The sequence below is a fragment of the Lissotriton helveticus genome, chromosome 4_1, assembly GCF_964261635.1.
Source record: "Lissotriton helveticus chromosome 4_1, aLisHel1.1, whole genome shotgun sequence".
Taxonomy (NCBI): domain Eukaryota; kingdom Metazoa; phylum Chordata; class Amphibia; order Caudata; family Salamandridae; genus Lissotriton; species Lissotriton helveticus.
Window position 1 is genome coordinate 1116199004 of NC_136063.1, and position 72089 is coordinate 1116271092.

Consider the following 72089-nt stretch of genomic DNA (forward strand, 5'->3'; position numbering starts at 1 on the left):
TTTCTGCTTGAGGTTGCTTTTCAGCAAGTGCCCCTTTCAAGTGGTCAGGACTGCAACATGAATAAGGTTTCCCCTAGGGGTAGATTTTCAAATATTTTGTGCAGGGTTAGCTAACCAGCGCAAAAGGCTTTTTTACCAATATTCTTTCCAGTGCGGTCCTGCTCGAGGGTAGGGGAGGAGTGGCTTGCCCACTGTTGAGGGCTCTGACTGTTTGGTCGGCCCCAAGGCCGCCCAAACTAGTCATACGCACTTTGCCTTATTTTCCATGTAGGCTGCATGCAGACTACATGGAGAAAATGGCCTCCCCATAGACGCCTGTGTGGTCAGCGTCCCAGCCAATCACAACGCTGCCAATGCAGTGTTGTGATTGGCTTAGAGGAGGGGAGGGAGGCTGCCTGGGCTGCTTCCTGTGAGGAGCAGAGACTACGCCGGACTGGGCCGGTGAAGGTGAGTTAACTTTTTTTTTCTTTTTAATTAAACCCCCTGGACCCCCCCTCCCCCCGCACGAGCCCGCCGCCCCACCTACCGCGAGTCATGCCAGTCGCGACTGCTTTCATTTCCTACTTTGCATGCATGCTGCACTGTACAGCACACATACAAAATGGGAAAAGTGTTTGATCTTGTCCAGGCAGAGTATTTTGTACAGAAATGGACCTTCCTGTACAAAGCGTAAGCTAGACTTAGGCACACACCTCAGCGCTATGGTGTTAAGGTGTGTGCCTAGCGCACAGGAGCTAAAATTAGCACCAGCTCTAGGGAAAGGGAAGGAGAGAGCCATATCTCTGCAGATATGTGGCTCTCCTGCTCTTTCTCGGTCACACAATGCAGCATTTTTTGTTGACGTGCTGAGTTGTGTGACTTCTTTGAAAATCTGCCCTTTAGTTCTTTAGCAATCCTCAAATATATGTTTGTATTGCCACAGATCCCAATTTTGTTTTGTGGCATGCCTGCAAATTAGCAGCATTGCACATCAGCCTGTTTTGATTTCCTACATGTTACCCAAGGGGCTCTGAAATAACTGAAATGCAAAATGTAGCACTTGATAAAACACCTCAATAAATAGATAACTAAAAAACCAACTAAATACATACATACATCCCATCACCAGCTGCCTCTAAAACTTGCTTAAATTCCATTGAGGTTATTTGGCTCAGCAGTGTAATCTGGGCAAGAGTGCAGAGAAGCAGCTGAAGGTGCATTTCCTTTGTGTAGCCAAGGTACGCTTGCAACTTGAGACTTAAGACTGACTACCCAACTAGTGATTGGCTATTGATTGTTGACTACCCAACTAGTGATTGGCCATTGAATGTAGGGTCACACTTTTAGAAGAAAAGAGTGCTTAAGCTAGTTTTTCGAAAGATGGAGATGCACAATGCAGGTCAAGTATATTAGGTTAGCCAAGGCTCTGATGTCTGAGTCCCAAAGAGAGAGCAAATGGGGAGACATTGGCTTGCTGAGATGAGAAGTATTGCATTTCGTAACTTCGTCTGTGGCGGTTGGTGCTTTAAAATGGTGGAATAGCCTGGACTGCTATAGAGATCCAGCTGCCCACAGGGATTTCACTTGACACTGCCCAGAGGTTGTTGGCAACACTCTTGAGTAGACCATCAGTTTCCTTGTTATTGCTATCCTTTTGTGTGTAGCAACAACTGTAATTTGATTAGTTGGTATTTCGAAATAACAATGTGGTTGATTTAAAAGTAAGCCTGGTTTCGCCTTGACATGCTGTCGCTGAAGGCTGCAAGATTATAGAGGCAGCCATACTGCACAGGTGCAGATAGTTTAATACTGCTTTAGATTTTTGCAAATCAGAAACAATAATTTTCAGTTAAATGTGCATTATATATTTGGAGGTACTTTGCTGCCCAGTTTTGAGAGATGATCGTGAGAGTTTGATTAGATAACCGCTAAATTGCATGATTGCTCTCAATCATCTTTATGTATGGTTAGAAATGGGGTCTCTAGTTGGCAGAGGTATGCACCCTATCCATGTAGGGCCCGCACTCTTGTCAGGGTAAGTGTAGTACACACTAAGAGGCAGATTTACAAGCCCCTTGCACCACTTTTGTGTCACTTTTAACATGGGTAAAGTGATGCAATAGTGGCGCAAGGGGCTTGTAAATAAGCCCCTTTAAGTGTACCTGTACTCACCCTCTAGTAGCTTGGCACAGAGCAGTCAGGCTAAACTAAAGAGACAATGTGTAAAGTATTTGTGCACACACAAGCACACAAACACACTCACACAGTAAACAACACCACAAAAGTACTCTACGCCATTTTAGAAAAGTAGCCAATATTTATCTGAGTAAAACAAGACCAAAAGACAAAAATCCAACATACACAAGTCAAGATATTAATTATTATTCATGTTCTGGCGATTCTTCTGAGGTGCTATGGCAAAGTCGGACTGCATTGAAAGTCGTGGTCACTTGGCGAGCGGACACCTGAGCTTCGGTGAAGGCAGTGGCAATGCGTCGATTTCAGAGGGATATGCCAAGGTGAACTGATGCTTTGGAGTTAATGTGTCGATTTTTTTGTTGCAGCACCAAAATCATCTACAGGACTGGGTTTGGCACCACTTGGCAGGGCAAGACTCACAGCAGAGGAGCCAGGTGCTGGTAGCAAAATACAGATCTTTGTTGTTCCTCAGACTTCAGCAACAGGAGGCAAGCTCAGTCTAGGCCCGAAGAACCTTAGAAAGCAGGATGCAGAGAGTAAAGTCCAGTCCTCCCACTCCCAGGCAAGAAGCAGCAGACAGCAGGTCAACACAGCAAAGCAAAGTTGCAGTACCTCCTGGTAGCACAACAGCTCTTCTTCCTGACAGAATGTACTCAGTCCAGAAGGGTTCTGTGTACATGATGTCAAAAGTCCACTAGGTATATGCATTTTAGCCTTTGAAGTAGGGAGAGGTCATTGTGGTGCACAAGACAAGGCCCTTCCTGGTCCTGGCTCCAGACACACTACAGGGGGGTATGCAGCTCTTTATGTGGGGGCAGGCACAGCCCTATTCAGGTGCAAGTGTCACCTCCTCCCACCACTCTACCTCAGGAAGACCCATCAGCCTGGTGATGGGCCATCAGGATATGCAGAGCACACCTCAGCTCCCTTTGTATTTGACTGTCTAGAGTGAATTCACAAAGCCCAGCTGTCACCCTCACGAGACGTTTATTCTAGGGACAGGGAGAGGCACAGAATGGTTAAAGTAAGAAAATGCCAACCTTCTAAAAGCAGCATTTTCAGACCTACACTTTAACACTCAACTTCACAATAATATGTATGTTTAAATTGTGAGTCCAGAGACACCAAACTCCAATGTCCTCTCTGCTCCCTATTGGAAGTTACAAGGCACCTCCAATGCTAACCTATGGGAGAGATAGGCCTTGCTGTAGTGAAAAACAAATGTAGACTTTTTTTACTACAAGGACATGTAAAACGTAAAAGCACATGTCCTACCTTTTAAATACACTGCACCCTGCCCAGGGGGCTACCTTGGGCCTACCTTAGGGGTGCCTTACATGTATTAAAGAGGAAGGTTTGGCTTTAGCAAGTTGGTGGACTTGCCAGGTCGACATGGCAGTTTAAAACTGCAAACACAGTCTCTGCAGTGGTAGGCCGGAGACAGGTTTGAAGGTCTACTCATGTGGGTGACCCAAGCAGTGCTGCAGGTCCACTAATAGTATTTGATTCACAGGCCCTGGGCACAAGTAGTGCACTGTACTAGGGACATATCAGTGAATCAAATATGGCAATCATGGAGTAATAAAATGCCATTACATTTTCGACACAGAGCACCTGCACTTTAGCACTGGTCAGCACTGGTCAGCAGTGGTAAAGTGCCCAAAGTCGTAAAGCCAGCAAAAACAAAGTTCTGCACACAGTCAAATATAGGAAGTCAGAAGCAGAAATACAGGGGAAACCATGCCAAAAAATGCCAGGTCTAACATATTTAAATATGTATAACTAGTTTTGCTGTGCTGCCTAAAGTGTCTGACCGTTAGCTTTTAGTTTTCTTATCAGAGGTCTGGACTGAGAGCCAAATGTACTGGATGCACTTTGGGCATTTTTCCCAGTCAGATGTTTTACAGGCCTAAGCTCATGGAATACACATTTCAGTCTAGACTCCAAGAGGGTCTACATTTAAAGTGCACTGAAAAAACTGATTATACAACTTCAGATCCAATGTGAAACTACAATTTTAAGCTCACTCTGCCTGAAATGAGTGTTTAATGGGCATGGAACAGGTGAGTGGCTTGCTAGATTTAGTTTCCCAATTCACAATGGTAAACAAATGGATGTCTAAATATGGACCCGCACTGATGTACGTCTATAGTCTTGTGTTAATTTACAAATTATTGATATTCACATAGAGTAGGTGTGCAAGAGTGCGCACTCTTATCCACTGCTAGTTAGAAATTAAGGTTGATTTGTGTGCAGCAGAAAGTATAACCAGAAATACCCGATAAATGTAAATGCGAAGATACTGTGAGTGGACCCTGTGCACTTAGAGTAAAGAAGACAATTTCGAAGTGGAAACATGCACTACTCAATTTTTCAAATGGATTAGATAGGAAAAGAGCCACAGTTGACTGCAATTGAGCACACTGGGAAGCAATTGCAATTTGAACTCATAAACAGAAGCAGCTCCAGAGCCACGCCCTCTTCCCAATGTTCATCACATCAGTTTGGAGCCAGATAGCTTGAAGTCCACTGAAGATGTATATCATTCCCCTCTAGAAGAAGAGGGAGCTCACTAGGCAGAAAATGTGATAAACGTTGCTGTCGATCACTATGGAAACCTCCATGGTCTGCCTCCATAGTTGAGAAGAGAAATAGGCTCTTTGGGAGGAACTCTCCATTAGGATGAATGCTACGGGGGTCGACATGCACGTGGCGAGGGAGAACAAAATGAATTGGTAGGATCAGAGGCATTGAAGGATAAGTTTGGCAGGGTAAGGGTGGCAGCCACAATACTGGTTTGTGAAATTAGATCATCTCTCAACCTTTCCCTCATGCAACAGCGTAGTCCCAATACCACACAGCCACACAAACTGCAAGATCGTTTGCTTCTAGAGACCATAAACATTAGATTAAATAAGGTTCACTCATGAAGGCAGGGTCCAAATAGAACAATGTCTACAAAGCATATGCATATCAATCAGGTGTACAGGGTTAGGTGTTGCATATACAAAACAACAGATACACTGAAAACATAATTACAACAGATGCCTGCAAAATTACACTGACACACACAGATGCCATCATCTTTCTTCCTCCTCCCTAATGTTCACTGATGAAGACCCAACACCTGTGCATGTCCTTGGTGTGCCATGGACACAGCCGGAACTCCCCCACACTCACTCTACTTCACACAGTGTCAGGCATTTGTGGGCTAGGTGAGCTCCAGGGTCATGCAGTTTCAACTCTATTTTCGCACACAGAGAGCGGTTGTAGACCATGGAGTATAAGAACATGGTGTAAGGTTTCACTGTCCATCACAACAGATTCAGCTGCACTCTCCTGAAACCATGAGAGAAGAGATACCAGCAAAGCACATTAGTTGAAAAGTCTGAGCAGAGTCAGTTCAATGGACGAAGTGGAAAGGTAGGGCAGGAAACGTTTGGGGGCAGAGTCAGTAATTAACAAATTCCCTAGCAACTTTCATGTGTTGTAAGGTTCCTACTTGTCATAATAATTCAAACTTGGTTTGTGTCCTTCACATTTGTTTTGTTATATCCCTTAGTTCCCTCATGTCTGATTGGTTTGTCTACCCATTCCTTATTGTTTTGCTTACATTACTGTGCTGTAGAGACTCACCTACAGAGCCCCATTTGCCCTTTTCAGAGAGTGAGGTACCATCTTAACTCTCCCCTTTATAGGTGAAAAGCAATTGGATAGTGGTGTTCCCTCAGAGGGAGTAACCGCACATCAAAGTATATATAAATATAAGAGACCCTACTAGTCAGAGCACATAAGTATCAAAGTTGCTGTAAGAGCAGCAAGGGTGCTAGAGGGACTGTCACCCATTACCAGAAATGACTAAAGCAAATCAGTATGACTTGCTGGCACAGAAATTAAGAAGGTCAGTACAGCACGTATTTCATCAGTACAAATTTCAGACTTTCTCAAGGCTGTTGACACAAATAATTAAAACTCATATCAGATACATAAGTGATAACATTGAGTCCTTGGAGTTTGCAATGTGCTTAGCCATACTCCTTTGTGTTTTCAATATTATCACTTATGTATCTGATATGAGTTTTTATTATTTGTGTCTACAGCCTTGCGAAAGTCTTGGTATGAAATTTGTACTGACGAAACACGTGTTGGCTGCTTCTGACGATTGACCTTGAATACACGATTAAAAGAAAATCACATGCACAAAGACTTCAATTTGGTCATCTTGTCTTGAAATAATGTTCTGATGTATTACTTGCATATTTCAATTGTACTGTGGAAATATTCTTGCGATCTATAAGTTCTCTTAAATATTGCAAATTGGGTAGTGCTGTACTGACCTTCTTAACTTCTCTCCCCTTTATAGGCCTGCTTGGACGTGCAGACGCCCTGACCTCTGCCTCCAGTATAACTAAAGTCCTGGAGTGTGAACTGCAACCCCTTGCATGAGCACCCGCTGTGACCTGTACCTTCTGTGAATGTCTCATACCTTTGTCATCGTCCCAGCCGTCTGAGCTCCTGACGGTGGTGGATGGGGCACTTCCATTCACTTGCATCCCTCATGACCCCGGTGCTCTAGTCTCCCAGCATGATTTAATCTACCTTGCTGTCACAAATGGAGTACTACCTTTCTTTTGGGACTTTAGTGGAACTTGCACAGGCCCCCTGACACCGGGGTACCAACAATTGACACCCCAGGTGCTCAGTTGAGGACCACTTCACACCAAACCATGCAATGCCTTTGTAATCAGTCTGTGCCCACTGTTTTGACTGTGCAATCTATTTACTGACATGGCTTCCATGGTTGACATGGCTTCCCTTTGAATCTGTGCTGTTTAACAGGTGTGGTGTTCTGACTGGTGTACTTAACCAGCCTGACCTGTCATGTGAAGTAGCCCCAGATCACATTTAGCACTACTAGAATGCTATACTTGTTGGTCCATACTGCATGATCCACATAATCGCCATTACCTGTCGTTCACAAACATCTTGATGCACCTCGTCTATACAATTGCCTCACCTAGCCCACTTCCATCATGTCAGGAGGGTAGAGCAAGAAGAACTCTGACAGCAAGGCTTTCTTCCAACATTCCCCTCAATGATGATTCATCACCATTACCTGCATCAGGAGAAACTAGTGACTCAGCAAATCCAGCACAGTGTATGACCATAGCCTTGCTCCTCCAGTTATTTCAGGAACTCCGAGAAAACATCAAAGGGTTTGAACCTAAACTTTAACAGGATATCTGTGCAATCTAGTGAGATGTCGATGACTTTAGGGAGTGGCCCAGAGTGAAACCTCCATCGACAAACTCAGCGAAGATTGTGAGGGCTGTAGCAAAAAATCCTCCAACTTGAAGATTAACACTATGAGAACAGATCACGCTGTAACAACATTTGCATCAGAGGAATACTGAACAGTATGGCGGATGCTGACCTCTGAAAAGACCTCTCATATCTCTTTGATACTATCGCATGAGAAGCGGAGGTAACCCCAAACACATTGATAGAGCTGACAGACTTATCCCTCTCCACAGAGCTGGAAGATACACACCAGATGTTCTTAATCATATGGACCATTTTACGGGCAAGTAAACAACTATGGCCAAAGCCAGGTAGGGGGTCACATTTCTTTCAATAGTGCACATCTCCAATATCAAGATCTGTCTGCGGTCATGCTTGCCAAGTGATGTAACTTTAAACCAGTTACTGACTTTCTTCTCCCTCATGATACCAAGTACTGCTGGGCACATCCATTCCATATCATCTTTTCATGGGATTGCCAAATGTACTCCACAGCCTCGATCAGGGAAGCTAAGCGCATCTTGGGTCTACCCATGAAGGCTATGAAGGATGGGGCTCCTGAGATGCAGACAATGCCACAGATGCGGAAATCCAAATGGCAAACAGTTCTCAGACTACTGAAGTGACACCAGTACAACCGCAGGGAAATCGCAGCCAGCAAAGTCTAGCTTTTGGAACCTCTACATTGCTCCACCGATAAAAACTCCCAGGACAATGATTAGGTGAATGATCTTCCCAGCAACACTCCTTCTTCTATCTCCATGGCATGTCCCACTGGGGTGCTTGTTCTAATTAGGATTTTCCCCTCTTTAAACCAGGACCAGGTGGGAAGGGGCAGGGTCTACACAACTGATAGCCCCCTTTTAAATGTCCCCAGTGTGGAGGTTGATATTGGCCCATTATGAGGGCAGACAGGTATTTGAGGAGAACATCGCATCCAAACCCACCCCTCTGATGAGCGGAGTCCCCCAGGGATCGTCGCTTAGCCCAACCCTTTTTAATGTATATATGGCTCCTCTGGCAGCCATCGTAGCCCTCTCTTGAACCTGCATGGTGACCTATGCCGATGATACGCAATTGGTGGTAGCGCTTAACCAAGCAGACCATATTACTAATGGCCTCTACACTTGTTTAGATGACATCTCAAAATGGATGGACGCGTCCCAGCAAAAGCTCAATAGCGGAAAAACTGAGATCATGATATTGGGCAACCCCCTCAGTTTTAAGTCCAGTTCCATGTGGCTAGCTGGGATGGGTCCACTCCGGTCCCTAAAACGGAGATCAAGAGCCTGGGCATCTGGCTGGACAGGACTTGAACTTCAGAACACAGGCCAGGAAGACAGCAGCTATCTGCTATGGCCTGCTCAAAATGGCCCACAAAGTCCTCCCCCTCCTTCCCCCCAAGCAAAAAATGTACTGGTCCAATCCCTTATAATCTCTAGGCTGAACTACGGGAACGCACTATACCTGGGTGCCCCCAATTCAGTAGTCTCCAAATTACAGTCTGACTTCTGACAGGAGCTGTCAACAGACAATCGGCAAACACGGCAATCCACTCCGTTCACTGGCTCCCAGTGCAGGAACGTTTCAGATTCAAGGCCTTATGTATAGCAGAGAAATCTATGCAAGGCATTGGGCCGCCCATCAATTCGGCCATGACCCGTCCTTACAAAGCAAATAGGAAACTTCGGTCAGACGAACTGCGGCTGGCCAGGGTTCTCAAGATTAAGAGGTCCAGAAGCTGCGGACGGCTTTTCTTCTATAATGCCGCTAAGCTCAGGAACTCTCTGCCACTACACCTTCGCATTATTCCCAATCATCTGGCCTTCCGTAAACAACTGGAAACTTTTCTGTTTCCTTAGCTTTTTTGCCTCTCCCGTGTCAGTTCTTAACGCTGGGACACTCCAGGGTAGCCATGCGCTTTACAAATATCCTTTCATTTAATTTCATTCATTCATTCATTTCAGACATCATTGCCTGATGTTCTGTTTCATTGTTCTTTTTGAAAGTCTTCATAATTCAGTGTATTACAAGTTTAGGAATTGGGAGGTTAGAGGCAGGGCATATGCCTGTGACTATTCTTCATTACGACCGCTTCCTTGGTCCGGAACTGAGCAGCCCACAGCGGCGTTTCTCATATCAACACCCCTTAATGGCCACAAACCCTGCAGCAGTAAAGGTTGTAGCATACAACATTTTGGGTCTCAATGACCCCACCAAAAGACTCAGGGAAGATTTACTAAAATTTTGCATTGTTAATGCGTCACTTTTTGAAACTGCCACAATTTAAAAAGTTGTTTGTGATTTTTAAAGCCATGCAAACCAGATATGAGTTGCTTTGTATGGCCAGCATGGGATTTTTCCCAAAAAGACATGTAAGGCAGTGCATTGCGCTGTCTTGTATTACTTTGTGTTAGGGAGGTGCTCCATGGGTGGAGCATGGGCATTCCTATGCATCCAGCCATGGATTTTGGCCCATTTCCAGCTTACTAAACCTAATAAACATGGGAATGCATCAAAAAGCTATGTCTCCCTAAAGCAGATATAACAAGCAGCAATATCTTTATTTCTCTTTGTTACTTCCTTGTACATAAGTGCTATACTATGGAGCACACATGGAAAGAGGGAAATTCAGTTAAGGATTGTTTCTGTGGAGGCTGGTATCCCTTAACCAGAACAATCCTGCCTGTAATGCAGAAACCATTGCAATTAAAAATAAACAGACCCATGGCAACCTTTTTGGAATTCACAATCACATATAAAGATATGGGCCAGAAAAACATGTGAAAAAAATATACATACCTTTTGTGTTTTACACATCAAATATAAGTACATTTTCTTCTAATCAAAGGGGCATGACAACCTCCTAAGTAAAAAATGGCACCATATCTAATAATACACAACTGTTGTGTAGTTCCTACTAATCCGTAGGACCTGTGCATTGTTCAGACAACATGAACTAAAGGATTGGTGTTGAGACTGATTCCAGATACCCCTGCAGGATATGTTGGCCTATAGACCAGCTAGCTCACAGTGCCACAGTAAGCCCCCCTAACCTACCAGGGAGCTAATGGTTTCTGGCAACCACTGAATATGACAACCCTGATTCCGCAGGAAACGTGGAAACAGTACAGTACCTTTCGCTCAGTAACTCGTGCCTACTTATTCTTAGAGAAATATACAGAGAATACACAGTGAGACATTTTCAATAATATTTACTGAACCAACTGTATTCTTACATAAAATGTGTGTGCTGTAATCATTAGTAGGTAGAATCAAATAAACGTAACTACAAGAAGCAACAATGTAAATAGTAGATATAGTTCTATCATGGTGCTGAACAATTGTATATATGCAGGCATATAAACAAAACAGCAATCTAGCATACACCTACTATGCAATCCCCTACTCTAAGTATACCTAGAGTGTATGTAGGATTAGAACTAAGCATCCCCCCCCCAGGGATCGGTCCAACCCCATTACCTGATTAGAAAGAATGAAGGACCAAGTCTTGGTCACAAACTGGACACCCCTCATGAGATATCCTGTAGCTGCGTGGTGATTTCTCAGATTGCAAGGACCCTCAGTGTCAGTGGTAGCACCTCCTCCGCTAATCTTTTGGGATGATCATCTTTTATAGCAGAAAGCAGCCTTGCAATGTATGCATAGATTAGCGATGTTGTGGATATGTAGCTAGCCCTGTCGCCCCATGAATGAAGATAGTGATGATATTTGACTGTAGTAAGGAGTGAGACCTTATACATGATGTTCAAGGCATTGTGATAACGTTGTGTGAAGCTGGATTTAAAACAAGTTTAGTTTCAGAGAAAAAAATCCACCATTGTCGTAGGTGCAAATGTATACAAAAGGTTTCAGCTTGGAAATGTTATTCGTGAGGACAATGTAAGAAATATGTTGCTTTGCTCATGGGCTTAACCCGGGAATATAACACCCACTCCTCATACTAAGGGTCAATATCTAAAAAGCTATCTAAAAAAGCCAGCAGATAGTTTTAATTTTTTTTTAAACTACTCTTTAAAGGCATCTAAAAGTGGGCTTCCCAAGGAAATATGTAGGTCATTATATTATTTAAGATCCAAAGCACTCAGAAAGCCATGGTGCAGAGAAAAGAAAAGCAGTTTTGGCACATCTTATTTAAAAAGAGACCAAATTGTTCCCAAACAGGAAAAAAGCAACTGCTTATGTGTTCCGAGTGGTAGACACAACATTGTTGCTGCCCACATCCGCAGACATTCCCAGAGGCGCACCTCATAGCATGTTTATGGAGCAAAGGTGATTCCATCCAGTTCCCACAGCAGCTGTTTAGGGAGGCATTGTGTCCCATTAGTTGTCCACAGAGCCATTTTTAACAGCACTAGGAGCTGAGGCATCCCAGGGCGGCTAAAAGAATGCATTCATCATCAATGGAATAATCTGGGGACAGCAACACACATGGGCCTTTAGGGGGTTCATCAGTACTTCAATGTCTCGTGGTGCAACCGATTCTGATCCGAGACCTATATCCAGGATGCATTCTTGGCTGGAAAGCAGTCAGAGAAAGACAGGTTGAAAGCCGTCAAGCTAGACCTGCGTAAATGACAAGAATCAGTGCTCATTTAGTTCTTGAAGCTGAGGTGTGCCGAAGTAGTGGACCATGTGCTCATGGTAATGCAGCACTAGCAGTGCTGTCTCCATTCCAGGTTGAACTGGGACATCCACTGCAGAGCAGAAAAAATAAAACCAGGATCCCCACCACAAGTAACTGGACAAGCGGGAGGCCTCCAAAAATGCTTCTCAACACGGAGAGTATGAAAGATGGTAAAGCTTAGAAAATCACTTGAAAGGTTGTAACCAAACCAGAGCCGATACATTTTAAAAAGTGCACTATTCCCTTGGTCCATCGTATCTTCAACATGTCTGATACAATCTTTCGAAAATGCAGTGGGAAGTTGGTGTGGAGTAGTGTCTGTATCTCAGATGAGGACCGTGCATACTGGAAACCAAAGTCTCTTTGGCTGAAGTTAAGGCCACATATTTATGTAAAAGCATGGCTTTCAGTTGGCTCTGGGAATCAAATTTAATATTGGAAATATTTATTGAAGGGCATAGTGCTGCCTCCCTAACTGTGCGGGCAGGTGGAAACAGTACTTGTGTACAGCAAGTGGCTATTGAATTAACCATCACCAGATAAGCAATGCCCGGTTCCATTCCACAGCAACCTTGATCATTCAACAACAAAAGGCTCCCATTCGAGAGAGCAGCCTGAATACAGGATGAACCGCAGTAGCTGGGGAACTCTTCAGATAACAAGACAAATTCGCCACTGATGCATTGCATGCTCATGGAGAGAAACGTCCTTGAGAGTGCGCACATGGAAGCTTAGCCTCATCTGTTGATTTAACTACTTGCGCTACTTTCGCTATTTTAACGATTTTAATCTTATGTAAATTTAATGCCTGGTGAAATGTTTTGACTCTGAATTGCTGCAAATAGGGAAACACATTGTAGATTGGGAGGCCTTTCCCTTATAATACTGTTGAATTGAGGAATCATAGAGAGGCAGTTTTGCCTTCTCTACCATAGAGCTGTGCTAGAAAGACGGAAAGGGTGGCTCTCTAGCAGCTAACTCCCTCGCCTTGACGGCTGCGGTGCAGGTGCGCAGGAAAGAGTGCTGCATATGGAAGCTTAGCCTCATCTGTGAATTTAACTACTTTAGCTTTACTTTAGCTATTTTAACAATTGCAATCTTATGTAAATTTAATGCCTGATGAATTGTTTTGAATCTGAATTGCTGCAATTAGGAAAAAACATTGTAGATTGGGGGACCGTTCGATTACAATACTGTTGAATTGAGCAACCATAGAGAGGCAATCTTGCTTTCTCTACCATAGAGCTGCGCTGTAGTGAGGGATAGGCCTTGTTACTCACACTGCTATGTTAGCATAGGCTTATTAGAAGTTTAAATGCCATTTTACCTTTTTGCTGCTTTTGCACACAACACTGCATATAACTGTTGTTGTAAGTTTGGCTGTGTGAAATGCTTCACATGAGAATGGCTTGTTTTCAGCATCCCTAGACTTACATCGTGACTCTAGTCTGCACACTGAGTGCTAAAGCCTCCAAGGTTATCATAACAAGTAGCTGTTGTTCGGGCTGATCGGCTCACGTTTTAGCCATAACATATATGCAACTGCAAGCTAACGTGATTCTGGCGCCTTTAATAATGCACTGTAAGCATGATTTCAGACACTTGGAAGAAGCCTGTTTTTCCAGAGAGACAGAGAGCTTTGGCAAATCCTGATGTGATTCACACCTGCTGATCTTGGAGGTATGGGTTCCCCCAAACAAGCCTAAGAGACCTTCTATGTTTTATAAAAACATAGTTCCTAGCTAGGGTGGGTGATTTACTAGGCGCTATAGTACCTATTATCACCATCATTATAATATGATTTCTCCTTTTGTGTTTTATGGAATGGTAACAATGCTGATCATATTATTTCTAATCATATGTCTGCTTATGTTAGCAAAAATACTGCATCTTAGAGAACGTCCTTAAAATAAATATTTTAACCTTTCCGTGTCTCTTTTTTACTCCTGTTGTGGACTGGTATGAGAGTATAACGAAAGAGTGTTCTTGCTTCCCACCATTCCTGAGTATAATCTAAGTCGCATGTTCTGGGTTGTCTAATCATTGGTTCCTTTGCTTTAGGACGAAGAGCTAATGTGACACTGATGCTAGCTGGTTAGGGTTTCTAGGCACTAAGGTGAGTTTTTTGGTACACCACAATTCACTGAGCTCCTGGGTCTCTGTGCACAGTTCTGTGTAGGAGCAGAATCCCTGCGACAGCGCTAGACAGACTGGAAAGGTTGGCAATTTAGCAGCTAACTCCTTCATCTTTAAATGACGGCTGTGGTGCAGGCACGAGGCTGATGTTCATCAAAGGCACGCCAAAGCAAGCCCGTCTGCGCAGGAACCCCGCTTTACCTGGTCCAGGTCTGTATAAATACTCTTAAAGTCAGCTGCTGGCGATTAGACCTCCGTCAAAGTCCCTTTGTGTTCCCTTGCTTAGGGCTGATAACCTGCATGAACATAGAGGAGTATGCACTCAGTGCAGCTATGTGCAAAATTGCCTCATGAATAAGGTACACATATAATATTCCCTCATCAGAGGGAAGCATCTTGGAAAATGGGGCTGATTAATAGTCGCTCAGTCCCTAGGTATGTCACTGATATTAGAACTGTTATATTGTACTAGCTTGTATTATTCTAGCCTGTGTCATGGTACTTATGATGTACCTGCATTCTATCCGTGAGGTCATCATACAGTAGAAAGTGACAGTTTAACCAGCTGCGTCTGGTAGGGATCGTCCTGTGTTTCTCCTTACAATAAAGATACTTCAAGAATTCAAGGAATTCCAATCTTGTTATTTATAACATTTTTGGCGACGCTCAGACGCAGTGGAGAGGTGAAGGTGGAGATAGACCAACACAGGATAACGAACTCGGCGTGCAAAATTAAGAAGAGAGATGAACTAGAAGGAATTAAATGTAAAACAGCAGCAAAAAACAACAGTGAGTAATTTTAAGTACTTAAATTGTGGGAGTATCGAGTATTTGCTATTGGCGATTAAGGCAAGCTGGGAGAGAAGAGAAAGCATCGAGCAGTATTTAAATTTAAAAATCAAGCAGTTCAGCTCGGCTGTCGCATGAAACGAGGCAGGGCAAAAGACTGTTTATTTAAGCTGGCAGAAGCGTAAGGAGAATAATTTTGGTGGAAAATATCAAATCGGTAAAGAAAAGACTGTTTTAAGATTGGACAAACGGCGCAGCATAGAACACGCAGTGCGCGCGCTAATGGAGTGAATGATGCACATTGTGAACACGAGCACAAGCTGAAAACGGATATTGCGTACTTTGTTTAATGTTCACATTTGTTGCGGCGAAATTTGTAGATCTTTAAACGGTATGTCATCTCGGCGTGACAAGGAATATCCCACTGTACAAAAGAAGTAATAAATTACTCACGAGGTTGCTGAAGCTTGTTTTACCGGCTCACTTCGTTTTGGTTAAACACAAGCAAACTAACCACTGATTGGCCGATTGGATCGGAAGAGAAAGGTGTGTCCCGATTGGATGAGAATATATCTGTAATTCCAGAGCTGGAATTGAAGATAGAAGAAAAGTAGGACAACGCTGCCACCCTGTGGGCAGTTGCAGTTGTAGAAATTGCAATAACATGTTGTTGCACTAAAGAAAATTTAACTTGTGAATAAATTAATTAGAATTTCACGGAAGGGATTTAAAATTCAAAGAAGTCAAGATGATGAATGTCAGCAATGCAATTGCTGTTCCGCCATCTTTCTTGATGGTTTCAGGTGAGCCATCCATAGAATTGGAAGAGTGGATAGTTTTGAGAATTATTTGGTGGCATTAGACGGAACGAAATTTCCTGCTGTGAGAAAGAGGGCCTTGCTGCTGGGGTCCCTAGGGAACGAAGGTCAACATATCTTCAAATACTTACCATCAGAAGTAAATGCGCAAGGAGAAGTGATAGAAGATGTTAATAAAGAAGCAGTGCTGAGGTTGCAAAAGAAATTCGCAAAACAAGTCAACGTCGTGATGAGGAGACATACATTTTATACGCAACCACAACGTACAAATGAGTCAATAGATGATTTTGTGGTGAGGCTAAGAGAGTTATCTGCGAAATTTGAATTCGGTCAAATGCGAGACGAAATGATAAGAGATCAATTGATTGTACAATGTGCATGCAAGAAAACTAAAGAAAGATTATGGGCAGCAAGTAACCCATCACTGAAGGATGCCAGAGCTATAACAAAGGTGGTGGAAGAATCAGAGAAATGTATGAGGGAGATGAAAATTACTGCTAATAAAGGGAAAATTAAGGAAGTAGCAGTTATGGATGATGGGGCAGATACTGTCAATGCGGTTAGAAGCAAAGCACAGTCAAGTAATAGTGCAGGTGGAAATAATTGGCCTCATAGGCAGTGGAGTAAACCCCCAGCGAAAGGGATGGCTAAACAGTGCACAAGATGTGGGATCACTTACCATCTAGCTGATTCAAAAATGTGTTTTGTGGTGGCAAAAGAATGTTTAAAGTGTGGGAAAAGAGGTTATTTGGCTAGAATGTGTAAAATGCAAACTAGTAAAATAAATGCAGTAGAGGATACACAATCTACTTACAGAGTCATAGTAGTGGAGGATGCACAAGAAGTGGCCGGAGTAGAAGGGGATGAGCGTAGGAGAGTGCGTCCAAAAGCTGATTTTGTCATCAATGGAAAGAACGTGTCTCTAATGGTGGACACAGGGTCAATTTACACAATTGTTCCAATGAAATTGTTTAAAGAGACTTGGCCAGAGCAAGTTCTATCTCAAACGGATGTTGCGTTGAAATCATATCAAGGAAATGTTATTCCTGTCTTAGGATGGGTAGATGTTGATATTCGATTTCAAGATAGGATGACTCAGGGTAAACTATATGTGGCAGCGGAAGGTCCGCCTATCTTGGATTGGCCACATCAGTTTGATCTGGACATTAAAATTGACCCAAAGTCTGATTTTCCGGTTATGGTCATTCAGAAGTTAGGCTTGGATGATATTTTGAAACAACATGAAAATGTTTTTGAACAAAGGTTGGGTCAGTTCAAGGGATATGAACATGAGATAAAGTTGAGAGAAAACTCTGTGCCAGTTAGACATCTTGCAAGGAGGGTCCCTATAGCTGCTAGAGAGAAAGTGAAGGAAATTATACAACAATTATTGGATGACAAGGTCATTGAACCGGTGGAGGCCACGGATTGGTTATCTCCGGTCGTCATCACGAGAAAGCCTGACAATTCACTAATATTCTGTGTGACTTGAGAAGCCTGAACCAAAATGTAATCATGGACAAATGTCCCCTCCCGAACATTAATGAGTTAGTGTTGATGCTGAATGGTGCAATTTTTTTTACAAAACTAGATATGAGAAGTGCGTATCATCAAGTCACTTTAAGTCACCAGTCAAGGAATTTGACATCATTTATTTCTGGTGAAGGGGCATTTAGGTTTTGTAGGCTTCCGTTTGGCTTATGCTCAGTGGCAAGCGTGTTTCAGAGGTTGATGAATTCAGTTCTTTCTGGGGTGAAGAAAGCAGTGGTGTTCCAAGATGATGTGTTGGTGTTTGGGGCGACTGAGGAAGAGCATAACATCTCCTTAAAAAGAGTCCTGGAATGTATAGATAGGGCTGGCTTAACCATGCATAGGGAAAAGTGCAAATTCTTGACAAGGGAGGTGGAATACCTGGGTCATTTAGTCACAAGTGAGGGGATTACACCTAAAGAAAATTTAGTCAGTGCGATTGTCAATGCTAAGGCCCCTCATGATAGAGATTCATTGAGGTCTTTCATGGGCCTTGTTGAATATTATGCAAAGTTTGTGTTTGATTTTACAAGAAAGACTGAGCCGTTGACGGAAGTGTTGAGACATGGAAGGAAGTTTGATTGGAATGATGAACAGCAGAGATCTTTTGAGTTAGTAAAACATGATATCACGCATGCAGGGGTATTGACTCCGTTTGTGTCTGGTCTGGAGTGTGTGTTGACTGTAGATGCGAGTGGTGTGGGGATTGGGGCGGTTTTTGCACAGAAACATGGGAAGCAAGAGAAGACTGTGGCTTTTCCGTCACGATCGTTGACTGAAGTTGAAAGAAATTATGCTGTAATTGAGAGGGAGGCGTTAGCAGCAGCATGGGCCACAAATTATTTTAGAGTGTTCTTATGGGGTAGTACGTTCATACTCCGCACTGATCATAAACCCTTGTTGAAAGTTTTAGGACCAGGTAGTATTAAGAATTGTTCAGGACGGTTGGCTGGGTTAGCGGTGAAGTTGCAAGAATTTGATTGTAAATTAGAGTATTTGCCAGGATGGAAGAACAGAGTTGCGGATTGTTTGTCGCGTTTACCAGATTGTAGCAAAAATATCCTCGATTTACAGACGGAAGAGGTAGTGGCGAATGTGGATGATGCTGTGGAGACTTACGCAGGTGCAATACGTGGTATACCCATATGCAGCAGGATGTTGTTTTGTCGGGTGTTATGAGGATGATCAAGGATGGTGCCAGGAGAGAAGGTTTGTTACCTGATAGTGTGAGACCATTTGTGAAGGTTATAGATGAGTTGGCTGTAACTCCTGATGGTACAGTTATGAGGAATGACAAGTTTGTGCCGCCATGTGGTTTACGGAGAAGGTTGATTGGTTTGGCACATGAAGGACATATGGGGCAAACCATGACGATCAAAAGGATTAAGGTGAACTATTGGTGGCCGAATATGGATTCAGCTGTAAAGGAATGGGTGGAGCAGTGTGAAGCTTGAAGAGAATCTGAGAAGCGTTTAAGAGTAGGTCTGGGAAGTTCAAGAGAGCAACAGCATATTACCAACGTGGAAAAAGTATGGGAGAAGGTTTGTATTGTTTTTATTGGTCCATTTGCATTTTTGCCACAGTCTCAAAAGTTTGCTCTTGTTTTAGTGGATGTAAAATCGAAATGGATTGAAGTGGCTTTTATGAGTTCAGTAACTACTGCAACCACTATTGCTGTTTTAACTGAAATTTTTAAGAGGGAGGGTTTTCCTTCTGTTATCTTATCTGATAATGGCACACAATTGAGATCTTATGAGATGGAAGAATTTTTAAATTCAGTTGGTGTCAAGCATTCTTGTTGTTCATTATACAACCCACAGGGCAATGGCTTAGTTGAGCGCATGAATAGAATGGTAAAAGGAACTATGCAGTTGGCTTATAATTCACATATGGATATAGTGAGTGCTGTTTCTGAGATGTTGTGGGCTTACAGGACAACAATAAACTGTGATTTAGGTTTGAGTCCCTTTGATATGATGCGTGGTAGAGTGGCAGGGACAAAATTGTTTCCAGCATGGATGCGTGCTAAGAAAAAAAAAAATAAGAGAATTCATCATTAAGTAAGAATGATAAGAGTTTTATCAACGTTGGTGTTTGGGTTAAGGTTAAACCTGGTCTCAACACTAATTTTCGGAATAAGTTCAGAGGTCCGTTCAAAGTGAAAGCTGTTGGTGGGAATTGGGTGAGATTGATGAATGGACAGACCTGGAATTTGAGGCGAGTAGCTCTTTATCAAAGAAAGAATGGAAGGTGTAAGTTTGATATGGAGGGAGAATGTGAAAAGATGGATATTAGCCAGTTTTTAGAGGATAATTACATTCTCCATCTGACCCAGATGGGATTTCGCACACATCATAGCACCGAAGAGGCACTTTTGGTAGTTACGGAGGAGCATAAAGTTCTACTAGACAATGGAGGATCCCCCGCTATCCTAGTTCTCGACCTATGAGCGGCGTACAATACCGTTGACCATACCATGCTGAAAGATAGGGTCAGGGAAGTAGGATGGCTCACATCTTTTCTGGAAAACAGATCTTATCAAGTCATGGAAAAGGCCTGCTTCTTGGATAGTTTGCCATCTATATGTGGAGTGCCATAGGGATTGTTGCCCAGCCCTGCTCTGTTTAACATTTACCTTTGACACTTGGCTACCATAGTGCAGCAGTTTGGCATCTCAGCTTTCTCTTATGCAGACAATACCCAGGTGATTGTTTCTCTGACAAATTGGCCGAATCCTGGAAATCAAAAATTGGTACCTAGAGTGGCCATTTGGATGGCGAACTGCTGTTTGAAACTGAACAACGGCAGGACGGAATTAATGATACTAGGAAACATGGTCATACCCAGACCACTGGATAGCTGGCCAAATTGCACGGGCAACTCCCCTGATCCCAAATCGCCATTAAAAATTCGGGAATGTGGATGGATAGAGCCCTTGCAATGGATTATCAAACAAACAAATTGTCTGGATTCTACTTCGGGCTACTCAGAATGATAAGAAAAATATTAGCACTGATCCCAAAACATTTAAGAAAAACTGTGATTCAAGCCCTCATAGTTTTCCGTTTGGACTATGGTAACTCACTTTATGTGTGCTTGCCTAAGTATGTAATAAAAATACTTCAGGTGGTGCAAAATGCCGCAGCAAGGCTCTTGTTAAAGGTTCCAAGCTATGTTCAAGACAGAGAATCCCTTAAACAGCTCCACTGGCTGCCGACTGAGGCAAGGATTACGTTTAAATCCCTTTGCATTGTACACAGGGCCATAAAGAAGAAGGGTCCAGTGAAGCTTAGAGATCTGGTACCTCCTTATGTACCAGCCAGACTCCTAAGATCCTCTCAACTACATCTTCTCACCATGACTAGAGTAAAAAGGACAAGATGGGAAGTAAGATCATTCACACACTTAGTACCAAAGCTATTGAATAGTCTCCCAATTGGTTTAAGATCACCTCAAAAAAACTCAAGACCTGTTTGTTCCCTCATTAACCCGTTATTAGGCACTGTTACTCAGTTCAGCACTCATCAGTGTGGGGAAGCCCTTGGGCAGCCTTGTGCTTTACAAAACCCAAACATAAACATAAACCAATGAGCCACTTATGGCATCTTCACAGTCGGAGCCACTTAGAAAAATGTCTGTGTCCCCATTCCTGCATCTAAACCTGAACGGTAATTTTCGATACTCGTGCACATATCCTTCCACTAGAGCTTCATATCTGCCTAGGTGTTGGTATTGAAGGCAACATTGAAATGGAAAGGACATGACCGATAGGGTGATGTAACCATGGATTATCCAGTCAGTGGATGGTGTATCAGCCACAGTGAAAGGTAATTGGTTTAATTTTTCAATGTGCAACATGGTATATTTCAGATCTCCAAGTGCCATAGTCATCTGTCTTTCTGTGAGATCGTATGCTGAAACCAGCGTAAATATTAGATATAGTTCTACCATGGTGCGACCGTGACCCTGTTTCTAGGCAGGTCGCTTCCCACGTCGCACAGCTCCACCTGACTGTGCCCGTGCTCCTGTGCCCAGCTGCTCTGCTGTGGGTGTTCGAGGCACACCTCCACCCGCAGGCTGCCAACTGCGCCTCATCCCTGGTGGCCAGTGGTTGGCCCGTAGGTTTGTGTCTGCCCGCGCTACTGTTTTCCATCTCTGTTACATTGTGCTGTATTTATATTGTGCCTGTTGCTTAGTGCCTTTGTTGGACTCGGCCTCGTGGCGTGGTCCTACCCCTCCCGCATGGCGGGCCTGGGATGACATCGGCCCTCCGTCGACCCGCTGTCGAACCCCCTGAACACGAACCCTCGACGAGAACAGCCCCCTTGGCAACCCACGGCTCTCCCCCCTGGGACCCCGGCGGACCCTGCTCGCCAACACCGCCGGTCTGGCGACCATGCCAGGCCACCATTTCCGGCCCGACTCCATCTTGGGCCCATCACGTCCCGAGCACGTGGCCGCAGCCATCCCTGGCCCCGGCCTCAGCGAAGCCCCGACATCGAGGCACCAAGATCCTCCCAGGTGGTAGAGTGGCCACTTGGCGGAGCCCGGAAGAGAGGAGTTTCGAGGGGCCTCCAGCCGTCCCCGGATGCCTGGTATCGATCGCCCTTCAGCCTCCCTGGGTGCTGGCTCCACCCCCCTGCTGGGTGTCTGGACACTTTCATCCCGGCCCCTCTGAACCCCAGGCGTGAGGGTCCGGACATCAAAGGACTCCAGTCCTATATCTGGGCCAGCCCTGGATTAGGACTCCAGTTGTATCTTGGAGTCGAAGCCCTGCTGACCTTATCGCGGCTGATCCTGATCCGAACTCTTGCACCTGGAACCTTCAAGGCCCTGCTGACGCTGTCGCGGCCTGACTAAACTGAACCATCTTCGAGGCCCTGCTGACGCTGTCGCGGCCTGACTAAGCTGAACCCCCTTCGAGGCCCTGCTGACGCTGTCGCGGCCTGACCGAACTGTACCATCTTCGAGGCCCTGCTGACGCTGTCGCGGCCTGACCAAGCTGAACCACCTTCGAGGCCCTGCTGACGCTGTCACGGCCTGACCAAGCTGAACCACCTTCGAGGCCCTGCTGACGCTGTCGCGGCCTGACCAAGCTGAACCACCTTCGAGGCCCTGCTGACGCTGCCGCGGCCTGACCAAGCTGAACCACCGTCGAGGCCCTGCTGACGCTGTCGCGGCCTGACCAAGCTGAACCACCTTCGAGGCCCTGCTGACGCTGTCGCGGCCTGACCAAGCTGAACCATCTTCGAAGCCCTGCTGACGCTGTCGCGGCCTGACCGAGCTGAACCATCTTTGAGGCCCTGCTGACGCTGTCGCGGCCTGACCCCTGGAACTATCCACGCACCAGTTGGTGCCAAGACTGTCCCGCTACCCCCTATCCCCGAAACCAAGACTTTACGGATCACTCGATCCTTGCCTGCTAACCTGCAAAGGACTTGCCTTAATTGCTTATATAAAGATTCGTGTGAATATTCCTCCTGTGTGGTGTCCATCTGTAAGTAGTGTGATTGCTCAACTGTGACGATTGTAGGTGAGGAGCCTCGTCAAGAAGGCCTCCTTACGGCGCTCGGCCTATTCCATACAGAGAGGTGGGTCTCGGGGCGGACAGTCAGACACCTTCTGTCTCCCCTGGGGTCGCCTTTCCAACATTGGTGGCAAGCTGTGGGATCCGAGCCCGCGCAAATCGTACAGCGAGTAACTCGCCACTACTAACAGAGACCCACAACCACGATGACTACTAAAGAAGCCGGAACAACCGCAGAATTCCAGAAAGAACTATAAGAGTAGTACACCCATAAAGAACTCAAACAATTCTGCAAAGCCCTGGGTATCGCTACCACCGGACTAAGCACAAAAGACGATTTTAAAGACGAATTACAAACATGGGTGGAGACCGGAGCGACCCCACCCCAAGCCAACGAGGACATTGTCCTAGAAGTACCCCTGAGTACAGTCGTAGCCCCAGTGGAAGAAAGAACCGCCAACAAAGAACCGGGCCTCTCCCACGAAGACGCCCGGGAGCGAGAGAGGAGTCGGCTCCATGAACTAGAGCTCGCCCGACTCCGGCTGGATGGAGAGCTTCAATTAGCAGCAAAGAAAATGGCCATTGAACAACTACGATTAGAGGGAGATCTGGAAGAGAGGTGGAGGCAAAGAGAATTGGACGAAAAAAAGCTCACGTACGAACACGAGCGTGGCCTCAAAGAACTAGAGATCAAAGCCAAGATCGAAGAGGCTGGCGCCGCGGTAATCCAGAACCCTCCACCTCCGGCCGACCCGAAGGTCCACATTCCCAAGGATATTGTCAAGGAATACTACAAAAATTATGATATCCAGCAATGGTTCAATGCGTATGAAGTTGCCATGACCGCGCACCGCATCCCGCGAAAAGATTGGGGTGCCGGCTTGTGGGGGAGATTCGTCAGCGAAGGAAGAGACACCCTGCTAGAGCTGGCCGAGGACGTGATGTCCTCCTATGACCACATGAAGGACGCCCTGCTCACCCGGTATGGCCTCACCCCCGAAATGTACCGACAGAGGTTCAGAGACTGCAAAAAGATTCCCGGTACCACGTGGGTGGAGTACGTAAACTTTTATAGCCGGGCCCTGGAAGGATGGACGAAGGGCAGCAAAGTGTCCACCTACGAGCAGCTGTTCGACCTCATCGTTTGGGAGCACCTCTCCAACAACTGCTTTGTCGAGCTCAGGCAGCATCTCCTCGACAGTAAGCTGACCGAGCCCCGAAAACTCGCCGTCGAGGCTGATCGATGGGTGAGCACCCGGGTCCCCCGGACCCCGATAGGAGAAACGGGACGGAACGGCCAGGGGCACCCCCGCCAGCGTGGCGGCGGAGGAGGCCAGAACAGGAGCCGAGACTTCCCGTCGGCCCCGGGCCGTAGTCCGCCTCGGGGGTCCCCCCAGAAGAACACTTCGCCATCCCTGACCAGAAGAGGGCCCCCACCAGCACGGCCGGGGCCCCACCCGAACACTACTTGCCACAGATGCCAGCGGACCGGTCACTATGCCAGTGACCCCCTCTGCCCCATGAACCAGCGCCCCGGCACCACCGGGCCTCCGACCCGCCAGTTCGCAGCTGCAGCCCTGGGGGAAGGGGGAGAAGAAGACGAAGAGGTCTACAACGAAGATCAGACCGAGTATGAACCGGCCGCCATGGCCCTAGCCTGCCTGGGCGAAAGAGACATGGTCCCCCAGGCCCCGCTACCGAGGAACACTCAAAAGTACCGTCAGTGGGTCCACATCAATGGACGACGGACCGAAGCCCTCCGAGACACGGGAGCCAGTGTGACGGCCGTCCGCTGCCACTTGTTGACCCCAGAACAGATCATACCAAACGTGCGATGCCCCGTGAGGGCCGCCGACAACTCCAAAACTCTGTGTCAGATGGCCCGAATCCCCTTCGAGTGGGGGGAGTTGTCGGGCACCCTCAAAGTGACCGTCCGGGACGACGCCCCCGTGGACTGCCTCCTGGGAAACGACCTCGAGAGCTCTCCCTGGGCCCAAGTCGAGCGGAAAGAGCATCTAGGAATGATGGGACTACCAGAGTGGGTCTGCGCGACGACCCGATCCATGACTGCCCGGGCCCTGGCGGCACCTGAGGCCACCCCGACTGAAGAGCCAGAGTGGCCCGCGCCCCCACCGCCCGCAGTCAATGAAGAATCCGACCCCGAGCCCTTGGAGCATGACCAAGAAGGCAGCGCCAAACTCAGCGACATCCCCGAACTAGCCCAATGGCGCCAAGAGGGTGGTCCCACCCGAGAACAATTCCGGCAGGAACAGAAGGCCTGCCCCTCCCGCGAGGGGACCCGACAGTAAGCCACCGCCCAAGCTGCCGGGGACACCTCGGGGTCCCACTGGGTCTACTGGGACCACGGCCTCCTATACAGTGAACAGAGAATTGCCGAGCTAGGGGCCAGCCGAGTGTTGGTGGTCCCCCTACGATTCAGAGACTTCCTTTTGAACCTGGCACGCGATGTGCCCCTCGCCGGGCACCTGGGGCAGGACAAAACTTACAGCCGCCTGGTGACCCATTTCTACTGGCCGAAGATGCGCAACGATGTGCATAACCACTGCCGCACCTGCCCGACATGCCAAGCCAGCGGAAAGAGCGGAGGGAAGGTGAAGGCCCCGCTCCAACCCTTTCCAGTAGTGACCACTCCCTTCGAACGAGTGGGGATAGACATCGTGGGGCCCCTGGACCCCCGAACCTTCTCAAGGGCATCGCTTCATCCTCGTCCTGGTGGACCATGCCACCCGCTATCCCGAAGCCATCCCCCACGAACCATAACGGCTCCCGTGGTGGGCCGAGCACTGATGGAGATCTTCTCCAGAGTGGGGTTCCCCCGAGAAGTCGTGAGCGATCGGGGCACAAACTTTATATCAAAGTATATGCGGTCCTTGTGGCAACAGTGCGGGGTCGCGTATAAATTCACCACCCCGTATCACCCCCAAGGGAATGGACTTGTGGAGCGGTTTAACAGGACACTCAAGGGGATGATCCAGGGCCTAGAAGAGCCCCTCCGCCGCAAATGGGACGTCCTGCTGCCCTGCCTCTTGTTCGCCTATCGGGAGGTACCACAGAAATCCCTGGGCTTCAGCCCCTTTGAACTCTTGTACGGGCACCCTGTCCGAGGTCCCCTCAGCCTGGTCAAAGAAGGCTGGGAAACTACAGTCCAAGACGCACCGCCGGATGTCTACCGGTACCTCCTGACCCACGAAGCCAGACTCGGAAGTTCCGGGCCCTTGCCGAGGCCAATCTTGAGGCCAGTCAGGAGGACATGAAATGCTGGTATGACCAGAACTCTTCATCCATCGAGTTCGAGCCGGGCCAGCGGGTCTGGGTCATGTCCCCGGTCGAACCTTGTGCCCTCCGGGACAAATGGTCGGGCCCCTTCAAAGTGATCGAGCGCAAGAGCCCTGTCACCTATCTCGTGGACATGGAGTTCCCCCGAAACCCCCTACGGGTTCTGCACGCCAACCGGCTCAAGCCTCATTTTGCACGCACGGAACTGAGCCTGCTGCTAGCTACCGACGATGGGGCCGAAGACGACTCCGAGCCCCTGCCCGACCTCCTCAGGTGCGCTGAGAAAGACGGCTCCGTCGAGGGAATCTCTCTCTCCTCCGACCTGACCCCAGCGCAACGCCGAGACTGCCAAGAACTGTTGGGGCGATTTACGGACCTGTTCTCCCTCACCCCCGGGGTGACCCAGTGGTGTGTCCACGATGTCGACACCGGGGACAGCCAGCCAGTGCGACACCGGGCCTACCGAGTTCCCGACCGAGTTCGGGCCTGCATCCAGACAGAAGTTACCAAGATGCTGGCCCTGGGGGTGGTCGAACCCTCCGACAGTCCCTGGGCCAGCCCAGTGGTCCTGGTCCCAAAAGCCGCCGCACCTGGCACCCCTCCAGAACTCAGGTTTTGTGTCGACTACCGGGGACTGAATGCTGTTACCAGAACCGACGCACATCCCATCCCCCGGGCCGATGAACTAATCGACCGCCTGGGAGCCGCCAAGTACCTCAGTACCTTCGACCTCACAGCTGGGTACTGGCAGATCGGCCTCACTCCAGGCGCCCAGGAGCGGTCGGCATTCTCCACAACCGATGGCCACTTCCAATTCAAGGTGATGCCCTTCGGCATGAAAAACGCCCCAGCCACCTTCCAGAGACTGGTGAACAAAGTGCTGGCGGGGCTAGAAGAATTCAGCGCCGCCTATCTAGACGACATTGCAGTGTACAGCCTCCACTGGGCCGAGCACCTGACGCACCTCTGGGAGGTCCTGACGGCCCTCCGCCGGGCCGGACTAACTGTGAAAGCCAGCAAGTGCCAGATAGGTCAAGGATCCGTGACCTACCTGGGACACCAAGTGGGGAGCGGCCACGTGGCTCCCCTCCAACCCAAGATTGACGCCATCGTGGCCTGGGAGCCCCCGGTCACCCAGACAGCCGTCCGGGCCTTCCTGGGGCTCACTGGATATTATCGGCGATTCATCAAGAACTATGGGAGCATTGTGGGGCCCCTCACTGAACTGACCTCGAAGAACCGGCCACAAAAAGTACAATGGACACCCACGTGTCAGGTGGCCTTCGAGACTTTGAAAACAGCCATGTGCACCGCCCCTGTGCTCCAAGCCCCTGACTACAGCCGGGAGTTTGTAGTCCAGACCGACGCCTCGGAGTACGGCATCCGGGCGGTCCTATCCCAGATTGACCCCGAGGGGATTGACCATCCTGTGGCCTTCATCAGCCGGCGGCTGCTGGCCAGAGAGCAGCGATGGAGCACCATTGAAAGAGAGGCCTTCGCCGTCGTATGGGCCCTCAAGAAACTCAGGCCCTACCTCTTCGGCACCCACTTCCGGGTCCAGACTGCCCACCGGCCCCTGCGGTGGCTGATGCAGATGCGTGGCGAAAACCCAAAGCTGCTGCGCTGGTCCATCTCCCTCCAAGGGATGGACTTCTCGGTGGAGCATCGCCCTGGCGACGACCACGCCAATGCTGACGGCCTGTCCCGATTCTTCCGCCTCGACGAGGAGAATCCCCAGGAAGATGGGTGACTCTCCCTACCTTCAGCTGGAGGGGACGTGTGTTGGACTCGGCCTCGTGGCGTGGTCCTACCCCTCCCACATGGCGGGCCTGGGACGACATCGGCCCTCCGTCGACCCGCTGTCGACCCCCCTGAACACGAACCCTCGACGAGAACAGCCCCCCTGGCAACCCACGGCTCTCCCCCCTGGGACCCCGGCGGACCCTGCTCGCCAACACCGCCGGTCTGGCGACCATGCCAGGCCACCATTTCCGGCCCGACTCCATCTTGGGCCCATCACGTCCCGAGCACATGGCCGCAGCCATCCCTGGCCCCGGCCTCAGCGAAGCCCCCACATCGAGGCACCAAGATCCTCCCAGGTGGTCGTGTGGCCACTTGGCGGAGCCCGGAAGAGAGGAGTTTTGAGGGGCCTCCAGCCGTCCCCGGACGCCTGGTATCGATCGCCCTTCAGCCTCCCTGGGCGCTGGCTCCACCCCCCTGCTGGGTGTCTGGACACTTTCATCCCGGCCCCTCTGAACCCCAGGCGCGAGGGTCCGGACATCAAAGGACTCCAGTCCTATATCTGGGCCAGCCCTGGATTAGGACTCCAGTTGTATCTTGGAGTCGAAGCCCTGCTGACCTTATCGCGGCTGATCCTGATCCGAACTCTTGCACCTGGAACCTTCGAGGCCCTGCTGACGCTGTCGCGGCCTGACTAAACTGAACCATCTTCGAGGCCCTGCTGACGCTGTCGCGGCCTGACTAAGCTGAACCCCCTTCGAGGCCCTGCTGACGCTGTCGCGGCCTGACCGAACTGCACCATCTTCGAGGCCCTGCTGACGCTGTCGTGGCCTGACCAAGCTGAACCACCTTGGAGGCCCTGCTGGCGCTGTCGCGGCCTGACCAAGCTGAACCACCTTCGAGGCCCTGCTGACGCTGTCGCGGCCTGACCAAGCTGAACCACCTTCGAGGCCCTGCTGACGCTGTCGCGGCCTGACCAAGCTGAACCACCGTCGAGGCCCTGCTGACGCTGTCGCGGCCTGACCAAGCTGAACCACCTTCAAGGCCCGCTGACGCTGTCGCGGCCTGACCAAGCTGAACCATCTTCGAGGCCCTGCTGACGCTGTCGCGGCCTGGCCGAGCTGAACCATCTTCGAGGCCCTGCTGACGCTGTCGCGGCCTGACCCCTGGAACTATCCACGCACCAGTTGGTGCCAAGACTGTCCCGCTACCCCCTATCCCCGAAACCAAGACTTTACGGATCCCTCGATCCTTGCCTGCTAACCTGCAAAGGACTTGCCTTAATTGCTTATATAAAGATTCTTGTGAATATACCTCCTGTGTGGTGTCCATCTGTAAGTAGTGTGATTGCTCAACTGTGACGATTGTAGGTGAGGAGCCTCGCCAAGGAGGCCTCCCTACGGCGCTCGGCCTATTCCATACAGAGAGGTGGGTCTCGGGGCGGACAGTCAGACACCTTCTGTCTCCCCTGGGGTCGCCTTTCCAACAGCCTTGATTTGTTGCCCGTATTTCTATTGTGCCTGTTGCTTAGTGCCTTGATTTGTTGCTCTCTTTGTTGCCTTTGCCCGTGCTTGTTTCCCCCTTCACCGGTCCCGCCGCTGCGTCCCTGCGGCCCTGCCCCCCCCCGCTCCCATTGGCCCTTTCCCCCCCAGCTGTTCCACCCTCCCTCCTACCTCCCTTTCTTATGGCGGCCGCTGCGCGGCAGTAAGAGCGACCCTTGACCCTGTTTCCAGGCAGGTCGCTCCCCACGCCGCGCAGCTCCACCTGACTGCGCCCGTGCTCCTGTGCCCAGCTGCTCTGCTGTGGGTGTTCGAGGCCCGCCATGTCAGCATTCACGTGACGCCACCAGACTTCCGTGTATCACATCGCATACTGCGATGATAGTCCCAGTTTCTACAAATTGGATACATCATTTGTGACTAAACGAGGAAGACGTTTGGCTCGCCAAAAGGATTTTACACCTTTAACTAAAGTCCTGTGGACAATCGAATTAGAAATAAGATCAGGATTATAGATGACAGTCTTTTGAAAAATATTCCAGAGGTCAAAATTGGACCACACTGCGAAAGGTCACTACCAAATGCACACTGTGTTGTCCTGAAGGTGGTCTGAGGGATTAATACATTTGAAAACCGAAACGTCGACTACATAGTCCATTTCTTGATGTGTAAATATTTGCACCAGTGATTATTTTATGCTTTGAAGATAAATGTCACTTACTGTATTACTTTGGATTGGACTTCTGTGCAAATTAATTATAGGTAGAATTATTAAAATCCTTATACATTTGTAAGCATTGTAAATTTGTAATCAACATGAAAAGTTGATTTGTACCCTATCTATTTGTGATCTTGATATGATATAATAAGAAGTAATTTTTCTAAAAAAGATTATCCTGTGTTGTTATTTTATTCTCAGTATGGCTATATCAATTGAATAGTCTTTTCTGTTGTGTGGAGTACCAGAATATTATAAATGTATTCAAATGACAGCAGATATCATTTGAAGTGATTAGATGAGTGTTAAAATTGGAACATAACTCTAAATCTGAACCGTATGTGATAAACAAATTCCCTTGCTGGCACCTTATACTTAATATTGTGTATTTCTATTGTGTTTGTTGCTTAGTGCCTTGATTTGTTGCCCACTTGTTGCCTTTGCCCGTGCTTGTTTCCCCCTTCGCCGGTTCCGCTTCCCGCCGCTGCATCCCTTGTGGCCCCACCCTCCCCGCTCCCATTGCCCGTTCCCCCCACCCAGCTGCTCCTCCCTCCCTCCCACCTCCCCTTCTTATGGCGGCCGCTGCGTGGCAGTAAGAGCGACCCTTGACCCTGTTTCCAGGCAGGTTGCTCCCCACGCCGCGCAGCTCCAACTGACTGCGCCCGTGCTCCTGTGCCCAGCTGCTCTGCTGTGGGTGTTCGAGGCCCATCTCCACCTGCAGGCTGTCACCTGCGCCTCATCCCTGGTGGCCAGTGGTTGGCCCGTAGGTTTGTGTCTGCCAGCACTCCTGTTTTCCATCTCTGTTACTTTGTGCTGTATTTCTATTGTGCCTGTTGCTTAGTGCCTTGATTTGTTGCCCGTATTTCTATTGTGCCTGTTGCTTAGTGCCTTGATTTGTTGCCCGTATTTCTATTGTGCCTGTTGCTTAGTGCCGTGATTTGTTGCCTTTGCCCGTGCTTGCTTCCCCCTTCGCCGGTCCCGCTTCCCGCCGCTGCGTCCCCGCCACCCCGTTCTCATTGGCCCGTTCCCCCCACCCAGCTGCTCCCCCCTCCTTCCCACCTCCCCTTCTTATGGCGGCCGCGCCGATGAGCCCGTCTGCGCCCGTCCGTGTCCGGACCTCGCCCTGTGCCAGAACCCCTGGACCCCAGAGACACCACGACACCCGACTGAACTACGACGCCAGCACCCTCCAAGCACTCAACCCCTGATGAGAACACTCCTGCTACTGGGCCACCCCGATGCGCACCCAAGGGCCCTTCACCTGCCGGAACTGCAGCTTCACCAGCATCCGACCCGTGAAACCACCAACCAACGAACCCAACTATCTGAGGTGCATCCTCCTCAACACCCGCTCCGCCCGCAAACACGCCATCGAACTCTGTGACCTCCTCGACCCAACCGCCCCCGACGTTGCCTTCCTGACGGAGACCTGGCTGAACACCACCTCAGCACCAGACATCGCCATTGCCATCCCAGAAGGCTACAAAATCTCCCGCGGAGACCGCACCAACGGAGTAGGAGGTGGAATCGCCATCATCCACAAGAACCCCCTCAGAGTCTCGACCAACACCGACGACACCCTCAGCACCACAGAGCACCTGCACTTCCAGATCCACACGGACCCCAGCAACACCCTCAGAGGAACCCTCGTCTACAGACCCCCCGGACCCCGACCACAGTTCAGCGACTCCATCGCCGACTTCATCAGCACCCACGCCCTCGCCTCCACGGACTACATCCTATTTGGGGACCTGAACTTCTACCTCGAGAACAACAACGAAGCCAACTCCACCACCCTGATCGACAACCTCGCCAACCTTGGACTCAGACAGCTTGTGAAAGCACCCACCCGCCACAGGTCACACGCTTGACCCTATCTTCTCCGCAAGTCCCCACGTCTTCTTCAATCACACCACCGAACCCCATTGGACCGACCATCGGTGTGTCCATTTCACCTTCAGGAAACACACCACCGCACCCAACAGATGACACGCCGCTGCTGGGGCAAAGTCACCTAAGACCAGCTGACCACCATCCTCGCCCAGAGCCCACCCGCTGACCCCACCGACCCCGACACCGCGTCCGCAACCTCAGACAGTGGATCGACAACTGCGCCAACACCCTCGCACCACTCAAGACCCCCTCCAACAGCCGCAGCAGCAAGAAAGCCACCTGGTTCACCAAAGACCTCCAGGCCTCCAAGCGCACATGCCGGAAACTGGAGAAGAACTGGCTCCGCGAACGATCCCCAGACAGCTACACAGGCCACAAGAACACCACCCGTAGACACCATCAACTCATCAGAACCGCCAAGAGGACCGCATTCAAGGACCGCCTGGACAACAACGCACACAACAGCAAAGAGCTCTTCAGCACCGTGAAGGAACTCTCCAACCCCAGCTCCAACACCAAAGACATTTCCCCATCGCATGATCTGTGCGACTCCCTGGCCTCCTTCTTCCACCGCAAGATCGCCGACATCCACGACAGCTACTACGCCTCGACCCCCCCGCCTACCACCGAGTTCCCCACCACGACCACCACCCGCACCAGCCTCCTGATCTCCTGGTCCAACGTCAGCGACAATGACACCATCAAGATCATGAACTCCATCCACTCCGGATCCCCGTCCGACCCATGCCCACACCACGTCTTCAACAAAGCCAGCACAGTCATCGCTCCCCATCTCTGAAGAGGGATCAACATCTCCTTTGAGACAGCAACCTTCCCGGAGAGCTGGAAGCACGCCTAGATCAACGCCTTACTTAGGAAACCCAAGGCAGACCCCAAGGACCTCAAGAATTTCCATCCTATCTCCCTGCTCCCGTTCCCGGCGAAGGTGACAGAGAAAATCGTCAACAAACAACTGACCTGCTACCTCGAGGACAACAACATCCTGGACCCGTCCCAGTCTGGTTTCTGCAACAACCACAGCACCGAAACCGCCCTCATCGCCGCCACTGACAACATCAGGACCCTGCTGGACATCTGAGAAAGAGCAGCCCTCATCCTCCTGGACCTGTCAGCCGCCTTCGACGCGGTCTGCCACCGTACTCTAAGAGCAAACCTTCACGACGCCGGAATCCAAGAGAAAACACTGGACTGGACCACATCCTTCCTCTGCGGGAGAACCCAGAGCATCCGCCTCCCACACTTTCGCTCCAAGGCCACTGAGATCATCTGCGGCATACCACAAGGCCCCTCACTCAGCCCGACATTATTCGATATCTACATGGCACCGCTCGCCCACGTCGCTCGACAGCACAACCTCAAGATCATCTCCTACGCCGACGACACCCAGCTGATCATCTCCCTCACCGAAGACCCTCTCACTGCCAAAGCCAACCTCCACAGAGGAATGAAGGCCATCGCCGAATGGATGAAGGATGGCAGGCTGAAGCTGAACTCTGACAAGACGGAGGTCCTCATCCTCGGCTCCACCCCCTCAGCCTCGGACGACTCCTGGTGGCCAACATGGCTGGGAACAGCCCCGACACCTACTGACCACGCACGCATCCTCGGGGTCATCCTCGACTCCACCCTCTCCATGACCAAGCAGTTCAACGCTGTCTCCTCATCCTGCTTCAGCACCCTCCGAATGCTCCACAGGACCTTCAAGTGGATCCCCACCGAAACGAGAAGAACTGTCACCCAGGCCCTCGTCACCAGCAGACTGGACTAAGGAAATTCCCTCTATTCAGGAATGACAACCAAGCTCCTGAGACGGCTGCAACGCATCCAGAACGCCTTGGCACGACTGATCCTCGACATCCCCCGCCGCAGCCACACCCCACCCCACCTGAGAGACCTACACTGGCTCCCCGTCAACAAGAGGATAACTTTCAAACTCCTCACCCACGTACACAAAGCCCTCCACAATGCCGGCCCAGCATACCTCAACAGACGACTGAGCTTCCACACCCCCACCCGCAACCTCCGCTCAGCCGGCCTCACCCTCGCCACAGTCCCTCGCATCTGAAGAACGACCACCGGCAGCAGATCCTTCTCCCACCTCGCCGCCAAGACCTGGAACACCCTCCGCACCAACCTACGACAGACCTAAGACCTACTGGCCTTCAGAAGACTTCTCGAGACCTGGCTCTTCGACCAGTAGCAACTCCCCCCCCCCAGCGCCTTGAGACCCTCATGGGTATGTAGCGCACTTTACAAATACCTTGATTGATTGATTAATGGTGCTAAACAGTTGTATATATGCAGGCATATAAACAAGGCAGTAATCTAGCGTACTCCTACTATGCGGACTCTACTCTAAGGGTACCAAGAGTGTGTGTAGGTGTAGAGCCACGAATCCTCCCAAGGGACGATCCAACCCCATTATCTGATGGGATATACTGAAGGACCCGGTCTTGGTAACGAACTGGACCCCCCTGGCAAGATTTCAGACCGCTGAATGGTGATTTCTCAGCATGCAAGGACCCTGGGTGTCAGCAGAAATACCTCCTCTACTAATCTATTGGGATGCTAATCTTTTATAATAAAAAAGCAGCCTTGCGATGTACGCATAGATTAGTGATGTTGTGGATATGGAGATAGCCCTGTCGGCCCATGGATGAAGATTGTGATGACATTTGTACGTAGTAAGGAAGAAGACCTTGTACATGATGTTCAGGGCATTGTGATAATGTGAGAAGCCGGATGTAAAATAAGTTTCGTTTCAGAGATACAAATCTAACATCATTGTGCGTGCAAATGTATACAAAAGGTCATAGCTTGGAAATGTTAATTGTGAGGACAATGCAAGAAACAAGTTGCTTTGCCACATGAGCCTAACCCGGGAATATAACACAAGTAATACAAAAGATGAAGACACTCACAATAACAGGTTACACACGCCACATAATAAACCAAGTGAACAACACTGAGTGACAAAACAAATAACATTATTAACATATAATATTCAATATGTACAATTAAAAACTAGCCTACTGGTTACATAATGCCTGATTGAAATTCAGTGACAGTTAAATGATGATGTATCTAGCTAGAAATTGTTTGCAAAATATAATAAAAATTTAATTGCAAACAATATCTGTGGCATAAGGATTTCGTTTTCGTCAGTGCAAGGGTGCCTGCGTTGGTGCTAGGTTGCATACAATGCACATGTGCTAGGAGACAGAAGAAATGTGACATATCTTACTAGATATGGTGTTTTTCTGCTGTCTCCCTTTCATGCAATGCAGTGCAGCAACTTTACTTGCTGCCCTGCGTGAAATGTAAGAAAATATGCCCCTAAGTATCCTGGGAGAAGTTAACTCAATGGGTGCTACTATCTGCCTGCTTTAGGAGACTCATTTCACAAAACTCAATTCCCATATTTTACCCCTCCAATACTATGACTCCTATTGCTTTAAAAACTCAGGAGAGGCAATCTTTATGGCTAAACCCCTCACAACCACAAATGGGAAGAAATGGCAGTTGGGCTGTAGTCAATGTCCTCTGGTATAACCAACAGATTTGCATCGCCTCTATCCATGGCTCCAACTCCGTCCAATAATCATTCCTAAGAGACACACTAAAGACCATCACGGCCTTTGCAGAGGGCTCTTTGATAATTGGGGTTACTTAAACATGGTCCTTTGTGCACTCCAAGACAGTTCGCAGAAGAAGCCTTATAGTGGGACCCCAGGATTATCTCCTGAGGGACGAACAAAGCTGGTGACTTAACTGAGTAGATGCATGGCATGCTCAACACATACCTCAAAATCGATTATTCTCTTTAATCAGAGCCACATCACACCAATGCCGGGATCAAACTCATTCTTCTAGACAAGAGGCTCAAGCACTCTCTCTTAGAAGCAGACCAACTTCCCCAAACTCTTTCGGACCATGGCCTTGTAGCTATTTTCCTTCGATGGGACAGACCCCATTCCAGGCAATTCAAGGGCTCCTGGGAGCATTATTATTTTCTCCATAAGACAGCATCTATAACATATATGATACAATCATTCTTGGAGAAGGACTATTACAAAAGGTCAGTACAGTAGCCAAGTGCGGCAAAACATAGTCATGTCAATATTTGACTGAGCCAGCAGTTATGCATACTAAGAATTAGAGGTACCCATTCAGGTATTTCAGGATCCCCACAGAATATGCCTGTTCCTCTGCCTCGCTGACCCCATATGGGTGTACGTTCTCGGAGGTATGCACCACATTTATGTCTGGGTATGCGGAGTCTCCACCACGTCATTGACCTATGGCCTTGATCCATACTAATATTATAAAGAGAGAGCCCAAACCTTTGAGGCGGGTAATCTCAGTAACCACAGCACCAATCACAACACCCAAAACAGCGTAGGAAAGGGCAGTTGCAGCAGAAGGACATAGGCTATGCAGACGGCCACCATATTTTATTTATTTATTTTTTGCAGAGTTTTATATAGCGCGAACTTGACCCGAACTGAATCAGGTATCAGAGCGCTTTACATAGCACCAGTTACGTTACATGAGGTAACACATTCATTTTTGTTAGGCACGGGGAGATGAAGTGATTTGCCCAGAATCATAGGATGTTTGGCGTCGTTACCAAGACTCGAAGCCAGATCTCCAGGTCCGAGGTCAAGCGCCTTAGCCGTTAGGCCAACTCCTCTATACATTTAAAAGGTAAAAGAACCAGGCCAGCAAAGTAGTCCCTTATGGGCGTGTCTGCGTTGTGCTGTGGGCATGGGCTGAGGCGTGACTAACGCTGGGGGCGTGTGGTATGGCCATCACATCGTGGGCTGTGGGTGTGTGCTGGGGGCATGACAAACACTGGGGGCGTGACAAACGCTGGGGGCGTGTGTCCGCCCTTCATGCCATGTGAGTCATACATACAAGCGCCAATTACGTTGCTGCGCAGCATCAATGGGCACGCTGGGGGCATGAGAAACGCTGGAGGCGTGTGTCCGGCCTTCATTCCATGTGAACGCAATTGCGCCACATCAAGGGGCACGCTGGGGGCGTGAGAAACGCTGGGGGTGTGTGCTACGTTCCACCCTTCACGTCATGTGGGTCGTACATTAATCAGAAGATCGTCTGCTGTGGCCGTGTCCTGGGGGCGTGAGAAACGAGTTCACCTGGAGGCCTGGTAAGTAACGTTACTGCAGCCTCTCCTGCGTGCTGTTACTGAACTCTCTCATTCAACGAAATTACACGCGCCTGATGCCATCAACCAGGGCTCTAGCCGGGCTCAGGCGGCGGATCAGTACACTAATTGCACGCGCCTAATAACATCAACCAGGGCTGCAGCTGGGCCTCAAGCGGGGGTACACTCGCCTGCTAACATCAAACAGGCCTGCACCTGGGCCTCAAGCGGGGGAACACGCAAATGAGCGTGCCTGCGGGGACAATTACTGCAGCCTCTCCTACTCGCTGTCACTCAACTCTCTCATTAAACGGATTTACCCGCGGCTGATAACTCTCTCATTCAACGACATTACACGCGCCTGCTAACATCAACCAGGGCTGTAGCCGGGCTCAGGCGGCGGATCACTACACCAATTACACGCGCCTACTAACATCAACCAGGGCGGCAGCTGGGCCTTCTCCGTCCCTATTCTAATGAAACAAAAAATGTATACCGCAAGATTTTAAAATAAATTGCCCTTGCCAAATACACACATTACACGCATTCTATTTCATACCCGGACAACGTCGGGACGGGCTGCTAGTGAAGAATAAAAACACGTCAAACATGGATTTAAGAACTAGAAAGATGGCTGCATGTCAGTGTCTAGTGGAGGTGCTATACGTGCGTAGCGTGCTGCATGTATCAGTTAGCACCCGGGTAGGGGGGAATGGGGGAGCAGGGAAGAAGAAGGGAGGGGTAGAAGGAAAGAGGGGGTGGCTTGAGGGCGAGTGGAGGAAAGACCGACTCGCCCCGTCAGTCGCTCTAGCGTCACAAACCCAACCCCTCTGGTGAGGTGGGTAAAGGAGAGGAGGAGGGAAAGAAAGGGGAGAGGGGGCTGAATCCACTCCATTCAACCATTTCCTTCCCTCCTTCAGTATACATTTGTTCTGGCTGAAGTTCAGGAGAAGGTCATAGAATATTTAACCATGAATGACACAGGGGACATGGAAAAACTGATGGCCGGGGATGCAGAGGAACCTTTATTCAGGAAGCTATACGTCTCAAGCGCATGTGAGAACTTACCAGGACCCGCATGGCAGCAGATTTAGTAGACCTTGAACAGAAGCACAAGTGCATTCCCTCCAATAAGATTTGTCGGAAAGCGCTTGCAGTGAGGGGCCAGCTCTGTACGCTCGAACAAGACAGAGCTAATTACTTAATTACATCCTCATGAGATCGGGGGCTTGGTTCCATGAGGGAGGTCACAAATCAAGCACCATGTAAGCGCGCAAACTGTGGGCACAGCGGACCCAGAGATCCATTTGTGAGATCAGAGACTGCAATGGTATCATACATAGCACCACTGAGGGTAAACCCCAGGGCTGCCACTCCTTTTACTAGTCATCTCTTCTTCGCCTCTCCATTGGGTCTGCAACTGAATTTGATGAACGTATTACTGCTGCTGAGGTGCTGAGGCCTATTAACCAACTTAAGCTTTCTAAGGCCTTGGGATGTTTGGATGGCATCCAAACTCTTATTAGCTAGTTAGGCTGTAGTGTAGTTCCTATTATCCCAATAGGCTCTGCGCATTGGAATAATACCTTCAATAGTATAGGCCTAGACCAGACGTTAACTAGGTCTACTACTGTCGATATTAGACTTAAAGTTTTGGGTTTGCCAGCTAGCTCAGAGTTCACTAGAAACTTTCTCGAATAGGCATGGAAGAGTTGAACCTCCCTGGATAGACAAGAAGGGATTTAGTTTCTGACAACCATAGAACATGACAACTTTGCTCTCCCCTAATCAAGAGTGTATCTCGAGAGTCGTGTGAACAAAAGGCAATTTATTTTACTCAGTCAGTACGTGCATTCTTAGTCTCATCAGATTGTAGAGAAAAGGAAGAGACGGGCGTGTTCAATAAAAGATGTTATTTATTGATCAGTCTCTTTTCTCATACAAGAGAAATGGATCGATATTATTGCAATACTTATGGTTAAGTAAAGTGCATACATTAAAAGCAGAAGTATAAAATAATACTGTAAAAACATTGATATGGTTTCTAAGCCATATGAAGGTTTAAAATGAATAAGATATATTACATACACATATACATTTGACTAATCGTACTCCACTGGTGTTTCTAACTACGCCTACCCCGTGTACCAGACCTAAGTCTAATGCGTGGGCGGGAATAGAAAGTTACCGTTTAAGTTAAGTTTGTTTTGCCAAGTGACTGACTAAAGAATTCTCTGTGAGGGGTTATTCAGTTCTGTACCTGGAATCTAGGATGGATGAGGGATGGTATCTCTCGTCTCTGGCCTCGATATTCCAGGCTGCCTGCGAGGGCTACCCGGAAGCGCCGGAGCTGGATTTCTCGGCAGGAGAATAGACAGCTTCTCGTTCTCAGCGCGTCAGGAAGGCGGGGCTGCGCCAGCGGGGTCTGCTCTGCTCTGGGCTTCGGCAAGTCTGGCTGCTCCGATCTCGTCACCACCGCGTGTGTTTGCATAGGGCAATATCGGTAATATTTATACCTTTAAGGTGCCGAGATTGACGTAAGGATGGACATAGATACGTCAATAAGGATGTCATACGACCAGGTCGTTAGCACATTCTTTTGCTGAAGTTCTCAGTGAAATCAAAACAATGGCCGCAGGGTTTTTCCCAGGTTGTCATAGGTTTGATTTGTTTTGAGAACTCCGTATGCCTTATCAGGGGCTGGAGGAATATCGCTTGTCTAATTAGATGGCAAGCGTTATGACCTAATCAGATAACACGTTCCTGTGCCGTAGTGTGGCTTTATCAGATAACGGTTCCTGCATCATGGGGGTTTTCTGCCTCATGGGATGGCTGCTAGTTAACTTGTTAGTTTGTTAACCAGAATAGGGTCAGGAATAGGGGGATCGATACAGAACCTATAGGAATACATCACAAGGCAAGCTATTCAAGGCCTTAGATTGGCCAGCAAAGGCACCCATGATCTCCTGCAGCCCAACTAGTACCTGCCTGCACATATCATAAACCGTAAATGGAAAGGGATGTGCTGAGCTGGGATATGAAAGACACATGAAAACTCATGAGGTGCCAGATGCAATTGTGAATTTCCCATGTCCCATTTGGTGGGCAGTGTTTAAGAGAGTAGGATGATGAGGGAGGAGCCCGCAGAATTATTATGTTTGTATGTCCCTGCTAGAAATGGAGTCTCTAGTTGGCAGTGGTTTGCACCCTGTTCAAGCAGGTACCCTCACTCTAGTCAGGGTAAGGGAGTCACACAGCTAAGATAACCCCTGCTCTTGGTAGCTCGGCACAAGCAGTCAGGCTTATTTCAGAGGCAATGTGTAAAGCATTTGTACAATCACACGGAGTGCTCCGATTGACCAGAGTACTGTGATTGATGTGCCAACTTTGAAAAAGACGAATCCTTGTAATTTTTGCAATACGTTGGGGCATTGGAAGCAGGAATGTAGTCTTAATACTCAAAGTTCAGTGTTTTCAGAACCCTCGGGTAATAATCCTGGACAGTCACAAAATGTACAGAGACCGAAAATGCTAAACTTTTATGTGCACCAAGATCCAGTAATGCAGGTTCCACAAGCCCCACTGCCGGCACACCAGTTTGTGTTGCTTTGGGAATGCGGAACGCATCCTCATACTCCAAAATTGCACGGGAATGGCACTATGCAGTCCAGAAGTGTGCTTGCGTTCTACATCGCGTGTCTGAATGAGAGTGGCAATCGTGTTTTTCTGCTCTCAGTTATGGTGCTCTACTTAATCTTTGTAATCCTCCTCCTTTATTACATTCCTACCCTTAATCTTTGTTTTTTACAATAGTGTGCATCTTTGTGTTTGTGTATTTTAAATTTTTTCATGTTTTTGTGAATTTTTTGGATAGCAGAAGGCCGGCTTCCATGCGGGTGGTGCCGCTGCCCAGGTGTGCAGCCCCGGATGATCTTTGGAGCAGAGGAGGTAGCAGCAATAGTTTTTCTGTGTGTAGCGCCACCTCCCCTCTATGCTAGCAGCAAGCGGCAGGCCTGGTGGCGGCTACTCCCTGTGGGAGCATCAGCGGTGCTGGGGGACAGTGCGCAAGTGCGTGTGGTGCACCAGTGAGGTCCGGTGCACCGGGCAGCAGCAGAGGCACCACTAGGCCAACATTCTCAACCAGGAACAGGACCTGCTCGACCTGTCAGTGGTCCAGATTCTGGGGCTCTGAGAGTATTCATTATTTGCTGTGTTTGTGTTCTACAATGCTAAAACTCACACTCAGAGGTAAGTTATGTTTAGTAAAGTTTACGCTGTTATATTATTGTGTGATCCAGTTTCTAGTTTCTGCTATGCAGGTGCCGCTACCTAATGGCATTCATCAAGTGCTCGCTTTGGCTTATTAATTAGGAAGCCATTGCAGACTGTTTCTTCGGTCACTATAGTGAATTACTGAGTAGCGCGTTTTCTCTGTGACTTTGTTTACGTAGCTCATACAGTTCCAGGTTATTTCATTGAATTCACAGTGATGTTGTGGAGTATGCATCTATGTATTGCAAAAAAGGAGACTGAGTTGGCTCATCAAGGGTGTTGAGAAATGGGAATAGAATAAAATTAAAGATCATTCACTGCAATACATTAGTTCCAAATGTAGTTTTTGTTAAGGAGATTTGGAATATGGATTTAACGACAGTCGAAAGACTCAAGTCGAAGCTAGTAGTACTATAGGTTTTAACAACTGAGTTTGCTTTTAATAAAACATTTTGTGGAGATTGTTAACAGAATCACTAATCTATTTTTATTGATGTTCTTAATTTCTTTCAAGAAGAGAGACGATTCGGAGGGTCTGGGGCAAGCTGGTCAGCTGGCGCCGACCACCAGCCCCACTGCAGAGGGCTCTGCTGATCCCAGAAAGACATTTTATGATTGTTGGGAACTTCTTAGGGTAAAACCGTAGAGCCCTGGGTATGTATTGGTGTATTAGAATATTGGTGCTATCTATCGTGATTTGTGAAGATTCAGATGGCAGTAAGCTAGTATTTTAAATAAAAATCACCATGCATGTTTGTTGAGAAGGCTTTTCCTTTTCCTGCTTTTGCCTAGCTCTAACACAGTTCATTTCACAGCACAGTGGCCATGGTCACCATGGACCCCTTCCTGACATCCCCCTGCCCCTCAATGTAGTGTGCTGCAGACTAGGCCGTTCATTCATAGTTTTAGTATAAAAGCAGTTTCCAATGACAGTGCAGCAAGGCTGGAAAAATAGCATGAGTTCCCACTATCATTGCATTTCCCACCGAACACCTTATGTTTTTCATTGACCATTATTCCACGCCTGGCTTGTCTAACTTTTGTGAACCATCAAATGCCCAGAGTGATATTTGGAAGATACGTGCTAACTGAGCTCTAGTACTGCATTGCTGTTGTATTTGGTTTTGTGTATCTGGGATCTAAATTATGTGTAACGTTTTATTCTAGCCACACAGAACATTGGTGATGCTGGCTCCGGTGAGCTGCAGGAGCAGATGGCGACGGTTCTGCTGCAGGGGGAGAAGTGGCAGGTATGGGCACTGGTAAGTAACATATTTCTTGCAATTACTATGCTCACTAGCTATTGCCATGGCGTTGGTTGCGGTCTTAAAAAAAGTCTGTGAAGTTAAAACCCCTCCAGCTTTACCAGCCACAGCGGTGGTTGAGTTATTATATTATGGACTCTTCTTTCTGCAATGCAGCAAAATCTCACAGAATGAGCTTTGATGGCTTGAGGGAAACATGAAAGAATGGAAGGTAAATTGAAAGAAAGGAAATGGTGTATGAATAAAAGGGTGGGTGGGCCATTCTTAGCATGTGACACATTATGATACCCATGTGAAGTGATTCATGAACATTTATCATGGTTTCCCATAACAGATTAGTTTTACTTGTTCAAATGTTTCCCTTTTGAATGGAACCGTGACTGAAAAAACAAAATATGATGAACTGATGATGAAGGCCCCTCTATTATATATTTTTTTTAAAAAGCTCTACCCTATCTGTCTAGCCCCTCTACCCAACCTCCTGCAGTAGAAAAAATCTATTTTCCTTTCCTTGATTACTGCCCAGAAAATGAATTTGATGGAAATACGTGGTGGTGGGCAAGGCCACAGAGTAAAGTGGGAGTAAGAGCATGATTTGATATCAAGTTTGGCATATGGGATACACAGTGACGAATGTGCCAAATAAAATCTATATAATCTGTTCCTTTACCTGTAGTACTATCCATTAGATTATTTTTTCTCAACGTCTATTTACGGCAGACAGGATAATATATTAATATCCGCATTTCATACATGAGGTGTGTGACTGATGTAGTATCTTAATTATTATTCATCAGCCACTTTGGAGACAGTGTAGAAAGAGAAATGCTTGTGCCCTGTTCCATTCAGGTCGCTCCCCACACCGCACGGCTCTACCTGTCTGTGCCCGCGTCCCTGCTCCCTGATCTCGCTGCTGCCGTGAGTTCGAGGCCCTGCCACCTGCGCCTCATCCCTGGTGGCCATGTTGGGAGCCGTAAGTATCTGTGTGCTCGCTCTGTTCCTTTTTGCCTGTTTTATTTGTCTGCTGTTGCATTACTGTTTGTGGTATCTGTTTCCCACTGTTGTATTACTTTTTGTGGTATATGTTTCCTACTGTTGTATTCTGCTGCTGTATTACTTTGTGCCCACTGTTGTACTCCTTTTCTTTGTATTCTGTGCTTTACCACCCATTTTTGCTCTGTAGCTCTCTAGCATTCCGGCCTTCCCCTCCCCGTCTCGCCGCGTTGTCCCTTGTGGCCACACCTCCTGCTTGCCAAACTGCTCCTCCCTCCCACCTCCCCTTCTTATTGTGGCCGCGGACAACGGGCAATCTGCTGGCATGCTAAAGGCAAGCCCATCTGTGCCCGTCCGCACCTGGACCGCACCCAGCCCCAGACACCCTGGCTCCTGCGAACACTACGATGCAAGCACCTTCCACGCACTCAACGCCAGCTGATCATACACCTGCTTCCTGGCCACCCCGAGGCGCACCAAAGGACCCTTCTCCTGCTGGAGTTGCAGCTTCATCAACCTCCAAGCCACCACCCCGCCCACCGGGGTATGGCGCAATCACCTCAGATGCATACTACTCAACACCCGCTCCACCCGCAAGCACGCCATCAAACTCTGGGACCTACTCGACTCATCCTCCTCGGACGTCGCCTTCCTGGTGGAGACCTGGATAAACTTTCCTCTGCACCCTACATCGCCATAGCCATCCCAGACAGCTACAAGATCACTTGGAGGGACCGCACCAACGGAGCAGGAGGAGGAATCGCCATCGTCCACAGGAACACCCTCAGAATCTCGACCAGTACCAACGACACCCTCAGAGCCGCCGAACACCTGCACTTCCAGATCCACATCAACCCCAACACCACCCTCAGAGGAACCCTCGTCTACAGACCCCCAGACCCCGGCCAGCAGACCTGCAGAATGCTTGAGATGAAGTGGCGCCACAAACAGACACGGGTCCGCAATGCAGCCCACAAGAGTGCTGTCCGCAGACACCACCACCTCATTCGTACCGCCAAAAGGACCTCCTTCAAGGAAGGCTTCGACAACAACGCACACAACAGCAAAGAGTTCTTCAACATCGTGAAGGAACTCTCCAACCCCAGATCCAACTTCAACGTCATCCTGCCATCGCAAGACCTCTGTGACTCCCTAGCCACCTTCTTCCACTGCAGGATCGCAGACATCCACAATAGCTTCAACAACCAGGCCCCCCCGACAGCCACAGACACCTCAGACTCACCACTCCCCGGCCACACCGACCCCCAGCTCTCCTGGACCCACGTCAGCGACGACAACACCATAAAAATCATGAACACCATCCACTCTGGCTCACCATCAGACCCCTGCCCGCACCACATCTTCAACAAAGCAAGCTCCACCAGTGCATACCGTCTTTGCAAGATCATCAACAACTCATTCAAGACCGCCACCTTCCCGGAGAGCTGGAAGCACGCCGAGATCAACGCCTTACTCAAGAAATCCAAGGCAGACCCTAAGGACCTCAAGAACTTCCGACCCATCTCTCTACTACTGTGCCTTGCAAAAGTCATTGAAAAGATAGTCAACAGGCAACTGACCCTCTTCTTCGAGGAGACCAACATCCTGGACCCGTCCTAATCTGGATTCCGCAGCGACCAAATCACCGAAACTGCCCTCATCACCGCCACAGATGACATAAGGACCCTGCTGGACAACGGAGAAACTGTGGCCCTCATCCTCCTGGACCTTTCTACCGCCTTCGACACCTTCTGCCACCACATCCTACGCACATGCCTCCACAATGCAGGGAAACGCAACAAAGACTTAGACTGGACCACCTCCTTCCTCACCGGCAGAACCCAGAGTGTCCGCCTCCCTCCATTCTGATCTAAAAACACCAAGATCATCTGCGGCGTACCCCAAGGATCATCCCTCAGCCGGACACTCTTCAACATCTACAAGGCACCGCTCGCCCACATAGCCCGATTGCATGACCTCAACACTATCTCATATGCCGAAGACACCCAGCTGATCCTCTCCCTCACCAAGGCCCCCACCACCCCCAAAACCAACCTCCACGAAGGAATGAAGGCCGTCACCGAATGGATGAAGAACAGCCGCATGAAAATGAACTCGGACAAGACAGAGGTCCTCATTGTCAGCTCCACCCCCTCCGCCTGGGACGACTCCTGGTGGCTGGCCACGTTGGGAGCTGCACCGACACCCACCAACCACGCTCGCAACCTGGGGTTCATTCTGGACTCATCGCTGTCATTGACCCAGTAAGTCAACGCAGTTTCCTCCTCCTGCTTCAACACCCTCCCAATGCTCCGCAAGATCTACAGATGGATCCCTACCGGAACCAGAAGGACGGTCACCCAAGCCCTCGTCAGCAGCAGACTGGACTACGGCAACGCCCTCTACGCGGGAACCTTGGCCAAACTCCAGAGACAACTACAACGCAGACAGAACGCCTCTGCATGCCTCATCCTCGACATGCCCCGCCACAGCAACATCACACCCCACCTGGGAAACATGCACTGGCTCCCCGTCAGCAAGAGGCTCACCTTCAAGCTCCTCGCCTAGGCTCACAAGGTACTTCACAACACCAGACCACCATACCTCAACGAACGACTTACCTTCTGCATCCCGAACCGCCAGCTTTGCTCCGCTGACCTCGCCCTCGCCACAGTCCCCTGCATCCGAAGAGCGACCACCGGTGGCAGATCTTTCTCCCACCTTGCTGCCAAGACATGGAATACCCTCCCATCCACCTATGGCAGGCCCAGGACCTGCTGACCTTCAGGAGACTTCTCAAGACCTGGCTGTTCGAGCAGTAGCAGCACCCCCCCAGCGCCTAGAGACCCTCACGGGTGAGTAGTGCGCTTTACAAATGCATGATTGATTGATAATAAGGCATAATGCCGTACTCATTAATGAGAAGTAATATATTTTTCAACTTAAAGTGTCTGACTCTGTTTATAGATACTTGAAAAGCTTTTATTTTTTTAAATCCAATCACTGTTTTTTTTAATCCTGTGATGTTATTCTCTGCCTGGTTCTATTCTGCCACACATTCAGTGCTTTTTTTAAGTTTGGCAACATGTGTGGCTAATCATAAAATCAAATAAGTTCTACTGGCCCTAGGGGACCAACAATGTACTGCTACTATGCCACGCAGTTATTTAAAACAATTGTTGGCACAGAGCATTATTTACAATTTGTCTTTTTTGTTTTCCTCAATATTGCTGCTCCAGCTGGTCCAGCCAGACCACCCAACAGGCAGGAGAGAGTGGCCCATTTGGGGTGGCAGAGGCTGGAGCGTATCCAACAGGAATACCGTCGGCTGGTGGTCCTGGAAGAGGAAGAAATCAAGGACAGCTGCTTCCCCAGTGCAGTGGGTCCTCCTTAGCCTCCAGCCTCACACCATCCCCTTGTCAGCGTCCCGGCCAGCCAACTGCTGCCACCCCCCACCAGAATGGCAACAGTCTACTGCTGCATCCTGCAACAGCTGGACACTATTGAGGGCCATCTCACCTCGATGGGCTAGCTCCGGACCAATATACATAATGCCCTCTTTTTGCCCTTTTTAAAATTTGATGGGAGATATTTGTTGTTTGTTGGGGTTGGGTGGAGAAGGTGGAAAGGGAGTTGGAAGTGGGACTTGAGAGACTTTCTTGAACATTTTTGAGTTTTGGGGCTTGGATCAGTTCTGTTTTACTTTGCACTGCTGCCTTCAAGTAGTTTTACACAGCCTGTTTATGTGCTTGTAACTTAAGACTAGAGATAGCGTAGCACTTACTTATAGATTTTAGGCTTATACTTCTCGAACTATCTTGACCATTGTAGGGAATTCTGCCATGATGAGATGACCTATATTGTGTCGAAGTTCTGAACTATTTAGAAAAAAACAGTACCAGTTAATTAATTTCTTATTAAGTTAAATTAAATCCATACTAGTTGTCTTACCTGAATATATGTGCAGCAATAACAGGGGAGGCATTACAACTTTACAAGCGAGGTCCTACTTCCAGTTCTACCCAGGTGAGCTCCAACTGTAGAATTGATCTGAATGATTGATTGATTATCCAAAGAAGGCAACTAAATGGAAGTAGAAAGACTGAGTAAGTGTGTTATATTATATATTTATCAAAGATTTACAAAGAATTGTCACCACCTGATTACTACGTGATGATGACACAATGAGAATGCATGATTCTGCTTAAATACAAAAAAATAGCAATACTAGAACGTTTTGGCTGATGTGAAGCTAGCGTTATATTTGTGAAAACCACAAGTTATCAAAAATGGACTCTAAGGGGTCGATTAGGATCGCGGACGGAAATGGGTACTGTCCGCCATGGTGGGGGAAATTTGACTCCCGGCTGCGCCGCGGAGAAACCGCGGTTGGGATTAGGATATTCATGTCACGAAACTCCGACCGCGGCGGACGGATCACAACCAACACCGTCCGCGGTGGACGGAACACAACCAAGTCCGTCCGCGGCGGACGGAGTCCAATGAACAACCACTGCCGCGGACGGAAATGACCGCGGAAAATAAAACATGTACCGCCATACCTGAGAATACTCCGTGGCCGCAATTAGGATAAATCCGCCCGTACCACGGAACTCACAGCCATCCACGTCCGCGGCGGAAACAATGCTACGATAACCACAGCATCACTGCGGAAGGCCAACACGCACAACATCCCTAGCGCCTAACAAATGTCAGAAAGTGCACCGCAAGTCCTAAGCAAACATACGAACATTGACAAGGCCCCCCCCCCCCACACCAAGCACAAGCCACCATGACACGTCCCAATTATCCAAAAATGCACACAAGTCAACACGCCCACCTACCACCTGACTCGCAACAACCATTGAGACACGACTACAAAATGACACCCACACACAACCACAATCCTTTGCACCACAGCATTGCTGCCAGCAAGAGGGCCATTCGAGACACTGCTAACTCACATAAAATCACATAGAAGACACCCACCCACCACCCTACCACACCCACCACACAAACACCCACCACACAAATCCTACACATCACACACCACACACCTGCACCTCCCAACTCACTCAACTCACACACTGAGCACCACACACCATGGCACCCAAAAAAAAAACGAAATTCACGGAGACAGAGTTGCGGGTAATGGTAGATGAAATAATCCGTGTAGAGCCCAACATCTTCGGGGCCCTAGTCCAGCAGACGACCGTGGCGCAAAAGAACCACATGTGGGACAGGATCGTCACTCGGGTGAATGCGTCGGGGACTGTGCCGAGGACGAAGCATGACATTCAGAGGCGGTGGCATGACCTGAAGACCAGGGTCAAGGGCATCCGAGCTAAAAACTTCGCCAGAGCCAATCAAACTGGCGGTGGCACACCCCCGGAGCCCATACCCTACACCGATTGGGAGGAGAAGGTGCTGGTGATACTACACCCAGAGAGCCTAGACGGACTTGACGAAGGAGAAGAGACTGGTGAGTACAAACCAAGCACCACGATCAGCACGACATGGTCAGGCTCACACAACTGAGAAGAAACATCCCCCACGCCCCAACCCATGCACGTTGGACACCAACACACTAACATGTCCATGGCTCCCAACAGGCCCCCATGTTCACGGGGAGGGTGGTGGTGGTGGTGGAGGGTGGGGTGTGTGAGAGGGCCAAACAACAACTCCCAACAGGCCCCCATGTTCACGGGGAGGGTGGTGGTGGTGGTGGTGGTGGTGGAGGGTGGGGTGTGTGAGAGGGCCAAACAACAACTCCCAACAGGCCCCCATGTTCACGGGGAGGGTGGTGGTGGTGGTGGTGGTGGAGGGTGGGGTGTGTGAGAGGGCCAAACAACAACTCCCAACAGGCCCCCATGTTCACGGGGAGGGTGGTGGTGGTGGTGGTGGAGGGTGGGGTGTGTGAGAGGCCCAAACTACAACTCCCAACAGGCCCCCATGTTCACGGGGAGGGTGGTGGTGGTGGTGGTGGTGGAGGGTGGGGTGTGTGAGAGGCCCAAACTACAACTCCCAACAGGCCCCCATGTTCACGGGGAGGGTGGTGGTGGTGGTGTTGGTGGAGGGTGGGGTGTGTGCGACAGGAAACAGAAATGTCTACAAATCAATGTAACCATGTAATGTCCAAATTACTGACCAGCTCGATCTTGTCCCTCAGGTGATCGTCAACTGACTGGGGAAACCAGTACCCGGCCGCCAGCCTCGCCTCCCACACCTACAGGACTCTCTGGTGATGAGGACACAGTCAGCTCCGGGGCGGAGGATGGAGCACGCAGCCAGGGCCATCTGGCTCACAGGGACTCCCGGGACCGACCAACGTCGCATGTGTGACTCCAGCGGCACCTGTCTCTGTGATCTGCACAGTCCCCACCACCACCAGTACCACCAGTACCACCAGTACCACCAGTACCACCACTACCACCAGCACCACGACTCCTGCCGGTGCCACCCAGCATAACCCAGCACGCAACGCTGGTCCAACGGCCCCACACACAAGCAGGGTGAGTGGGCCACAAACACAGGCAACGGGACAACAGCCAATCAGGCGAGCCACACACCGCCGTGCAGAGGAAGGACAGCTACCCGAGCCAGTGGCACAGTCCCTACAAGCTCTTGCCAGGTGCCAGGCGTCATACGACCGGTCCCAGGCAAACGCTGATCGTGCACACCAGGACTCAGTGGACAACACCAACATCCAGCGCGAAATCTCTGGCATCCTTGGCCAGATGTTGGTGATCATGGGCCAGCAGGCAACGATGTGGAGGGAATGGGTTGCCCGGAACAACCCCCCCCCCTCCACCAAGTGTGGTAGCGCCACCGCCACCGTCACCTCCGCCTCCCCCGTCACCTCCGCCTCCCCCGCCACCTCCGCCTCCGCCTCCACCGCCGCCACCACCACCTGAGCCCCTGGCGACGGATGTGGCCCATCAACAACCTGCCCTCCCAGCTGACTCTGTTCCACCTCAGAGACGGAGGGGCCGGCCGAGGCAGGAAGTGGCTGAGAGCAGTGTTGGAGCGCCAGGCACACGCTCCAAGAGGGGACGACCATGACAATGTCACTGCCTGTGCCAGACATTCACCCTGCAAAGCATCCTGTCCCACATAGACAATCATTGCCACTGGTCTGCTGGACTAGCCTGACACCCCCCAATGTGGTGTCAGCACGGACATTTCATCTGCCATTACCTTCAACTCCAACTCCCTCCCCCCCACTTACTTGTAAATATTCACCAGCACAAAAGCACAACCTGTCAATAAATTGCATTTACTCACACAATGATGTTTTGCCTCCATGTTTATTCACATGATTGCCATCAGATACAGACGTAAACAGGTACAGGGATCATAGTCGCACATGATCATTGCGCTGCGGGAGTGACCTAGAGAAAACCAGAGACAGCAAACACACGTCAGTAAAGAGATTCACACACATCACAACACAATGCACAGCAACATTACACAAACGACAACCATCACACAAGCATGGGATGAGAGCACACACATCATGGACACTCCTATGTCCAAAGACATGAAGACACACATGTGCAACCATCACAAACCACACCCAGCTGATTAACCCCATATCCACACAACACCAGCAAACATACATGAGGCATTGTCAACCGCCACTAGAGGTAGATACTCACATTCAAGGGAAGTAGCGATCTATGAGCTGGCGCCTCTGGTCCACACCTTCCTCCTCACCACTATCCTCATCAGTCGACATGGGTGGGATGGGAGGCCGAGGAACTCCTTCGTCTTCAGGGTCCAACAGCAGTTCAATGTCATTGCGTACTGCCAGGTTGTGGAGCATGCAGCAGGCAATCACGATCTTGCATACTTTTCCTGGTGAGTAAGGCAGGGCCCCTCCGGTCTTATCGAGGCACCGAAACCTAGACTTGAGCAGTCCAAAGGTACGTTCGATGACTCTCCGTGTCCTTCCATGTGCCTCATTGTACCGCATTTCACCCGCCGTCCTCGGATTACGTAGGGGACTGAGGAGCCAGGGCCGGTTTGGGTAAGCCGAGTCGCCTATGTAGGGGGATGACAGAGACAAACATCAGAACAAGATATGGTGGGTACCCCATGCAACACAGAGATCACAAGAGTCCCCACTGCACACTCACCAACAAGCCACGCTTGACCGGGTGGCAGATTTGCCATGAGTCGTGGGACATTGCTGCTCCGCATGATGTGGGCGTCATGTGCGGATCCAGGAAATCTTGCACACACATGGGAGATGATGTTGCTCGCCAGGCACACCACCTGCACGTTCAGCGAATGAAAGTGTTTGCGATTCCTGAACACTTGTTCGCGTGCCCGTGGTGGAATGAGCGCGATGTGTGTGCCATCAATTGAGCCCACAACGTGAGGTATGTGGCCCAGTGCATAGAAACCAGCTTTGACAGCTGGCAACTCTTCCGGCCGTGGGAAATGTATGTACTCATCCTTGTACAGCATCATAGCTGTTAACACATCCCGAAGAACCGTGCTGAACATGGCCTGTGACATCCCCCCGGCACCTCCAACTGTATACTGAAATGTGCCAGTAGCGAAGAAATTTAGTACCGCCATGACCTTTGCAGTGGGTGTAAACGAGCCAGGATACGTTCTACGTGGCTGCAGATGAGGAGACAATTGAGCCACAAGCTCCAGCAACCGACGTCGATCCAGCCTGAATTTCCGAATCACCTCCTCGTCTACCATATCCTCCAGCACAGTGTATGGCCGATGCACATTTGGAGCCCTCCTGTGTGGGAGAGAGATGTAACTTTGGTCAACTAACAAACGACGCATACGTGTACAACTCCATCACATGTGTACCTTACTGACAAAACTTCAGTCTTCACCCTAATGTATCGTAGACACATCACAGACACTCATGCAACTGCATGCACACAAACGATAAGTTTACACACGCCATGTCATCAAGCACAAATGTCACCACCAATAATGATGTGCATACGGTAATGACATGCATGCTGACACAACGTACAAATCACATACACGGAATGCATGTGTACCACCACCACTGTAGTCACCTCGACACAACAAGAAACTGACAACAGATGCATTAATTGGCCACACAGCCGTGATGTACTGTGTAGTTGTGAAGATGTAACAACGTCTGTAGGGTCACACCCGACGTCAACACGTACAAATGCACATCTGTTGCCCATTGTGTGCCGACCGATGGCCATTGTATGGACACACATGCTATATTGTATGACATATGACCTTTCCCAATCACGCTCACATCCCTCATGACGCAACTGCACACAACACATCACGGTGCAGCGTCTGACAAGATCACATATTTGGCGCCGCCATGGCGGTGCTCAACTTCCGCTACTTCCCAAAGGCCATATGCGGCCAGCGTCCCTCTTCCCATTGGCTGCATGTGCAGGGACCGTCACGGGCACACATCGGCAACCGCACGTGCAAGCCTCAGGCACGGATGCTTCAGTTGCAACAATGTACTATCACTGGCGCCTCCATGGCGGTGCACGTACACAGCGGGGGAGGTGCAGGCCTATACACCCTGTAGATGTACTCAATGGACATGCCAGTTCATGACCCCCCTTACAGTCACCTTGCATCATCCACCGTACACCGGCCGGAGCGGCCGGGCCATGAACAACCGCCGTGCCCGGCCATGAGCAACCGCCGTGCCCGGCCATGAGCAACCGCCGTGCCCGGCCATGAGCAACCGCCGTGCCCGGCCATGAGCAACCGCCGTGCCCGGCCATGAACAACCGCCGTGCCCGGCCATGAGCAACCGCCGTGCCCGGCCATGAACAACCGCCGTGCCCGGCCATGAACAACCGCTGTGCCCGGCCATGGCGGTTGTGTTCATGGCCGGGCACGGCGTTTGTTCATGGCCCGGCCGCTCCGGCCGGTGTACGGTGGATGATGCAAGGTGACTGTAAGGGGGGTCATGAACTGGCATGTCCATTGAGTACATCTACAGGGTGTATAGGCCTGCACCTCCCCCGCTGTGTACGTGCACCGCCATGGAGGCGCCAGTGATAGTACATTGTTGCAACTGAAGCATCCGTGCCTGAGGCTTGCACGTGCGGTTGCCGATGTGTGCCCGTGACGGTCCCTGCACATGCAGCCAATGGGAAGAGGGACGCTGGCCGCATACGGCCAATCGCAAGTAGCGGAAGCTGTGCACCGCAACAACAGGGCCAGTCATTGGCCCATTTCACGATCACGCTTCCAGGGCTGACCAATTGCTGGCGACGTATGCCACTGACACGTGCTGAGGGCCCTATATATGTGTGTTGGCCAAAATGAAACATCCTACCCTGGGGACCAGTGCTGCCTGTGACCATCACCTCGACCTGCTGCTGCTGCTGAGCTGACCACCGACTGCTGCCTGTGACCATCACCTCGACCTGCTGCTGCTGCTGAGCTGACCACCGACTGCTGCTCTAGTGCCATACTCCGTGATCTTGCCATGTCGAGTGGCAAAGAGATCCGGTCTCGACCCTTCACCGCCGCGGAGCTTGATGTCCTCGTGGACGGTGTACTCCGCAACTATGGACGCCTCTACGGCGCACCGGGACGGGTGGTAAGTGCAGTGTGGGACATGTTGGTGTGCATGAGGGGGCCAAATGATCAGGCCTATTTCTATCTTAGCTGTGTAGTGTGGGCTAGACATATGTTCCTGATTGTGCATGGCTGCTGACAGTTACGTCTTGCCCCTATGTGTGTGACAGGCCACCTGTCCACTGACTTAAACCCTTTTGTCTCCCATCATGGTAGGTCAAGCTGCACCTTCGCAAGGACCTGTGGAGGAGCATAGCACGGGAAGTACGGGCATTGGGGGTGTGCAACAGATGACATGCACACTGCCACAAACGCTGGGACGACATTTCCAGGCTGAGCAAGAATGTAGCGGAAGTAACACTGGGCCTGATTCCAAGGACGCCCCGTCTGGCCCGACGCTCCATGACCCCTCTCATGCACCGTATCATTGCAGTGACGCATCCTGAACTGGCCGAACGTCTGAGTGCCGATCAACAGCAAACTAGCGGTGAGCATACTGTCTGTGTAGGAAACTTGTGAGTGCTATGCATGTATTGGTGCACAGACACACTATTGAGTTCCGTGTTGTGTATGTATGCCTGTGATGCCATTTTGGTCCCATTGGGTGGTACTCATTTGACATCCAGGTCCGCCATGTTGACACGCCACTTGCTTAGTAGTTGAGTGTTAAAGCACATCCCCTAGTGGTCCATGGCCCCATGGCAGAAAATGTGAGGATGACTGGTAGGGGTGGGCCATGTGCAGGATGAGGGCTCCTAAACCTTTGTCTGCTATGTGATTTGGCTATCCTGTTCCTTCTGTACGTGAGTGTGCCCATGACTCACACATCTTTTCTGTGCATTTCAGCTTTGACAGAGGACACTCAGCCACAGACGGTGGAGAGTAGCCGAGGAAATGAGTCCGGCTCAGACTTCGCACACACGCAGACTGACACGGAGGAGGCCAGCGCCGGAGAGGGGGACAGGACCGTCCCTGAGGACTCGCATGTGGAGACACCATCGTCCTCCTCGTCGGACACTCTTGGTGAGCCTGCACTGTTGTCACAGACTGGGAGTGGGCACTCATCACCTTCTGTCGGAAGACAGCACACAGGGCCCACACTTCCGCCAACTGCACCATGTACTGTTCGTGGCCGAAGGAGTAGGGGGAGCAGAGTGGCGTTCGGTGCAGGCACCGCTGCCCCTGCCACGGTGAGCCAAAATGCACTGTGTGCTGAGGCCGTTGATCTGCTGCGACAGCTGTGTGTGGGGCAGACCAATATGACAAATGCTTTCCATGACCATGATAGGAAGTTGGGGCAGGTGGTGGCATTCATGGAAGGGATGCATGGCGATCTTGCAGGTCTACACAGGACAGTGCAGTCATTGGCAAGCAGTGTGTCGTCTGCAATAGTACAGTCGAATGAACAGGGTGCTACTTCTGTTCCCCCATCTACACCGCTGGATGTCTCAGGGGGTAGTGATTATTCTGAGCAGGACTCAAATACAGGTTATTGCACTAGAAGCAGCGTCAGACAGCACGTCAGGGCACGCAGGGCACAGACCCCATCCCCTAGATCAGCTAAATCTGTTCACGTAGACGACGTCAGATGCACTGGAGTACACACACAGGATCCACAAGTGTTGTTGGGGGACATGCCTTCCGGAGCTACACAGGCATTCGACACGAAAGGTACTCCCAAGGCAAGGGATACTCACATGTCCATGGACTGTTCCTTGGACAAGGCCAGTCAGAAGACAAAGGCACCTACTAAGAGCAGGGAGACTCCCAAGAGCAGGCCCACAGCAGAGGTAAGGGACACTCCCAAGGACAGTGAGAAGACTAAGGCACCTACTAAGAGCAGGGAGACTCCCAAGAGCAGGCCCACAGCAGAGGTAAGGGACACTCCCAAGGACAGTGAGAAGACTAAGGCACCTACTAAGAGCAGGGAGACTCCCAAGAGCAGGCCCACAGCAGAGGTAAGGGACACTCCCAAGGACAGTGAGAAGACTAAGGCACCTACTAAGAGCAGGGAGACTCCCAAGAGCAGGCACACAGCAGAGGTAAGGGACACCCCCAAGGACAGTGAGAAGACTAAGGCACCTACTAAGAGCAGGGAGACTCCCAAGAGCAGGCACACAGCAGAGGTAAGGGACACTCCCAAGGACAGTGAGAAGACTAAGGCACCTACTAAGAGCAGGGAGACTCCCAAGGGCAGGCCCACAGCAGTGGATAGGACCACTCCCAAGGGCAGGGACACACACAGTGAGCAGGTGTCTGCTGGAGACAGGTGCACCACAGACAGGTGCTGGCAGGAACAGGGCGGCGAGCAGGGCACAGGCTACATCCAGAGACAACACTCCACCTAAGGATAAGGCACATCCTACGGACAAGGCATCTAGCATGGACAATGGCGCTATCAAGGACAGGCATACTTCACCCCTGGCTGCACTGAGGCTGATGTTTTCTAATAAACGCCAAACTGATGTCTCCGCGGCGGAGTCCCCCCATACCTCCACTCCCATCCAGGCCAGTCAGAAGCAGAGGAGGGTGTCCCCTGTTGTTGCATCCCCCATTACACATCATTCCGAGTCCAGGCGGCAGGCACAGAGCAAATGACAAGCAGGCTCCAGCACGTCCCCAGAAACCAGATCCCCGGCAGCAGTTGCTCCACCTATGCTGGGTGGTGATTCGTTGGAGTCCCCACCACTTGGCAGTCCAGTCCTGTCCAGGGTGCACTCACACCTCCCTAAGAAACGCAGACACACACCATTGACACCTGCCAACCCCGATTTGGCTCTAGGTGAGCTATCCCCAGCTCCCAGGCCCACCCTGCCTCCTGGCCCATACAGCCCTGTGGCTCATCATTTCAGTTGTCCCAGTGGCGCTGGTGCAGTTGACTCTCATGTATCAGATGGTGGCACAGTGTCAGTTGTGCCCTCTCCTGTTGCAGATCCTGGCAGGGTATCTGGGTCTATGGCTCACGTGTCAGTTAGGAGATCTGTGGCTGTGTTGCACGCTCCTGTTTCTGGTGCTGGCAGTCTGTCTGGGTCAGTGGCTCACGTGTCAGTGACTACATCTGTGGCTGTGTCTCACACTCCTGTTGCTGGTGCTGCCAGTGTGTCTGGGTCCGTGGCCCATGTGTGTGTCACTCGGGCTGTGGCTGTGTCTCACACTCCTGTTGCTGGTGCTGCCAGTGTGTCTGGGTCCGTGGCCCATGTGTGTGTCACTCGGGCTGTGGCTGTGTCTCACACTCCTGTTGCTGGTGCTGCCAGTGTGTCTGGGTCCGTGGCCCATGTGTGTGTCACTCGGGCTGTGGCTGTGTCTCACACTCCTGTTGCTGGTGCTGCCAGTGTGTCTGGGTCCGTGGCCCATGTGTGTGTCACTCGGGCTGTGGCTGTGTCTCACACTCCTGTTGCTGGTGCTGCCAGTGTGTCCGAGGCAGGTAGTTCACGCAGTCCCCCTGATTCTGTGATGTGAGGTGCTGTACACTTCACTCAAATGTTACTTCACATGGTGTGTCCATTGAGAACTGCGTGGCACTCTTGTGGTCCCTGTGACGGGTTGGTAGGGACACGTAGTTGTGCAGCCTCTGATGTACCTGCTCTGTACTGCACAATGCCCTGTTGATGCTCTGATACTGCATGCTGCCCTCTCGTTACCTGCTATGATGTACCTGCTCTGTACTGCACAATGCCCTGTTGATGCTCTGATACTGCATGCTGCCCTCTCGTTACCTGCTATGATGTACCTGCTCTGTACTGCACAATGCCCTGTTGATGCTCTGATACTGCATGCTGCCCTCTCGTTACCTGCTATGATGTACCTGCTCTGTACTGCACAATGCCCTGTTGATGCTCTGATACTGCATACTGCCCTCTCATTACCTGCTCTGATGTACCTGCTCTGTACTGCACAATGCCCTGTTGATGCTCTGATACTGCATACTGCCCCTCTCACGTGCTGCCTCTGATGGACCTGTTCTGTGCAATGGACTGTTGATGCACTTAGCCCCTCTCACGTGCTGCCTCTGAGGGGCCTGTTCTGTGCAATGGACTGTTGATGCACTTAGCCCCTCTCACGTGCTGCCTCTGATGGGCCTGTTCTGTGCAATGGACTGTTGATGCACTTAGCCCCTCTCACGTGCTGCCTCTGATGGACCTGTTCTGTGCAATGGACTGTTGATGCACTTAGCCCCTCTCACGTGCTGCCTCTGATGGGCCTGTTCTGTGCAATGGACTGTTGATGCACTTAGCCCCTCTCACGTGCTGCCTCTGATGGGCCTGTTCTGTGCAATGGACTGTTGATGCACTTAGCCCCTCTCACGTGCTGCCTCTGATGGGCCTGTTCTGTGCAATGGACTGTTGATGCACTTAGCCCCTCTCACGTGCTGCCTCTGATGGACCTGCTCTGTACTGCACAATGCCCTGTTGATGCTCTGATACTGCATACTGCCCTCTCGTTACCTGCTCTGATGTACCTGCTCTGTACTGCACAATGCCCTGTTGATGCTCTGATACTGCATACTGCCCTCTCGTTACCTGCTATGATGTACCTGCTCTGTACTGCACAATGCCCTGTTGATGCTCTGATACTGCATACTGCCCTCTCGTTACCTGCTCTGATGTACCTGCTCTGTACTGCACAATGCCCTGTTGATGCTCTGATACTGCATACTGCCCCTCTCACGTGCTGCCTCTGATGGAACTGTTCTGTGCAATGGACTGTTGATGCACTTAGCCCCTCTCACGTGCTGCCTCTGATGGGCCTGTTCTGTGCAATGGACTGTTGATGCACTTAGCCCCTCTCACGTGCTGCCTCTGATGGACCTGCTCTGTACTGCACAATGCCCTGTTGATGCTCTGATACTGCATACTGCCCTCTCGTTACCTGCTCTGATGTACCTGCTCTGTACTGCACAATGCCCTGTTGATGCTCTGATACTGCATGCTGCCCTCTCGTTACCTGCTCTGATGTACCTGCTCTGTACTGCACAATGCCCTGTTGATGCTCTGATACTGCATGCTGCCCTCTCGTTACCTGCTATGTTGTACCTGCTCTGGTGCCCACTTTGCCCATGCTCACGCATACACTGTGATTTAACCCCTATTTTGTACAATAAAGGTAGTCTATCAAGTCTCGTGGTCTGTCGTTGTCATTCCTGCTTGCGTACTACAAATGTGTATTCGTATTTGCTTCTCATCAGTGGTTTCGGTAACATGACACTCCCCCTCCCTACATCACGTCCCTTGCTGGTATTCACCTCCAGCCAGCCAATGGTTTGTGCCTTACCTGCGTCGTCGTCCATAGTAGGCCATGACTAGGACGTGGTGGATCGCGAAGAGCATCGGGAAAGCGTGTAGCAACGGGTCCATGGTGGTGGTCAGCTTGCGGTGGGTATCTCGGCTGTGTCACCTATGTTCGCTGTGGGGATTCCGCCGTGTTCAGACAGGTTGTTTTTCCGCTGCGGTTTTATGTGTGTTTTCCGCCATCTTGATTGGGGGGACGGTCTTAGACGTCAGTGCGTACGGCGGAGCGTCCGGATGTGTTACGTCCGCCGCGTGGTCGTGTGTAGTTGGCCGGCGGAGCGTGCTTTTCCGTCGCGGACGGAAATTTGACACGTTTTCCTATCCTGATATGGCGGACAGAGTATCCGCGGCAGGCGGACACGGAAAAGGCTTTTTCCGCCTACTCACGGGCCGCGGTGGCTCTTCCGTCCGCCATCCTAATCGGCCCCTAAGTCTGGAGTCGAGAAGCTTAGGTTAGGCGTTTACCGTTAGGCAACACAAGGCCTGAATGATGATGATGCTGACGACTGATGTACTTCATTCTATATCTAAAAAAGTATGGATCATTTTAATGTGCAGTTTGGCATTGGGTAGGTGTGGGCTACTGCTTAAAAGATTCTACAGTAAGCTGGTATTGCTTTCAACACCTCCGTCTCATCAAGTGTGTGATCCACTGATGGTGAAATTTAAGACACACTTTAATAAATCACACAGCTGGGGGAAGAGGGTTCGGGGTTTGCTGAATGGATGGGTAATGGGATTTGCAGAAAGGTTGATAAAGACAAACACTACAACACAAGGTCAACATTCATCTGGGAAATAAGCAGCAGCACATCATTTGCCATCTATCTGTGGTTAGAGGGAAACAAAGGAATGAGTATGACAGAGTACAGATACATGCATTGCAAACAGTTATTTTGTCCCAGAGACCCAATTTACCATATATCTAAATGTTCTGTCTTCTAGGTTAGAGAGTAAACTAGCCCACCCACCTCTCTTAATAAATGATTGTTAAAAGAGAAATGATACTGTATTGCATGATTTGGGTGGTGTGTCTGCGTTCTCCTCAGGAATGTCCACTCCTTGGAGCCTGTCTGCACTGGTCCGGTAGGTAAGCAGGAGGCTTGTTGAGCTCAGCATTGCATTTCATACCTAAAGGAGAGTAGAAGAAGGCCTGCGAATTGTAAAAGAGAAACTGTATTTAGATTCAAGAAGAAGGATAGTAAGAAGGTAAGCTTCGTACGGAGCGTATCAAAAAGATTCAGAGGCAGTGCTAAAAAAACAAAAGGAAGACTCGGAGTATCACTTTTGCCTCAAGTCCAACACACACACACAGAGCAACATTTCACCAACGCACCTCTCTCAAATACACACAGCTGAGTACTAGGCCTCAGGCTCTTGGTTTAGCTTTGAACTCAAGTCCATAATATACTCAATTACATCTTGCTTCTAGCTATTGATGAGGTGGTCCTGCCGCTCCCAGTGCTACCGTGAGTTCTTCCATGATACTCCTCCAATCCTGACTCCGCGTAAACCCGTCCCAGACCAGTCTTCATGATGAATCACAAGGACCCAAGCAAGACAGACGTGGAGGGCAGTGCATTGCTGTTGAAGAAACAGAATAGCAGTATTTTGCATTGGTTTTTGTTTGATAACTATTGTGACAGTTCCGGTGTCTGAAGAACCAGAAAAAGGAAAACACCCCTGCAATTAATGAATTCTGGCTAAGTGTGAAAGGGCTGATCATCACATACACGCATCGGGGCAAATTAATTGTTCCGTCCAGAAAAATCTTATTCGCAATATGATTACTACAAAGCAGTGGACCTTATATCAGACACACGCAGCAAAATGTGGAAAAGCAATGCCGGCTCCCAAATGCGTAGAAGTTGTGCACCAAAGGCGCTGGAGTCGCGCACCCTACAGATTACGAGTCGTGCATCCAGCGCGTGCACACCAGGGGGCCGCACTGAGCTGGGTGCGCGACTTTTAATTTTAATTTTACGGTAAAAAAATAGCACCTTTCAGTAATTTCAAATATTCCCGGGGACCTTGTCCCCCTTGTCTTATACAAAAATGTTGGGGACCGTGGGGGGAGCCATAATGCCCCCACGGTCCCGCAGGCTTCCCACGTTGTTCGGGAGCCGGCATTGCTTTTCCACATGGGGAGATGCTAACTTGCATGTGGAAGAGCAAACTGGTTTGGATTTTGAAGGTGAGAACAGATTTCACTGCTGTGTCTTTTTTTATAATGCAAACTAAGTTTTCTATGGGAGGGCGGGAGCCGCGAGACTTCTGCCTTCTCATAGCAAACAGCAGTGACCCGGGGGTAGGCACCCCGGGACACTGCAGGAGTCGGCCCTGGGGCGTGGCGGTCCCCAGGGCCCTCGAGGGTTCCAGGCGGAAGGCCGTCTGCCTCCCATAATACACAAATACCCGGGGTAGTGGTTCCCGGGGCTTGAGGGGGGTTGTTGAGGTCCCCACACTTCTAATTTTGCAGGGGGGGCCTTGAACCCCCCACAACCATTTGTTTTATAGCTCCGGGGGGTGGCTCTCAGGCTTGTATAGGAAACAGCAGTGTTGAGAAAATCTTCCGGTAAGATAACAAAGGATTTTGAAGTCCATTTTTGGCGTTTTTGTTGTAGTTTGCAGGCGTTAAAGCAACGACAATTTTAACTCCGTCTTTGTAAATATGCCACTACGTTTGGTAATGTCGACAATCTTGTCTTCCATTTAAAGGAGAGGAGTTGGCCTAACGGCGAAGGTACTCGACCTAGTACCCGGGGATCTGGTTGCGAGTCTTGGTAACAACGCCAAACATCCTGTGATTCTGGGCAAATCACTTAATCTCCCCGTGCCTAACAAAAATGAATGTGTGTCCTCATGTACCGTAACTGGTGCTATGTAAAGCGCTCTGTTACCTGATTCAGTTTGGGTCAAGTTCGCGCTATATAAAACTCTGAAAAAAAACAAAAAATGCAAACATAGGGACTTGGTGATGAACACTTATACTGCACAGAGCTAAGAATATTTAGGACTAAATCTGCTAGGCCATGTAAAAAAGAAATTTCTAAGATTTAGGCTGTTTTACATTCCAATCTGGGAGTCTTAAGGGAAAAGGAAACCAGTTTTTAAAGGCAATACAGCATGTTGTCTCTGTGGTTGTACAGTTGAATCACTTATACATATTATATGTATCTGCCCTAAACTGTTGTCTATAAGGTAGATATATTTACGCTCCTAGTTAAAAAATGCTAAAATAAGAACAACCACGGATGCTGGTAGATACTGTTTTAGGCTGGGGTGCTAGGTGGCGCACATCCAAGATGGCTGCAGACCTGTGAGGCTCTGGAAGCTTGGCAACAATATCCGGCAATTATCCAGATTTTTACCCCTGGCAGACGTGCGATTTTGTGTTCCAGCTCACTGTTGTGGCCTCTGCTTATGGTGGTTAAAGAATCGGTGCTTCAATGCCTCTGTGGACCCAGCTGCAGGGAGCTAACTGTCGCGTGGGCTGACCTGACCTGTTCCGCTGGAAGCCTGCCGGGAGCTGTGGCTACTCGAGCCCGCGGCTCTACATGTGGTGCCGGGCCCCACTGGGCTCACTGCTGCACATCGGCCACTTGTCACTCCCTGCTTATGCCCTGTGATTTACAATCTGCTGACATAGGGTCCGACCGCATATGGGGCAGTGGATTGGCGGTGTGGACCCTCGTCTACAGTGAAGTGCCGCATCCTCCGGAGGTAGGACTGTGGGGGGCCCTTATCCTTCAGTGGCCTTCCCACGAGCCTCTGTCCAATATGACCCCACCCCCCTGCTGGCTGCCTCCTTGCCTGTTATACGTGTTCGGGCTCTGGGGGATTCCTCGGTGGCGCTGTACCCTGCCAAGAACTTCCTGCAGCTCCGTCTTTCCGCCGGCGGCCTGCGTCCTGAGCCGTGAGAGATCCGCCCGCGTATGTAACTGCGAGGTTGCGGTGCAGACCATACACTGCTGCATTATCTCTCTGTTGGGCGCCTACCTGCCTGAAACATGTGTTTGGCCTCTGTGGGGCCCGCTGATGACATCGGATCCTGCCACGCGCTTCCTGGAGCACCGTCCCCCCACCTGCGACTCGAGCCGCGTGAGATCTGCCCGCATGAGGAGCTGTGGAGTTGCGGTGCAGATCCGGGCCAGAAGTAAGGAAGTGCCTCTTTGATTGACCAGAGGAGGTGCCCCAGGTAATAACTAGGCCTCCCTGCTGTGCAGCGACCCTAGTATACACCTCTGGGCACTATATTACTACCCTCGCTAGACGCCTCTTTCCCTGAAATGCCTCTTCAGACTCCTGGACACTACACACCATTAATGAGTCTGTCTTGAGACTGGAGCCCCGCTGCATACCTTCAACCCCACTTTCGACCCTCTGGCATTCTGTGCCCGCCTGCTGCTACTGCATAGCTGTGTAACCCCCTTCTCTTCTCTGGGGCTGCACCATTCCATTGCTCTGTCAACTGCCTACATCACTGCGGGGACTCTTGGGAGCTGTGGAGGCGCGCCATCCTCGTTTTCTCAGCCCCCTTGGTGTTGTGCGTCTGTCTTTCCTTTACTACACTTCATCTCTACATGCATGGACTGCTACTGCTTATCAATTGAATTAGTCCTGTGTATAGGCGCCTACAGCCTGGTACACCTGTCCCCACACTCGCCTTGAACATTGCGATTTGTGCTGGCCTGATGCGTAACTGCCACCCTTCCCCGGCTGAGCAACTTGGCCGGCATCTTTTCGCTGTAAATCTGTCCCACCTCGCTCCATCACCACGAAAAAACCCTCTCCTGCTGTGAACTCCAACTGAATCCGCATCTACCCCCCTTTTTTTTGTGTAGAGGCCTCTCTGTCTCGTGTAACGGGACGCAATGGGAAAGTCTAACATTTGATACAGAAAAAAAGGCAGCGACGAGATCGAATTCGCCCGACCCTACAGCCGCCTACATGGAACAAAGGCAATCCTTGCCGCAGGCCGCTGGAGACGACGTCAAGTCCATGCTCCTTGCAGTGCAGCACAGCCTATCTGACTTATCAGGGAAAATGGACACTATGAATAACCGTTTGGATTACCTTGTGCAAAAAGTCAATAAGCATGACGGGCAGTTAAAGGAGGCAGAACGCCGCATTTCCGAGACCGAGGACGTTATCACCTGAATGCAAACGCAGGTGACACAGATGGACAAACTGCTGAAAGTGATTGCGGCTAAGAATGAGGATATCGAAGCCAAGAGCCACCGCAACAATGTCCGTATTTTAGGCATACCAGAGAGCACAAACACCAGTCGGATGGCGGACTATGTTGAACACCTCCTAAAAAAAGCTCCTTTTGCGCGGACTCGTTCTCGCCGCACTCGGTGGTGGAGCGCGTGCATCGATCCCTGGGCCAGCGACCACCCCCTGGAGAAACCCCTCGGCCCATCACAATCTACCCTGACTTTACGCTTGCGGTCCAGAAGGCAAGCTGGAAATTCCTTACAGTAAAGCAGAAACACCGTAAAGCCCAACTATAGTACGCCCTGCTATACCCCGCGAGGCTGCGCATCACGCACAATGGCAAGCATGTATTCTGTTCCAACCCATAGCAAGTGGAAGACTTCCTGAAGACCATTTGCACGATGCTCACCCCGTCCTGATCACGACTCCAGCCCATCCTGCTCGGGCGATGAATAGTCCAGCATACAGTGGAGCCTCATGTTACTCACTAATCAGGGTTAGCTATCTACGAGACCTCAGCTGCAGAGCGTCGCCCGCTACTGACTCACATCCGATGTGGAACAATTGCCATTTTCAGCTTGCAGCCATGATTTTGACGTCACGTCCAGATTAAACTCGGAGAAAGATAAGTGCCAGCTAGGCTTTGCTCATAATATCCTGTAATGGTTTTCACTTTTTTGTACCTGCCTGTTGCTGGCATATAATATTTCCTAAGGAGTAGAACCTTGACACTGTGCCAAGCACCCTTCCCCCCTTAGGCCGCTTCCTCCCCTGCATGGGTCGTAACCCAGGGACTGCATCGCAGTTATTTGGAGGCTAGCCGCGGAAAGGGATGACTGCCATCAGGTGCCCCCTACATGGGAAATCCCCCATTGCAAAGTTTCTTTGTTGCATTGTATTGGTTTAGGCATTTTTGCTACCAAAGCCTAGTCCCGTTAGAATTGACTGTTTTTCTAATTGAGAAATTGGGAAATTGGGTGGGAAGATGTATCCCGCGCACGATCGGGGTGCCGATGTGGGGGGGGGCTTGGGACTGTTAAATCCTACCAGCGACAATGCACCTATGTTATGTTCATTCACAGGGCCCCACTGGGACACTTACTGGTTACATCACTCACACATGCGCTTGAGTCACAATGCTCATCATCAACATTATTACACGTTGGAAACTTCCGATGTATTGCATCAGCAGTATTATTGTAAACTGTCATCTTCCCTGCCCCTATGACACAGATAGAACCCCATGTATTAAGTTACTTACGTGGAATGTTAGGGGCCTCCTTGATCCCCGTAAACATTGGCAGATACTGTCATATTCGGACAGACACCATATACAAATTGCTATGCTGCAGGAGATGCACCTTGACCCTGCGCGGCCTTCAAGTTTTGGCTCCCGCTGGGTCTCTGTGCGAGTATTTTCCTACTACTCCTCGTACTCATGGGACACACTTATTTTAATAAAGAAAAACACACCGTTCAGATTGGGAGGTACGCAAGTTGACTCCTCTGGCCGTAGCTGTCTCCTCCGGGGGTACCTTAGCCACGCAATTGGTCACGCTTGTCTGTAGCTAAGGCCCTAATACAGATGACCCAGACTATTTCACGACACTCTGGGGACATGTGTTGAAGATAGGTTCCACAAATGTTATATGGGGCGGGGATCTCAACACAGTCCTGTGTCCTTCTATGGACCGCTCTAACCCTCTTCCACATCACTACACAGGAACACATGAAATCCTCTCAGGGTTGCTTGTGGAACACGGTCTCGTTGATGCTTGGCGACATGTACACCCCACCACCACGGATGGTACTTTTTATACGGCTGGGCATGCTGCCTAGTCGAGATTAGATTATTGGTTGTGTTCCCAGGGGGTCTTCCCATGGATCCAAATGGCCACTCACATGGCGCAAACATACTCTGACCAAGCTCCAGATTTTGTGGCTGTTCCCCGCTGCTGGCAGCTTGTCCCGGGGACTCTTCTGGACACTGTGTTCCAAACTGAATTGGGGGAAGAGATAGAAGACTTCTTTCATAGGAACAAAGGCTCTGTCGACAATGTTGGCTTGCTCTGGGAAGCCTTGAAAGTTACAATTAGAGGTGTCTGTATGTCTAAGAGTTTTGGGGTGCTTTGTGACCTTAGGAGAGATTTGCAATGTCTTGAACTCGAAATTAAATGGCTAGAGGTGGACATGTGGACGACCAGCTCTGGTGATAAACGGGCTGCCCTTCGCAAGCTTTTAACGGAGTATACGAGACTGCGAACCGTGAGGTAAAGTTCAGAAGAAAATATTATACTGCTCGCCGCTATGGCGAAGGGGAGAGACCTGGTCGGGCACTTGCGAGCACCATTAAAATGCCCCGTTTCTCCAACCACATATTGGACGTGGTGGACGATAGTGGCGTGCGTTATAGAAACAGCTTGGACATCCTCAATATCTTCACTGCATACTACTCGGAACTTTACCCCTCACACCGCACGTCCCCTCCCGACTTCCCTCCTTATCTTTGTGACTTAACTCTTGGGTAGCTAGGAGATTCCCAATGTGAATTCCTGGTGGTCCCGTTTGAGGAGGATGAGTATAGGGAGGCCATATTGCAAATGACATCAGGGAAGGACCCGCTCAGTTGGGCTACCTATTGACTTTTACAAAATGTACATGGATCAGTTAATCCCAGTGCTTAAAGAGGTATTCCTCGAGGCACATAAGACACTCATCCTCCCTGGCACCATGAGAGAGGCACTCATCATGTCTTTATTAAAACCTGGTAAACCTGCAGATCGTTGCGAGTCCTATAGACCTCTCTCACTAATAAATACTGATGTGAAAATTCTGGCTAAACTATTGGCCAACCGGCTTAGTCTACTTATGGACAAACTAGTTCTCCCAGACCAGGCCGGGTTTATACCAGGGAGAGTCACATCCCACAATCTTAGGACCCTGTGTTCCAACTTGTAAGACGTAGAGTAGACCCAAAATTACAATTGATAGTGTGTTCCTCAATGCTTCAAAGGCTTTCAATTCAGTGGAGTGGGACTACCTATTCACTGTTTTACAGTGTATTGACCTCCCCATAGGTTTTCTCAGATGGATTAGGCTTTTGTATACCTCTCCCACTGAGAGGGTTTTAATTAATGGACACACCTCGCCATCCATCCTCCTCTCCCGAGGCACGCGTCAGGGGTGTCCACTCTCCCCCCTCTTGTTCGCCCTGATTATGGAGCCCCCTGCAGCGAGAATCAGGCAACACCACCACCACCACATGGTCCTGCGCTGTTTTCTTCGCCCGATGCTCATCTTTCTATATGCGGACGACGTGACCCTCCATATTAAAGATCCCCAACATAATCTTAATACACTGCTGCGAGAGTTTGTCAGATTCGGAGGCCTATCTGGGATACACATAAACTGGTCCAAATCGCAAATATTCCCCTTGACCAACTCAGTCACTTCATTTACGACTGATTACCTGCTCGAGTGGTGTGCTGCTGATGCTAAACATCTAGGGATTTGGGTGACCTCAGACAGGGACGAATTGATGCGCATCAATTACAGATGCGCAATGGAACATGTTTAGGACTGTATTACCCGGTGGATTGTCCTCCCCTTGACCATGGCTGGCCGCATTTCCCTTATAAAAATGGTAATCCTCCCAAAATTTGTATACCTATTTCTAAAAATTCCATAAGATCCTGGGCAACACTTCTTTGCCACACTCCGTTCCGAACTGATAAGCCTTGTATGGGGTGGGAAGCAACAACGTATACAGTGGAATGTGATGATGCGGCCATTTTCTCTCGGGGGGTTTGACATTCCAAACTTCAAGCTTTATTACCTTTGTGCACAAGCCCATTATGTCCACTTCTGGTTTCACCCGCCCCGCTACACGGCTCATGTCGCCACGGAACATTGGTTTGCCGACCTCAGTCCCCTATATGGAGTCATTTTGGCCCCCACGACATCTCGGGACAGCAGCCCATCCTCTGTGGACTGCACGATCCTGGCCTGGTCCCGCATATTGCAGCACATGCATACACCTATTTTATATTCCCCACTTCTTCCGTTTTCATATCACCCTGAACTAACGCTCCTACAGGAGGGGCTCTTCAAAAAAACTGCACGTAAACGAAACCTCCGTTGTTGGGGAGACCTCTATAGTAACGGCAATTTACGTTCTCTCCTCCAACTGTGCCCTGACCCTCCACTATGGAAATGTTTCTGTATGCTTGCCTCCGCCATGGTATACAGGCTTGCTTTGACACATACCCCTCCGAGCCCGCTACATTTGCCCCGCTGCATAATGCCCTACGCGTCCCCACCGCTTCTCATTTGGTATCCACACTCTACCATAGCCTATACAGTGACATTGACTATTCCGCATGTTCGGCCCGCGCCAAGTGGTCAGCGGAGTTGGGCCAGGACATCACAGACGCGCAATGGCTGTACTGCTGTGGGCAGACTGGGCAGATATCAGCCAATAGTAGACTTCGCATTATACACTATAGGTTCCTACATCGTAGCTATTATACCCCAGCTTCACTTCACAGATTTGACTTGAGAGACACACACAGGTGCGATAGATGTACTTTAGAACATGCCGACTTCCTGCACCTTGCATGGGACTGTCCCGATATCCACACTTGTTGGGATGATGTCCTCATGGCCCTTGACTCCATGGCCTCTATACCCCTTCCAAGGTCTCCACTGTTCGCACTGTTGGCTATACTGAGCAACTCCCTGCTAAGCATCGGCGATTTGTGTCCTTCTACCTGGTGCTCTCTAAGCGGCGCATAGCCTGTCGATGGGGTAGGGGTCGGGCGCCCAAATTTAAGGACTGGCTATCAGATTTAATACTATGGCAAAATCATCTCAACACGTATGCTGAACTCCTTCCATGCTCCTCTCGCACCCGGGACATCTGGGAGACATATTTATTAGAACATCCTCATGTAGAGAATACTGCTTCTCAAAACATGTCGCAAAAAACACAGTTGATGGACAGAATGTAGAACAATGTCATACATTCACCCCAGTACAAGGATCTGGGCCTAAATCCATCGTTTTTTTGCACTCCACACCACCCTGGGTTAGACACTGGCTATATGCAAATCAGCTCTGACCCTGTGCCTCATGGGAACAGTCCAGTCCGAACTTCCAAGCCATGTCTTTCCCAGACCGGAATCAAGCATCCAAGGACCGGTTTCTGGCTATCAGCCTTCATCAGCCTGGATAGCTTGACTCCAGTGGTTTGGAGAGCCTGGGACTCACGTCTGAGCATACCCAGCCCACTCGGGGTGAAAATTGCAAAAAACATAGTTGATGGACAGAATGTAGAACAATGTCATACATTCACCCCAGTACAAGGATCTGGGCCTAAATCCATCGTTTTTTTGCACTCCACACCACCCTGGGTTAGACACTGGCTATATGCAAATCAGCTCTGACCCTGTGCCTCATGGGAACAGTCCAGTCCGAACTACCAAGCCATGTCTTTCCCAGACCGGAATCAAGCATCCAAGGACTGGTTTCTGGCTATCAGCCTTCATCAGCCTGGATAGCTTGACTCCAGTGGTGTGGAGAGCCTGGGACTCGCGTCTGAGCATACCCAGCCCACTCGGGGTGAAAATTGCAAAAAACACAGTTGATGGACAGAATGTAGAACAATGTCATACATTCACCCCAGTACAAGGATCTGGGCCTAAATCCATCGTTTTTTTGCACTCCACACCACCCTGGGTTAGACACTGGCTATATGCAAATCAGCTCTGACCCTGTGCCTCATGGGAACAGTCCAGTCCGAACTACCAAGCCATGTCTTTCCCAGACCGGAATCAAGCATCCAAGGACCGGTTTCTGGCTATCAGCCTTCATCAGCCTGGATAGCTTGACTCCAGTGGTGTAGAGAGCCTGGGACTCACGTCTGAGCACACCCAGCCCACTCGGGGTGAAAATTGCAAAAAACACAGTTGATGGACAGAATGTAGAACAATGTCATACATTCACCCCAGTACAAGGATCTGGGCCTAAATCCATCGTTTTTTTGCACTCCACACCACCCTGGGTTAGACACTGGCTATATGCAAACCAGCTCTGACCCTGTGCCTCATGGGAACAGTCCAGTCCGAACTACCAAGCCATGTCTTTCCCAGACAGGAATCAAGCATCCAAGGACCGGTTTCTGGCTATCAGCCTTCATCAGCCTGGATAGCTTGACTCCAGTGGTGTGGAGAGCCTGGGACTCACGTCTGAGCATACCCAGCCCACTCGGGGTGAAAATTGCAAAAAACACAGTTGATGGACAGAATGTAGAACAATGTCATACATTCACCCCAGTACAAGGATCTGGGCCTAAATCCATTGTTTTTTTGCACTCCACACCACCCTGGGTTAGACACTGGCTATATGCAAATCAGCTCTGACCCTGTGCCTCATGGGAACAGTCCAGTCCAAACTACCAAGCCATGTCTTTCCCAGACCGGAATCAAGCATCCAAGGACCGGTTTCTGGCTATCAGCCTTCATCAGCCTGGATAGCTTGACTCCAGTGGTGTGGAGAGCCTGGGACTCACGTCTGAGCATACCCAGCCCACTCGGGGTGAAAATTGCAAAAAACACAGTTGATGGACAGAATGTAGAACAATGTCAAACATTCACCCCAGTACAAGGATCTGGGCCTAAATCCATCGTTTTTTTGCACTCCACACCACCCTGGGTTAGACACTGGCTATATGCAAATCAGCTCTGACCCTGTGCCTCATGGGAACAGTCCAGTCCGAACTACCAAGCCATGTCTTTCCCAGACCGGAATCAAGCATCCAAGGACCGGTTTCTGGCTATCAGCCTTCATCAGCCTGGATAGCTTGACTCCAGTGGTGTGGAGAGCCTGGGACTCACGTCCGAGCATACCCAGCCCACTCGGGGTGAAAATTGCAAAAAACACAGTTGATGGACAGAATGTAGATCAATGTCATACATTCACCCCAGTACAAGGATCTGGGCCTAAATCCATAGTTTTTTTGCACTCCACACCACCCTGGGTTAGACACTGGCTATATGCAAACCAGCTCTGACCCTGTGCCTCATGGGAACAGTCCAGTCCGAACTACCAAGCCATGTCTTTCCCAGACAGGAATCAAGCATCCAAGGACCGGTTTCTGGCTATCAGCCTTCATCAGCCTGGATAGCTTGACTCCAGTGGTGTGGAGAGCCTGGGACTCACGTCTG